This window comes from Periplaneta americana, chromosome 2, assembly GCF_040183065.1.
Source record: "Periplaneta americana isolate PAMFEO1 chromosome 2, P.americana_PAMFEO1_priV1, whole genome shotgun sequence".
NCBI lineage: Eukaryota > Metazoa > Arthropoda > Insecta > Blattodea > Blattidae > Periplaneta > Periplaneta americana.
The window spans coordinates 116,474,739-116,532,298 of NC_091118.1; the positions used below are offsets into that span (position 1 = coordinate 116,474,739).

A 57,560-nucleotide genomic window follows, 5' to 3' on the forward strand; every position below is an offset into this window, starting at 1 on the left:
AATAACCAATTTAATTTGAGCTCTAAATATGTCAGCATCCTTGCAGATTATGGCCTTCGTGTAATATTGTTTACTGTAGTGTGTGTTTTGTTTTATTCTGAAATGCAATTAGTTAGCGACGACAAATGGATTTTATAAAATAGGAATATTATGTTGAAAAATTGACATTTCACTGAAAACTACTATTTCTCTGAAAAACTTTGGATTCCAAACTTCAAAATGATAGGTCATTTATTAAATTCCGTTCAACCGTTTTCCCGTAATTTTCATTACCAGTTCAAATTATATATATATATATATATATAATGGGTATATTAATTAGAAGTCAGGCCAGGCCGTGCGAATTGACAGAAACTCAGCTCGTACGATCCTATTACAAGCAGACAAACAACCGTCACCATGGTTACGCAACGAGACGAGTCGAGCGCAGCACATATCTAGAAACTAATGAGAGAATGGGGATTTATTCGCAGATCTTGTTCTGTTTTGAGAGAAAAAAAAGTGACGGGAGATTAATCGAATTCCTATATTGAAAAGTTTATGCTGTTCGTGATTGTTACTGTGATCCTATTTGGGATTTGAAACAAAAGTTTGATATTTCTTTTAATTTCTGTCTTTATTCTCCCCACATTTAAATTTAACAAGGCGGAGCCTTCTCGTTACTTACTTCATAATCTCTTCCTCATTCTATAAGGCCAAGTCTCGAGACGACAATGCAATTGATAGTCGAAACCATAGGCGGAGCTATGGAGGGCACTGCCCCCCCCCAAACATGTATGAACTCTTTTTTATTATTATTAACGTTAGAAAATATTGAATTCAAAAGATCTTTTTCGCTTTTGTTTATGATTAAGTTTCTGTGCTTAAATTGACGAATTAATGTCTTCAGATCATATGTCTGAACTATAATATTTATTTTAAATTGTTGAATATATAAGAATTTCTATACCTCAATTGAGGAATGGAGGCACTGTAATGTTTTTTTTTTTTTTGGGGTAACAGCCTGTACTCATGTGTTAGAATTCTGCAGGTGTTCAGGCCGCCACTTGGAGAAATATGAATAACATACCGAACAACAATGGAGAAAAAAGAAAAGCGATCCTGGTATAATGTGTAAACTTTAAGTCGAGATTAAATAAAATAAAATAATTAGAGTTTACATTTCATATAATATCTTCAGGAAAGCTTAATATAAAAAAGTTTCTCTTAGCACTGTTACGTAGTTTTATTGATGTATGTGTTCCTGTATGAGAGAGACAAGAGAGAGATTGTTTTAAATTATGCCATATTATAATTTGTAGTAGATCTATAGTTCAAGCCCTACTGTATACAATTCGGTCCGAAACATCGCGGATATGGATGTAACACTGTGAGAAACATGCCCCTCCCCACGAAAATACCTTTATTAAATGATCATATTCCTATATACTGTGCTGTACCACAGTCAAGCTATAACGGGGGAAGGAATGTACATGATGTCCTCTATAACCCCGTTATATGGGGATTCTATGGTTTTGCCTTGCCCCCCCCCCCAAAGGAAACGGTTCTCTCTCCGCCTATGGTCGAAACGATTCTCACAACAATATGACGCCAATGAGTTGTTTAAAATTGTAATATCGATGTCCCAGAACCAGACTGTTCCAAGTCCATTTTACTATTTTGTTTTCAGAAGAACTGTTTTAAGCTCCTAACATTCAAAGCTTCATGAAACTATAGGGGGGGAAGACGCAACACATTCATGTCCAAGTGAGGCTGCAAGCTCATCCACGGCGAATTTCTTTGTTATGTTGGCAGATCTTACAGATTCCAACAAGACGGCCTTTATTGGCACGGTGTTCGTTACTGGGATATTGTAATTTCTCATGAATGAAATAATATCCTGTAGTACTTTAGTATTCATGATTGGGACTCTAACCAACAGCCGCAAATGATAATAATTAATGTTGTCAATAATAACGACACAATTTTTATCCATTGGCAAATTCGCCAACAGAAAATTTGAAAATCAATTTTCAAAAACCTGTGTCGTAATTTCATCATGGCTGTCAGCTTTGGAATAACCAATGTTTTTGCAGATATAAAAAGGCAGTTTGGGCTCCAACCCTCACTGCCTCCAGCATGAAGTACCATAATACGCTTTCCTTGCGATGAAGGCGTCTTCAGTATACAGTTGCAGGTACCGTCGACCATCTTTTCTTCAGGACGTCGTGGGTGCTATACCAAGTTTCGTCCAGATAAATGAGTCTGCAGCCTTGTGGTTGCAGCTCGCGTATTCGATTTATATAACGGTACCGCCAAGCCACTATTCTTGCAGATTCCATCACTACATTTTTTTTCTGCAAACTCCGAAAACGAAATCCAATTTTTTTTAAGAGTTCGCGAAGTGTCGTTCCCTCGTAAAGAAAAACAGAAACAGTTTTTAAGTGTTTTAAAGTTCACGCACTGTCGGCGATTGCTCATCTCTAAAAAACAGATAAACTTCGCGTCTAATGAAATCACAGCAAAAATCGTCTATTTTATTAAATTTTAGTGTCTTGTTTCCTGGGTTTTTTTTGGCGTGACAGGACCTCACTGCACAATTCTTCGCACTGTTTTTCTAATTTCAAAATCTTGGCGGTCTCCGAAATTGAGCATTTTCCTATACTGTTTTTTTTTTTTTTTTTTTTTTTTTTTACATACTCGTGCGCATTACAAACAAACTTTTGGCTTTGTTTATTTAAAGTTTTTGTTGCTTTCCTTTTCTTTGAGGCACCGGAATCACAAGTGCTAGGTTGAGGGTCATTTTCAATAGAAGGGATTTGGTTTGTTTCCCAAGGCCTCCACATATTGTTAAACCTATTCGCACTGCATGCACACTATACAATACTACTAAAACTATTAACTATACACTATCAAATAAAACTAGAAAAAATAATAACTCTACACAGAAACATCCAACCAAAACACGTGCTCACTGAAGAAGAATGCACTGATTAGCATCTGCGCTTCTGGCCATAAATTATAATCCACAGTTGTAAGAAGGTGTCTTTGACATTGACATTGTCGTCGCCTCTTTATACCTCATAGCCTTCCGGTTTCTTTGATAGCGCCTGGGCTCGAATGAGAGCGGCTTCTAAATGTACAGACCACATAATTGGTTTAATCACAGTACTAGCACAGTCTAGTATATACAGTCACGAAACTCAATACGTAGTAAATATGCAAACATTAGATAGTTGCTCACCACTAGGATCACTAATATCACCTCATTACAGGCAATGCAAAATAGTACCGGCACAGTCTAGGTATTATTTCGCATTGTCTGTAATGAGGCGATATTAGCGATCCTAGTGGTTAGCAACTGTCTATGGATGCATATTTACTACGTATTGACCTTCGTGACTGTATATACCAGACTATGGTTTAATGATACAGGTACATTTTTGTCCTTCATTTCCTTTAGCGATATTTTGAGCAACTTTCTTACGTTTCTTAGCGATTTTATAACGACTTCAAGGTGTCGGAATAACCACTTATCCAATTCAATTGTTGGCAATACTGACTACTTCCATCGATGTTGGTAGTCTTGCTTTTTGTGGCGGACACAATATGGTTGAAATAGTAATTGAATATTAACCTTCGTAGGCTTTTGAGTTTACATAAGGTAACATACATATTATGCACATCGAAAAAATCGATATCAAAGCTACGAGGGTTGACTCCATTTATTATTTCAAACCATATTACGAATTATAATATCGTTGAAATAATAAATGGATATCAATCCTCGTAGTCTTTTGGAGGTTATATCAGGTACCTTGCATAATATAATGGGTGAAACTAGTGCTGAGTTACTTCATATTCACCCTTCTGTGATTTCGGAAGTGGAAAATCTGTCATTACACTATCTTATTAGCGACATCAGAACACAAAAAAACCACCAACTTTTGCCCAGCGTATATACAAGGTATAATAAAAGCCTCAACTAACCTAACCTGTGACAAATTCGTATATGCAAGGCATTACAATAGCCTATATATATCGCCCTCTTCTTCTTCTCCTATTTGGAACCCATTTCAAGATAGTTTTCGGCAATCTTTCGTTTTCCATCCGCTGAACATGTCTGTACCAAATTAATTAATTGTCTTCTTTGTATTTCTTCGATGACTGTTTTTTCTGTATGTACAAGTCTTCTAATATCTTCGTTCTTGACCCTATCTAGTCTTGACTTCATGGCTGATCTTCTCAGGAAATCCATTTCAGTAGATAGCTTATTTTTCATACGCTCAGGTATCTGCCAAACTTCACATCCATAGAGTAATCTGCTTTTAACTATGGATTCATATAGCACCATTTTTGTTTTTGTCCTAATATTCTTCTGCCATAGAATAGAATTTAATGTTCCTGTAACATTCCTGGCGTTAATTATTCTTGAATTTATCATATTTTCATATCTTCCTGTATTATCAAATTTTGCTCCTAAATATGTGAATTTATTACATGATTTTATTGTTATAATATTACCACAGTCTACTATATACAGTCACGAAGCTTGAGTTTTGAGGGTGCTAGAAACAATAGGCTGTGACGGTACTATTTTGCATTGCCTGTAATGAGGCGATATTAGCGATCCTCGTGGTGAGCAACTATCTAATGTTTGCATATTTACTGCATATTGAGCTTCGCGACTGTATATACTAGACTGTGATATTACTCAAATTCAAATTTTTACTTATATCTCCTATACACAAATATGATTTAGTATGATATGATATTTGTCATTCAACTTTACAATTCACAGTTATGGTGGACCTTCACATTTCTGTTTTTCGATCCACCATCCCTTTATACATATAACTCTTTTCTATTAATGTATTCTTTGCCGAGAATTTCTTGATTACTTTCTAATGTTCTGTTATGACTGAATTGCTATATGTCCTTCCCCCTCTATCCTCTTCTATTCTCTCCCTCCTACCTATACTGTTTCCCTTCCATTTCTCACTCACCTATTAAATAATGTATATTCCTTCCTTAATCATTTGCGTTATTTATTTTCTTCTCTACCCTCAAATCCTACTTACTCTTAATCATTGTTTTCCCGCTATTTTCTCCTACATTACTTGCTGACTTTTCCGTTTACTCTATTTTACAACACTTACATCACTTATTTTTTTCCTATCCTCTGATTATTTACATATTTATCTCTTTCTTTTCGCTTTGCTCCTAAATTTCCTATTGTATTATCTCTTTCCATATATTTGTTTCGATAATACTCCTACAGTTATAGTATGGCCTACCCCTGCTACTACTCCCAACCCATAACATTGAAAAACATGAAATATCTAATTCACTTAATTACACTTCCAATTTCTCTCTCATTCCACTTCACATTTGTTCAGATGTTTTTTTTTTTTTTTTTTCACTTTAATTCTCTTGTATTCATTGTTTGATAGTCTATCTTATTACACTCTTACCCTATCTTCTTACACTTAACACTTTCTTCTCTGTTCCTTTTCTTACACTTTTGCCACCCCTAACTTTCCTGCACTCACTTTTTAGCACTCTTCTTCTTCGCTATAACCTCTCCAAAGCCCTATCTATTCTGTCCTCACAATCACTAACATCTGGTAGTCGCTTCATTCCTTCACTCGTTCTTCTCATGTCTTCTCTTGCATTTCCTCCATTAGTCTTGTCTATGCTCCTGACCTCAGACACTTCCAGCTGTTTCCCTAATCCTTCATCTGCAGTATTTTGTATCTGCTTCACGTTTTGTTTTCCTCCTTGGTTTATTCTGGTCAGCTGTTTCGTACTCGAAGTAGACGTCAGATATCGACATTGTACATCTCTCGTTTCATTGATATTGAAGTTTTGTGTCGTATGCATTTCTCCATTCTTCCTAGCGTGCTGCTTTGATGTACGCATATTTTCACGTTCATTGAACCTCCGTTTCACTGCACCTTGATTCACCTGGCTTTGCTAGATTTCAGTCCAAAACTCTGGTTTCTCACAATTCTTTTCACAGTATTCGAGAACGTACACTTTATCATCGATTTTCAATTTATCTAATGCCTCAGACTAAGTCAGATCTTTCCTCTAGTTCACTTTTACACTTCACACGTCTTAGTTTGCACTTCCTTGTTTCTTTAACTATCACATAACTCGCTAAATTTTTATACAGTTTCATCTATTTTCTCGCACCTCTTTTTTAGTTTCCTCTCAAAAACCTCCACGATTTCTGAACTTTGACCCTCTACGCTCTCGTTGACAGTTGTCTTTAACTATCACAAAATTCACTGCATTTTCATACAAGTTTCATCTATTTTCTCGCAAATCTTTTTTAGTTCCCTCTCAATATCACCCCTGGTTGCTGGACTTTGACCATCTGCGCTCTCATTGTCTGTTGTAATCTCGACTTGTTTCTTCTCTTCTCCGCAGTCCCTTTCGTAACTTGCACTCGCAAAGGCTCCTTTCCTTATACTCTCCGTATTCCCCTTCGATGATTCTCCTATTATTCCCAACCCTGGACTCCTCTCCTGCTCTTTCCTTCTTCTTACCTCTGTTATCCGCTCACATGATTCATAGCCATCAGTAGCTCCCCCTTCTTCACTAGACTCATTCATCATTACACAACTTAAAACCTTTCTTTATCTTATCATTTGCATATTTCTTTGCCGTTGTAGTCTTTATGCCACTCTTCTTAGAAGTATACTTCTCCCTGTCTGTTAGCTTGGTGATCCGTTTTTTGCTCTCTGGTTCAATGTCTTCTTTCTGCGTGTGTCGCCTTCTTGCTTCGACTCCTGATTCATCATTTTTCGCTGCATTCTTCTCGTATTCTACATTAGCTCCAATGTTCTCTTCCGAAGTCAGTTGAACTGTTCGCTTGATTTCATTCTCTACTCCTGCTTTCGATTCCCGCTGCGCGTGTTTTATACACACAAATATTCAATTTTATCCCAGTTTATTGTCAAACCCTATTTTGTGTAATTTTCTCATCATGTATTCTATATCTTCCTCCTCTTGGGCAATTACCACTTGATAATCAGCATAGAGAAGTGTAAACAGCATTTTATCAACCTCAACAGGTAGTCCCATATTTCTACATTTTCTTCGCCATGTTGTCAAAGCAGTATCCAAATATATATTAAACAACAATGGTGACATATTACAGCCTTGTCGTAGTCCTTTATTAACTTTAAAATTTTCACTAAGATCTCAGCCTTGCTTAATCCTGGATTGTGCATTATGATATAATTCTTTAATTAGCATGAGTGTATACTAGAGTTAAACTTTCATGTCAACAATGTTATGTTGGTGAAACTGAGGAGAGAGAGAGCTCTTAACAGTTCAAAATGTATAAGCGAAGTATCAGGTAGTAACTCAGCACTAGTTTAAGTGACTAAAATTAGACTTCATGTTATAATCATTATCATGCACATTCTTAAACTATTCCGTGCTGAAATTTGAGTATTGGTGGAGCAGGTAAACAGGAGCACTGGATCTTAGTCTATACTTACGCGTTTGACATCAATAAAAATGTAGTTACCGAGTTGTGAATAATCATTCATTCATTGTTTTGTGCCCAAGGGCAGACCATTCACTGCAAACACAGCACTCTTTTCCACCACCCTCTTCTTCTCCACATGCGAGCCATTATCTTGATGTTGTTTATCTGAATATAAAGGCTAAAAATTGGCATCAGTTGAAAAGAAATGTATCGTCATTCTGCACGATTTTACAATTTGGTGAGATGACAAACGAACTACTGTATGTTGTTACAATGAATGTATATAAATAGTGGTAGCCTCACTTTTTTCTACGATATGCAGCAAACAAGCTGTTACCAGAACCTATGCCTCCAATTTCCTAATCTGTATTATGCTAAATAATATAGAGAATGTTAGGCAATTTTTTTTTTTTTTACTTAGACGATTCGTATGTCAGTAACTGTCAGTTTAATTAAAATAGTATAGGTCTAACTTAAGGTAATTCTCCAGAAGCACTTCCCCATTGCCGCAAGGCTCACCAATGAGGACAGTGGAGTCTGGTGAACTTAACAGATAAACAATGTGCTCTCCTGAAGACAGAGAGAGAGAGTTTAATCACTCCTTAAAAGTGATTTGTAAGTGTTAATCTATAAACAAGTAATATTTTGGCAAAACTGCTTATGCAATCAGTAGGTATTCTGCAAAATGAAAGAACAGCCTGTCTATAGTATGACTTGTAGGTGAATTCCTGAAAGCAGAACACTGTCACTAAGGGGCAGAGTATGATATTGTCCCTTCGCCTGCCCACAAACTGGCAAGCAATATTAATACAGAACGTAAAAACATCTTATGGCAAAAATAATAATAATCCATGGCGCTACAGCCCTAAGGGTACTGGGTAGTGCAATTAATAGTATATTCACATATAAATATGAATAGGCTATCTAAAATAGCCTTTTCCTCCATTTCTAACACAGAATAATGTTCTTTCCACCTTGTGATAAATGTTGATAAGTTGTCAGCTGGCCACAGAAATAAATTATCTTTCATTGTTTTAATTTAGGAATGGCAGAAGGAAAAGAGTATTGAAAAAAAAAAATAGTTGTTTTAAATTCAGGAACCATTTACTCAGAAACTATTTAAGATAAAGGGCTGAAATTTTGTATGCTAATGTAAACTATATAGGTCTTCAAAATGAATTGAATACTATTTTAAAATATTCAATTCAAGTAGTGATAATATGGAAAGACATGTCATATTTTTATCAAACACTAGCTGGAAGCACCCGGCATTGCCCAAATTTTCCTTTCTGTTTCTATTGTTAATTAAACTGGTTGTTAGACTTTTCGGAAATCTCGGAAACAACTATAAACAACCAAAACAAATGGTTACTAAACTTTCCTTGTCCATAAAGATGAATCTTTACATAGTGTCACTTACATGAATTAATGAACTTCTTAGAAAAATCCTGCCAGGATTAACTCAATTTGAAACAGCTGCAGATTAGACACCAAGAAGAAAACATTTCATCATGTGCATTACGTTCATCTGTTTTTTAATTTAATTATATATATATATATATATATATATATATATATATATATATATATATATATATATAATTTTTGTTTATTTATTTAATCTGGTGTAGTTAGTAGATTAATCTTGCATAGGACAGGGACCGATGGCAGGCTTATGTGAGGGCAGCAATGAACCTTCGGGTTCCTTAAAAACCATTTGTAAGTTAAGGCCATCATGCCACTTCTTCTACACCACCAGAAATACAAATAAAATAGAAAAAAATCAAACTACAAACAAGTAAAACTAAACGAAAATATATACAGGCTACAGTCATACCAACTTTAAATGAGTCAGCATTGTCTTGAAGTTAAGCAAAACAAAAACACATACCACGGTCCCTATACACCCACTTAGCGTTGACTAAATGTTCTACAGATCTTACATTTCATCTGCTGGTCAGTGACCGTTAAATTTCAAGTGACTTCTCTTATTCGTGAGTGTCAGCATATTAACAACCATTCTGCCATCACCTTTCCTCCCCACCACAAATGTGACGTTACACAGAGGCAGAGATCATGAATAGCAGTGGTTTTATCTGATTTATTTTATTCACCATTTTACAGTGTCCTAGTCATTACTCATCCACGTCAAAATTCAATTCTACAGATCACTATCTTTGTCTAACATGCAGGGTAATGAATACCAGTTCCTATGGTCATTGATCATGTTAGTATGAAATGTAAATGAAGGGTAGGCCTACACGGAAAAAACCAGCTTTGTCCACTTTTCTTCAAAAATGAGTTATGCGTGTTGTGTGTAGTAGGATTTCTATGAATGAAACACTGTGACAATGTGAATAGTCTAAGTGCTATGGCAGATTTTAGATTTGACATACAGTGGAAAGTGTATGCTACAGGCAGACTTTAAACTGGTCCCCTGAACAATTTGCTAAAGTGGGCTGAGTTCGTTCTTTTCCTGTATCCTTTAAGTATACAAATACAAATAATGAAATCCAGATTTCCACTGTGATAGGATCTCAAATGAGAATGAGTACCACAACTTCATCTTGAAAGTAATTCTGTATTTTAAATATGAAATCAGAAGTACATACATACATTACATGATTAATATGTCATAAAAAAAATTAATTCTTTGTTACATTACAAACTGTATTACTACTGTAATTGCAGAAGCCATGCAGCACTCATGTGTGTGCTGGCTCACGGTGCGTCACTTCAGCCGAATCGCCTTCTCCCAGAAGACGGAGCTGAAGTTGCGGCAGAGTGATGGTGTGGGCCAGGAGTTTCGCCTTGTGTACCGTGCTCCCATGACGGGGTATGTGACTACTGCACAGGCAACGTCCACTATCAGCATGCTACTGCTGGGAGCTGTTGGATTATACAAAGCGAGTGCTGGGATTAAGCTTCCTCCGGCATATGAGCTGGGTCCTCTGCTCGTGGAGAGCAGCAGCTTCGCAGTTTTAATCGCGTCTTTTGCACTCTTCAATGCCGGAATCTGTTCCATCACCCTAAGATATCCACTGCGAATGTACCACCATGAAAAGGCTGGGCAGTACATTGCTGTTATGCAAGGGTTTACTCCTCTTGCCACCCACAACTTAAATTTCAAGGCTGGTGACGTCAGCAGAGCCACCCCTGTTCTATCTTCCATGTTGCCATGGAAAGACGCTATATTCAAAATCCGAGACAGGACTGTGTTTATAATTGAAAATGGCTTCCGAACACCATCTGAGCTCGACAACCTGCTGAGAAAGTTGTAACGTGTTATGACTGTATAGTAATTATGTAATAAATTATAAGCACGAATCTATAATCTATCACAAACTTGTACTCACATAAGAGGCAAGAGCTAAGGTTCTCACTGATTGTAATCTTCAGCAAGATACCATTCTTATTATGATACTATATCTATTTTCCGAGAAAAGCTACAAAGCTATTATAGCTAGATCTTCACACATCAGTGGATAAAACTTATAGCCCTTAACAAAAAAAAACTTTATACCTTAAAAAAAGTAAAGGGTCCTGCAGAGTATAAGTATGAAAACATACCAGACATTAAAGTATGACAAAGTAAATTAAATGGAAAGAATTCAGTAGCAGAATTTCACCTTTTACTGGACATGACTGTTTAACAGAGCACTTTACTGAAAAGAAAGGGAACAAAAAATCACAGGACACGTACAGCCAATGAAAAATAGCATTTTATACCACTTCATCTAAGAAATGATACTCCTGAACAGTTAATTCTCTATTTGTAATATTCTTTTACCCTTAAAACTAGAGGAAAAAAGTATTTCACTAAACTTCAAATTAATGCAACTCTGAAAATATCGAGATTAGGACGCATGTTTATATGACATTTTTTGCTCAGAATGTCTTCGGAAATAAGCTCCTTAAGTGGCGGTAAATCCTCGTGAATCACCCTATATATTCTATTATGTTCATACATAAACTTCGTTATATTTGTCAATTAGTGTTGAATTAAAGCTGGCACTAATATTATCCATATAATTCTCTTTTCTGGTACGTTAACAGGTGCTTTGTACAACAGCTGGAGTCAGATAAACAGAAACATGAAGTCAAATACCTCTTCCACACTTTCAGGGTTAAGAGCGAAAAATGGTGTAACATTTAAGAGGCTTAAAAAAGTGATATCTCTTGAGACTGGAACAGGCCATGAGGCCTAAACCTTATTTAGAGAATAAAAGAAGAAGAATTATAAATTGTGGGAGTGTAAAAGCAAGATTCAGCTGTATAAGCATAATCATTCCACTTACCTATTTCAGAAATAAGTGAGTCCAACTGCTTGTAAAATACATTAAACCGAATATGCTTGATATAAGATGATGCTTTTTCAATGACTGTAACCAAGTCCACTAGCACAGCAGACCCAAGGTAAGTGCTCACTAACTGGACTGGATTCATTCAGCACATTCGAATTTCTATTTTTTGCACTATTTTAAAATGAGCATTGCCCACTTATCCACATCACATCTGCCCATGTGAGTGGATTCAAACGAGAATTCTGGATATGTTTCCATTTGGGCTAAGATCAAAATAAAGAAAGTCATGATATTACAGTAATCCCCCTTTATTCGCAGAATCTGTATCATTAGTTTCAGTTATCTGCGGTTAACTTAAGCAACATTTTTTTTTTTTTTTTTTTTTTTTTACGTATGTAATTTAGTGCCTAGCATCTTAATCTGAAGAGTTTTATAAAAAATCTAGATGGCGAGAGTGCAAGTTCACTAGTGTAATAATGTACAATGTATTTATTATTATTATTAAAAATATTATTTGCTTCTCCTAATGTTCTATTGCTTGTATTTTCTTAAACTATAGGCCTACCACAGGTATGCATGTTAACGGGGGGGGGGGGGGGGAGGAAGGCATATTTATAGGGTCCGGTATGCGTATCCACTGTAGGTTTCAGAACATATCCCTCGCGGATATGGGGGGATTACTGTATATCGACTGCAAGGCCTCCAATCGCAATAATATTGCAGGCATAAATGAAATGGATGATGCGAATCTTATTTTCTCTTCTTCTAAGGCTAATGTAATTAAAAATACATTCTCCTCAGAACTACTTATTTTATTTCCAGGTTTAATCCAGGACACTACAAGAAAATAACGTGCTTGCTTTAGCAGTAAATAACATTATTAGACGATCAATTCGCAAATGAAGACAAGTGAACAATACTATAATAAAAATCCGAATGTGCCAAACGAATCCATTCTGATAAGTGAATGCACAACTTTAGATTCCATTAATGAGATAAGGGCAAGGAACAGCTAGTAAATTTTGCCATTAAATGCTTTTAGAGACAGAGTTCAGTTTTTTTAATTCCTTCAATCTATGACACAAGATCCCCAGCTACACTTTTTTTCTGACAGAAAAGCCATGCAAAAGATTATTACTGTTTATAAAAAATTCATCACTCTCAGCTGGTCTTCAAACCTTGGGTCTCATGTGAGCATGGTAACCAATCTGTCAATAAAGGACTAATTGGGAAAACTTTTTTTTTTATCCAATGCCACCAGGTTGTCTTTTCGACATTTCTGGTCTTCTCTCCTGGCCATGGCTTAATTGTAACCACTTCTGAGGTTGGGGTGCCTGGAAGGCGGAGTTACATTACCCCGATGATGTGATAGGATGATTATGATAATGTGGTGCCAGGAGAGGTCTTAAATCTAAACTTAACCTAAATTCCAGACCATGGACGAACACAGGAATAATCCCCTTTAAGGAAAAATTCCTGTGCTCTAACCGGGAATCGAACCCGGGACCTCATGAACTATAGCCAGAAGCTCTGACCACTAGACCATGAGGCTGGGAAAACAAAAACAAACCTAACAGTCCAACGGTTTGATGTTTAGCTCGTCACGAAGTTCCTGCATAGACTGCTCCCAGCGCTGCTCGTAGTACACATTCATCAGGAAGCGGGAGTTCATCCCAGTTTGGATAGCCCAGGGCAAATAGTGCTGCACGTACTTCTGCCTTTGCCTGGACAAATAACATGAATGAAGTGCAAATACTTATTATAACAATTAAAACTGGAAACAAATTAGGTATGTTCCACAATGAATACCTTGACACGTTCATATAATGAGGAATGAACATGTAAACCTATTACATTTAATCCAGAATTATAAAGGATTTGACAGTTTGTACAATAGGTCAACAATGTCAAGTTGTTGTCTGCTGCCAAGTAAATGTCAGAATTTAGCAATGGATGCGAACCAGCAAATCTGTCAAAACTTTTTCAACAATAATACATCTGCATAATTATAATACAACGAACTGCAAGCGACATATTGAATAAAACATAGTGAAAACATGCTGAAAATTTCTATGCTAAAAATCAAATGTACTCAGAATTCTCAATCCAGGAGTCCTCTTTCGATCCTTATACCAGCTATACTTCATACATCAGATAGCATTCCATTTATAAGCATCTAAGTTTGTAACCTGCTTTTTTTTTTTTCTTCACTTTCATAATGATGTTTCCGCCTCTTTTGAGAACCAGAGTATTCCTATTAATCATTGTTTTAGGTCTGCTTTGTCATTTCCTTTACACATTACACCATTCTCATTGCTCGACTTCTAAAAGGAATACCCTTTCTGGTACCAAGTGTTATGTTTTATTTAACGATGCTTGCAACTGCCGAGGTTATATCAGCATCGCCAGTGTGCCGGAATTTTGTCTCACAGGAGTTCTTTTACATGCCAGTAAATCTGACATGAGCCTATCGCATTTAAGCACACTTAAATGCCATCGACCTGGCTCAGGATAGAACCCGCAACCTTGGGCATAGAAGGCCAGTGCTATAACAACTCTGCCAACCAGGTCGACCCTTTCTGGTACTTTTTATTTTATTGCCTCCTTCTCAATTGCACACTAAAACAATAACTACAATTCTCTAGTAGGCGGGCAAAAGGGCTTAAGTCACTCTATGCAAAATTTACGGGAGAAATTTTCAAAGATTTAAACAACTGCCATAAATCCGGAAAGTGACATGTTTCGGCTATTTCATGATTTTCTTTATTGTTGACGTCACTGCTTTTAGAATTTCTTTTAGGAAACGGGTTTAATGAAGGAAATAATGACTTAAGCCCTTTTGCCAGCCCACCGGAGAATTACAATTACGACAAAAAGTAGAAATGAAACTAAAAAATAAACTAAATGCCACACCGGAACATAAATACTCATATCCTCCCATGTTATGCAACTCAGAGATCAGTTGAAACCACGATGTCACTACAAACCACAATCTATTGTTTCCATAGCCACCTATCACAATTTGCTTCTGATTGGTTAGTTTCATTGTTTAACATGGGCACATATAAAGCTCCAAACTGTCAATCATTTTCTAATTTCAGATATCCTATAGTAACAATGTGCTACAATAAAGGGAAAACCAAAATCAAAATTATAAGCACAAACCATCTTAGTAAAATAAAGTGTAACCTCAAACATTAATATAATCACCTGCTATACAATACTACTATATGGATTATGCTTAAGTTAAGAATTCATATTCAGTTGTTTATTCAGAAAGTACGCATGTAAAAAAAAAAAATTATACGTGAATATCACAGCAATACATATGAAGATATCAGGTAAGAGAAATTAAATCGGACTTCACCAGAAGTCAGCATGGATTTCCTTCTCAACATGTTGATTTTCACACAAATAATACTGTATAATGCAGTATACACCATTATATTCTAAAAACCAACAATATTTAGATCCTAAAATACATATCGAATAAAATGAAAAACACTGCATGGTATAAATGTATGAATTTCGATCAGGACATAATGAAGTTAGCAATTTAAAGTGTTAAATAAAAAAAATTATCACAATCTTCACAGTCACAATTATTGAAGAAAATTAGATGTAAAGTAAGTTAAGATTTTGAAACTTATGTACATAAAGTATGGGTTAATTTGAAAACATTTCCTGACAATTGTGGTGAGGTTAATGTATCTTCAAAATCTGACTTGCACAAACATTCTTACAATCACTATTAATTAATTCCTGTGTGAAGTGCATTACAAGAAGTTGGTATCAAATTAAACCCAGTTGACAAAAGGAAATAATATGCGAATTATGACTATCGACATATTATTAGCCTTGAAATAACTGTTACCGTACGTACTTTGGATACAGCCGAAGAGGCCCAAACAAAGCTCCACCAATGCACATGGGCAATCGAGTCTGAATTGCCTCAACCCACTTCACTGTCACTTCACCTGAGAAAAGAAATAAGACCTTGAAAATGAGAGTGGTGGAAGGAGCAATGTATACATCGCAAATCCAGTAAAATACTGTATATGTCGAAAATAATATTACTTTCGTAAATTATTTTCAACACTGTTTTATTAGTTGGAGGCATGAAATCCTAATAATAAAATACGAGGGTGGATCGGAAAGTAAAGCACAATAATTAAAGAAAACGTTTAATAGGTAAACAAAAATAAAAAAATACACAAATGAACTCTGATCTTTTAGCTACTTTTCTACATAGGCGCCAAGTTTCTCAACACATTTCTCCCATCATGGTACCAGTTTCAGTATATCCTGTTCATCGAACTCCATTCGGTTGGAGTATAGCCATCTGCAGACAGTTGATTGCACTTCTGCATCGGTCGCAAAGCGATGGTCGACCAGGAATTTTTTCATGGGACCAAACAGATGAAAGTCCGACGGTGCAAGGTCCGGACTGTATGGTGGATGCTGGAGCACCTCCCAACCAAATGTGTTGATTTTCTCACGAACAGAAGCCGCAACATGGGGGCGAGCATTGTCATGAAGAAGTTTGACATCATCAGCATTAATGTTACGGCGTTTGTCACGAAGGGCACGACACAACTTTACCAACGTTTGAATGTAGGCTGCAGCATTCACAGTGGTCCCATGTTTAGCAAAGTCCTCCAACAAAACACCATGCATATCCCAGAACACTGTCAGAAGCATTGTCTTAGCAGATTGCATCACTTTGAATTTTTTCTTTACTGGGAAAGCAGCATGTTTCCACTTCATAGAGGCCTGCTTTGTTTCGGGCATGTAGTGGTATGCCCAGGACTCATCACCAGTAACAATTCCTTTCAGAAAGTCATGCCCTTCTACAGCATAACATCTTAAATGGCCCAAGCATGTCATCATTCGCTGGCCCTTGTGGTCGTCTGTCAGGTTCTTAGGCACCCAGTGGACACTAACTTCATGAAATTTCGATGTGTCATGCATGATATCATACACTGCACTGTATGAAATGTTGAACTGCTGAAATAAGGTTCGCAGTTGGATCTGCTGGGCGTTCAAAATTGCTGCCTCGATGCCTGTGACATTCCACTGGGTTGCAGCTGTTACCAGCCGTCCGGAATGTGGCAAATCACGAAGGTTCTCACAGTCATCTGCGAAGAATGTGCACACCTGGAGATGTTGCTACGGTCCATCAGTTCCATACAGTCTTCCCCGTACATGCCACACATGTCCCTGTGAATTTCACTCGGGTTATGTCCTTTAGCCCACAAAAATTGCACAACACTTCGCTGCTCTTCACAAGTTGACAACAGTAACATGCGCGCCATCTTTGTTGCGTAGTTCATGCTTTGCTCACTAGAGCTACACATGCAAAACAATTATGTCTGTAGAGACAACTTCAAACTACAGCATAATCTCTCTTATCCAGCACCAAAGAGACCAGGCTAATTCCAGATACGAGGTTTTGCCAGATAACTGAATAAATACCAGTATATACAAAAAAAGGAAGTTTGCATTTCATGGTGCCAAATGTTGAAACTGCAGCCATATGCAGCTTATTTCTCTGTCACTTGCTCATAACTGAATAAACATAAAAACTGTGTGGATTTTTCTTATTAAAACACATCACACAACACAAGTAATACACTAATTTTAGGTTCGAATATTTTCTGAAAATTAAAGTTCGTGCGAACTTCCTAATTGGCAACACTGACGGCCAGAATATAATTAAATAAACATAAAAACTGAGAGGATTTTCTTTATTAAAACACATCTCACAACACAAATAATACACTAATTTTAGGTTCGAATATTCACTAAAAATGAAGTTCTTGCAAACTTCCTAATGTGGCAAAACTGACGGCCCAGACTGTGGCAATGTGGCAGATTTAAACTGTTTTTTGGCCCAGCCAAAAGTGCTGTTGTTTTGGTATTGCTGTTTGTTTGGGTGCCGGTTATGAGGGATTTCAATGTATATCTTAGTGAAATGTCAACATCCCAGCTGCAATACCAACACAGAAAAAAATTACTGTGAGTTACTTTCCACTCCACCCTCGTAAATTGTCGAAGGTTTTGGTACCTATTTATTAAAATATTTTCACAGCAGTATTTTATTAGGAAATAGCATATCTTTACAAATCACAATTTTTTAGTTACATTATTTTAATGGGAATGCGACATGTGCATTATACACGAAAGAATTATGAACCTTTAGGCATATTTTAACAAATTAATTATATACTAAGAGTCAGTTGATGGTTTCTCAAATCCACATTAGCTAATGTACATGTTGTTGAACGTTATCATCACCACCACCACCACCACCACCACCACCACCACCACCACCGCCACTGCTGCTTTTGTTTTCATCATCAACATCATTATTCTCTTCAAGGCAAGATCTTCAACAATTTGCGACTTATACGAGTAGTAACGTAAATCTAATAGCAGGCATTTTCCAGGGAGGAAAAAAAAAGAACACATGAATAAATAAAGGATACAGATCCCTAGCAGACTATATAATATTAAAATTTAATCTCAGATCCAGATGAGCTTGTCAGGAAAGTGACAATTATATTCAGATCGCTATCTTGCACTAATAAAATTAAATTTGTTAGATTCCACTGTTATGAAGTATCTAGCATGTCAGAACGAGTAGGCCTAAGTTCAAATCCTGGTTGCGTTTTTTCGAGGTTTTCTCCCTCAATCACTTGAAGCAGAATTGCTGGGTAACTTTCGGCGTTGGACCTTGGATTCATCTCACCTTCATCTATCATCTTTAATAGTTTCAGGTCGACTGGAACATTCAGCAGACATGATGCCGTGATTCGCTTACAGGTGCCATCTGTCTGAGGGAACTGCATAAGATCTCAGGGAGAAGAAGGGGCTTTCACAGCGGACTATGGCAGACCAGGGATCCGGTAGCTATGTGTAGCTCCCTCAAACAGATGGAACCATGGTGAATCATGTACCTACAGTGCTGCCTATCTTCAGATCAATATAGGAATTATTATTATTGAACATTACAAGCTTTAAATGTTTTTGATTGGTGATTTAGCATGACACGTGTTTTCCCTGCATCTGTGTTTACTGATACTGACCCAGCATGTTAGTGGGCATGCCCAGCACCGTGTGAAATAGGTCGTGCACTTCTCTATAACGCTGCATCACGTATGCCAGTTCCACGTCGTCTACAAACTGGACAGGCAGCCGAGAATCAGGCGTCACTTTCTAAAAATAATCAAAATGGATAGTATTTAGTGCTAGAAATTGTGATAGCTTGCACAATGGCTCCAAGAAGTAAATTTTGGCATAGGCGAGAAATGCCTTGTACTTATTCTGAGAATCTCTAGTAGAATCTATGACACAAGGCTTTCAGATTTACTTCTCTCCTAAAGAAACTCATATTGATGATTTTTATTGACTTCAGTTGGGATTATGGTACAGTAAATTAATTACCATGAATAACTAGTCCGAGTAAAATCTAACACAACAATTTCATCATCAGACGTTTTAGAAAGAAAAGTTGTAACAGGGCTAATAGATACAAAAAGAAAAGTATTTTGGTCAGAATTTCTCCACTTGTGAAGGAATACTGTCCCAGTTTCCGTCTTCACTGAAGAGCAAAGTTCTCGTCATCTACTGAAGTACCGGTAAAGCTGAACATGTCAACTGTTTGAAGTGAAAGGAATGGCTGATATGCTTCCTCACTGGTGATATAAATCAAGTATTTTATATAAAAAACAGAAACAAATCACATGACAATATAGACTCCCTCAGTTTGGCATAAATGAATTTCCTCATATGCAAAATGTATTGTAATACTGGAAAAATCAGGGACATAGAACCACTTTTGTATATGTGATACTGACAACTTAACTACCCATCTGTATATACAATATTTCCTCCTGAATTATAGGACGGATTTTGTTCAAATTCAATACTTATCAATAAATTAATTCAAATATATGTATGTAAAAGTCGATATTTTATTGAAGCCAAACTAGCACAAATAGCGATTTATTCAAAACTGGCTTTAATGCTTTCCATCTTCATTTTTCCTTATATCGAATATAGTTACTAGTAAAAAGTGGTTGCATTAAGGCAATAATGAAATATTATTCTTCAGAAAAAAATTAAAGGCCTGACAAAGAGTGGCATAAAAGATGCTATTCTTCAATCATACGCATGCAAGCACACACACACGCACGCAAAACATAACTACTCGTAGACAGCAAGCAGAGGTACTTTGCAGTAACATTAGTTTATCACCCATTCTTCACTTTAACCCTTAGAATTAGTATAATGCAGATTGTCTATTCTGCATAATCAGTGTATGAGTGAAATACTGGGTAAGCAGACTGTAGAGGAACCACAACATTGTGACCAATCTCTTGGTCAAGCCACTTGCACACTCCAGTTATGCAGACAGCATGCTACCGGTCAGTGGCGGTTCCTTCGGGGGAGGGAAGGGAGGAACGTCCTCCTCACATTTTTCTTCTTTTGAAAGTAAATGCAAAATGAAATATATGAAATTCGAGGAAGATTCGATAATTTTTAAGTTCACAGCTATAAGAAAACCTTGGTTGATCGAGTTTTAAACCACGCGCACTCATGTGCTGCTAGAAAACTGTGAGAAGGATGCGAGATTGTTTGTGTGGAGGAAAGTCAATCCATTTCTCCTTTTTCTGCAGTTACCACACATAGACAACAGCGTGCTAGCGGCCAGAGAAAGAAGCAGAGTTTTAAAGCAAGTAAATGAACGGATAGGGAGGAGATCCTCCTCTGAATCAGCGCATGGGCGGGAAATAGAAACCGACTGGTCGTGCAGCAAGCTTGCTAAAGCTGGCATCTAACGATGCTGCATTCAACCAGACTATAACACATCTAGGAGGAGGCACAATAAAAACAGTTTTAACGCAACGCTATGAAAGACACCATATAAACTTTTTTTTTAATTATAAATCAAAATATATTATTCATTGCACTTTATATAAGCTATATTCATGTTTTGAAACTTTCGAGTATATCTGAAAGTTGAAGTTGGATTTATATAAAACAAAGAGGAAGTAGTTCTAAGTTGGTATCGCAGATCTTTTTGGCCTCTGAAATTCACTTCCATTCATTGTCTACTAGACAGGACAACAGTCAAGTTGTCAGTTTTGTACAAATATATGTGAAATTGAAGGTAATGCAAACTACATTATTTTTAACATAAATTAATCGGCCATCGGCAGCTTTGAACAATAATGGTTTTTATTTTATTAGATTATTTTACGACGCTTTATCAACATCTAAGGTTATTTAGCGTCTGAATGAGATGAAGGTGATAATGCCGGTGAAATGAGTCCGGGGTCCAACACCGAAAGTTACCCAGCATTTGCTCATATTGGGTTGAGGGAAAACCCCGGAAAAAACCTCAACCAGGTAACTTGCCCCAATCGGGAATCGAACCCGGGCCACCTGGGTTCGCGGCTAGACATGCTAACTGTTACTCCACAGGTGTGGACTCACAATAATGGTAGTATGACTTTACAAGAACTGACATTCTTCAAAAGCATGTGATACTGAGCTTGTAAAATGTACATGTGGCAACATAGACCACGTGGGTGGGTGCAGTATTCTCGCTTTCCTAACAGATTATTTCTCATTCCCATTTCCGGTTACGTGTTAGTAGCTGGTCTTTTCCAATATGTGCGCGAGAAAAATGCTGCGAGGTTGTGAATTTCCTTGTAATTGTTAATTTGTGCAATTATTCAACAATGAATGGAAGTGAAAACATATTATATTTTTGAAAATTTAGTAAACTCAGTTTACAGAAACAGATTATTGCTATACAAAAGGGAAGGCCAACCCTAACACTACCTGGTCTTACATGTATGCATGTAGGCTAATTTGTAGCTTGTTTCTCTCAAGAAGGTGACATTTTGCGCTGTTAACGTCTTTCCTCCTCTTAAGAAATATACAGGAGCCGCCACTGCTACCGGTATTGGTGATACACAATGCAACACCAGTAATTCGAGATACCATGAACTATTCATGTGAAACATTACAATATAAGCAGTTAAAACACTATTTCAATAGGCTTTTACACAAAGAACTTACATAATCTTACGTTATAACTGCATAATATAATTTACATTATAAAAAAGACATTTTATTAATAGAAATTTAAACGACTGACATGGCTTCAAATAAGAAAACATTCACGTCCATTAACACACAATCTAAAATTATTCTGAATATCAAACTGTTTGGAATATCTAGCTCAGCGATGGAGGACTGGGCATCATGGGTAAAAAGTCCATTTCAACCCTTTCCAAGGTTTAGCACCGTTTGTTTATGAAGCAGCGGTGCGAAACATTGACTCAACGTCAACATTGCAGTGGCGTGTACTTAGCATTGAATATGACTGAAGTTTCTTATGTTTGATCCTAAGTAAACATTCCACTTTTCCATCTCGAAGGGAGAAAAAAATACTTTTCTTTCCATTCATCATAGAAATTAAACCATTTCGAAACCATCTTCTTTATTTACACTCGATAAGTGAACTCAAAGTTCGTAGAAAGTAATGGGTAAACACCAGTGATCACAGCAGAGAGAGGGCCAAGACCATATGCTCAGCACTGGCACTGGACTGGTTGAAAGAGAAAATGGGGAAAGGTACTCAGTGAGTACATGTTCCGCATCCCTGATCTAGCTAATATCTGTTCATAAGCATGGCAACTGGCTAACAGTAAATGCATGACATTACAGTACTTTCATTCTTCATTGATCCTACGTTTGACTTCTATTAGTAAACCAAGTGCTACTTACATTAGTGTCCAGAAACGAAATATATGCTCTCCCTAAAGTTCCATCTGGCATCTGTCGAAGTTTCTCCAAATCAACTGTCTTGGAATTTATTCGTGGTCTCTCTCTGTAAGAAAAGAGTCCAGCTCTTAATGCACTGTTATATTAGAAATTAAATAAAGTCATACCACAAAGAGCAGTAGATTAATTTCTCCATATGTCGCAGTTAGAAATTACACAGCTCTTAATATAGGCCTGACTCATATTACAAGATTATTTTATCATTTGCACATTAACAAAACTGAACTGAACCATTTGCCTTAATCACCTTATCTCTATTCCCATTGTGAGTAAAAGTGAAACTAATTTTATTTCACAGACGAAATTCAATCAAATCACGATAAAAAAAAGAGCAGTGAGATGGGTGTCAATAAAGTTTGACTCGAAATAAATGTTAATATAATAACACAAAACAAGGAACAAAATTATTTTCGAAATCTGATGCACAGCCAGTTTGTGGATGTATGTCATACAAACATACTCCTAAAATTACTTAGGGCTAACAACTGAATAAGGCAAATCTTTCCTACACAGCTGGAATAATTTTATTAGGCCTACTATGAAATTGAATATTTCATTTTGGTTCAACACATAAAATTATGAAACTTGCATAACAAATCTGTAGAAAGAAAGAAAATAGAGCCTAAAATAAAAAATATATGGAATTAATATCACTACCTAAGAAAATAATACAAAATAATATTCTCATAAACAAAATACTATAAATATTGGAGAGAATATATTAATTATTTACTTCCTAATCTATTCAATATTAACTTTAACAATCATTACAAGTGTTAGATCACATCAAATTTCATTTATCAATCTAACATTTTTAATAGGAAATGAAATATCTACAGTAAAATTCCTAACAGAGGTTCATTGAGCATGTCGTTACTATCACACTTCTCAACAATTAATCAAATAATTTAATTTTTTAATTAACTAAACACATATTTTGGGGAAAAGATAATGTTTATTTCATTATGCATGAAGTCCCAATAACAATAAAGATATACATAGCAGGGTATATAAAAAAAAAAATATATATATATATATAAATAAAAGTAAAAGAGAAAACTTGAGAGCAAAATATCAACTTTCAACTTTTTCTTTTTTAAGAATTCATACTCATTCACTGAATGCTTCTTTCAGTCTGTCTCTGCCCGATTTGAAATGTTTTGGTTTTGAACTATGCCATAATCATAGATGTAGAACAGAGTTATGTACTGAATCCATTATCAAGGAAAGTAACGAAAGTGGAAGATCAGGACTCGATAAGAATAGCTCTAGATAACAGATCCAAAGGATAAGTCCTTTTCTTGTCTTCTCTGATGATGAAGCAAATTTACAATTTCGGAACTGATGTTTCTAAATTATGACACAGTGCAAAAACGAAAATAATTTAAGTGAAACTTTCATTGATTTTTTTTAATTGCTAATACAGAGCGTTCGCCTACGGGTGGGGTCAGGAAAGCGGCCTGCCTGCGGTGTCGCTTGCGGGAATCGACTATCCGTAAGCTTCCGTTTTCTATACTATACTCTGTAGAGTTTTAATTTTAAAAGTTTAGCAGCAGTAAAGACGTGTTTTTGAAACACTAACTTCCTGTGAAACACGTCTTAGAGATTTATTAGGAGAGCATGTAAATTATGCACTGATTTCATCAATTTTTTCTCCCGTCAATACTCTTCGTTTTCGCTTAGGAATTGTAGCATTTATCGACCCTATTGTCCTTAATTTGTTAACAAGACGTCTAACAGTTTCTCTACCCTGAATTGGAGCACCCGAATATTTCACTTCAAATTGCCTACGCACCTCTCTACATGACTCTGTTTTCACATATGCATCATACATAAAAACTCTCTGTTCAAGCGTGAATTTTGCGTTTTGCATTGTTAACAAATTTTACACACATGCTGAATATTTAAGCAACTGTGTCAAGAAACTGCAACGTGTTAAATACTGCAACATCTGGTTCACAACTGATAACTTGTCGACCTTGATGTCCTTGATTGTCGAGCGTGTCTCAACAACTGCGTGCACAAAGCGGCGTATCAGTACATGCCACTTTCCTGGCCTCACCTGTAGGCGAACGCTTTGTATATAAGTACGTACATCTATTATCAGGCAGTACATCTCACTTGATGATAGGCCTATGTGTCAGAGAAAGAACAATTGTTTGTATGCATCTGAAATCTGACTAGTGTATATGTAGCTAGTTGGCGATGTATGCAATGGAGGGGGAAAGAAACTGGCCACCTACCCCATTATCTCCTGGCGTAGTTGCCTCATAAGTGGTGTCTTCTTGGTATCACTTGTGAGGTTCAGACCTGTCTTTAGACAGTTGACTAAACAACAGCAAAGGCATGTTTAATTTATGTTATTTGACTCTAAAAATATCGCATGTGATATTAATATAAATGCAGAGGCATACCTAAATTATGTAAACTCTAACATATCCAATTTGATATTTAATCTACCAGATGATCAGCCAAATGGGCGTTGATAAGAATTTTCGCCAATTCCATATTGTGAATTTGGTAATGGATATGTATGTGCACACAATGAAGTACAAGGCAACAAATATGCAGATCAATTGGCAAAGAAGGGATTAAAACTTTACAGCTACAGACCAAAAAAGTATCATACCACTCTGCTAAATTATTCATATATAAAGAATTTCAAGATAAAATACTTAACGACTTTGAATAGGATCCCAAGAAAAAACTGTTCCGGACATCCCTCACAATGTTCAGTTGCAATGTTCGTTTGCTGACCAGCCACAATTGCCATGCACCTAATTTACACAAACTGTCTGTTTATGAATCATAAAAATGTGTTATCTGCAACACTTAAGATTCCATAGTGAACAGAGATCACCTGCCTTGAATATCGATGGCCTAGATCTAATACGATTTTTCCAACATTTTCAGGAGAGACATAAAACTACTTATTATTTATACATTGTATCTATTTGAACCACTGAAAAGCACAATAATCAGTAAGAATACTACATTCTTACTGATTGTGCAATAATAAATAGTTTTATATCTCTCCTGAAAATTTTGAAAAAAATCACATACGTGATATTAGATCTGTCATTGATATACAGGAACTTAAATGAGAACCATAACTGTACTACAAAGTTAGAAAGTGAATGGACAACATTCAAGTGCCGTGAATTTGATATTATTACTACTAGGCTTATATTGTGAATTTTTAAAGAAATTATGTCAGATAAAAAAATTCAATTTTGATAAAATTTTAGGTTTTGGTAGGCCATTTAACGACGCTGTATCAACTACTAGGATATTTAGCGTCAATGGATTTGGTGATGATGAAGTAAGTCCAAGAATTCGCCTGGAATTACCTAACATTCTCTTAAGCTGGGAAGAACCTCGGATAAAACCCAACCAGTTAATCAATATAAGCAGAAATCACACTCGTGCATGAGTGCAGCTTCACACCAACATGCAAATACCCTACTACCCGAGCTACCTAAGTTTGAAAGGGTTGTCCAGCAAAGAAATTTATGTGGTTATAGTGGATACACTGAAGTACCACTGTCCTTCACATGCTGCCATAAAAAGCTGTGTTGCCAAATTTAAGAGAGGAAGAATGGAGATCAATGATGAACATCATGTTGGAAGATCTGTCTCTGTGACCACACCAGAAATATTGATGCCATGCATGATATGATTTTGGAGAATTGACACTGTATTATCAGGGACTTGGAAAATTTCCTATAAATGTGACTTTCACATCCTACACATGATTTCACCATGAGACAATGGATCACTAAATTCCTGAATACTGATCAGAAATGACCCAGAGTAACAATTTCCAAGTTGCTCTCCTGCCGTTCTCAAGAGGATTCTTCTAACTTTCTGGATTGTAATATAATTTGGACGAAACAAAATAACAATCAAAAGAATGGAAACAATGGTTCTCCAATCACAAATAAATTTCACGTTCAAAAATCGAAAGGAAAGGTCCTCACATCGGTCTTTTTTTTTTTTTTTTTTTTTTTTTGCGACAAAGATGAAATAATTTTAACCATTTAGAACAAGATGAAAATTTCCAAAAGTGTAATGTGTTTGCAAGAATATACATCTGCTCACAAGTCTCTGACTGCATTGCAGAAAGTTGCCTTTTAATTGACTGATCATCCCCCATATTCGTCAGATTTAGTCCCATCAAACTATGACCTGTTTTCGAAACTTTAAATAAAAAACAGGGGGGAGAAAAAGAAGTTTTTACCAAATGAAGCAGTAATAAATCAGTATACTTTGAAAGAGTGGTTTGCAGGCCAAGGCAAACATTTTTTTAAAAAGCTTAGAATTGTTTATGATTGTTGTGCAAAGTGTGGAGATGAAAGGTGATTATGTTGGATAAATATGGTGACTTCCCAGATTAACTTCAATGACACTGTTTTAGTCTGATAAGTTATGAAGTATGAATATGTTTACAAGTTAGTTTCAGTCAATAACTCATCTGTTTTTTTGCTCACATAAGTTATTGATTGAAACTAACTTGTAAGCATACTGGTTTTCATGTTAGGCTAAGAATTTATCAATACTGCCTCGTAATTATAGAATGTAATTTGACGAAATTCAACTCCTTGTAAGATATAATATTGGCTATCATAATGTCAGCCATTTCAGTTTTCTTGTCAACAATGTTTGTAGCAATGTAAGCTAATAGGGAAGAGCAGGGTATTAATGCAACAATTCTTTACTACTGATTGTTCAGCCAATCCTGAGTTCAATTTGGTCGCTGTCTTTACTGTACAAGCTACAATATTATGCAGAGTAAAATGGTTCTCTGTACTTGATCATGTTCAAAACATATTTTAAAGTGACTATGATTGAATATTGGTCTGTACAATGCAGGATGAGACATAGTAACGAACACGTGGTACAATGGCACAGGTATGGAATGGGGAACATTACACACAAGTGATACCTAAGAATTTTCTGGCCTTCACTGTCAGCTTGCATTTTATTCAGCATATACTTTATGGCACCATCTCCTGCAGTCTCACCCATGACAGCGATCATGTCAGCCCTGCCGGGGTCAAGCAGAGACACAGCTGCCGACCCCACAGCCAGTAACATCTTCTGTATGCCTGTAGTGCGAATGTGGTTTGCAGAAAACTCTTCCTCGAACTTGTTTTTGCCGACATCGTTTACTACTGTGAAACATCTTCCTGGCACAACACTTATATTCCTGCATATCTGTTGGACTCTTTGTAATTTTCTGAGCATGCTGAAACAATAAAAACCCTTTACATATAGTCAGAATGTCATATTGTAAGATATTTTCAGTCTTATTATACTATTTCTTTCATGATATTCAATTTCTGAAAAGAAAGAAAACTTGAAACAGAGATAAATATTTTTCTCATTCATAAGTTAAATGGAGCTGTTTTTATCATTCCTAGCCATTTATCATCACTTAAAAATGAACACAACAAAGAATGTGGCCTGTTAGCTCATTTCCTAGAGCATACATGGGGTTTCATGAGCTATATTAGTGACTAGTTGACCCATCTTCAGTGAGAAGGTTAGGTAGGTCTACGGTTTGGTTGAGAAGATGATTAGTGACAAGTAGTCCATTGTCATTGATAAGTGTAGATAGGGTTTGATAAGGAGATAGATTCCTGACAAGTATCTACAATGTCAGTGATACGGTTACGTACGGTTTGGTGAGGATATAGATTCCTGACAAGTATCTACACTGTCAGTGATAAGGTTTGGTAAGGATACAGATTGGTGACAAGTCTCTACACTCTCAGTGATAAGGTTACATAGGGTTTGGTGAGGTGATAGATTTGTAACGAATAGTTCCACTGCCTGTGAAAAAGTTAGGCAAGGTTTGATGGGATAGATTAATGATCGGTAACTAGCTCCACTGTCAGTTTGATAAGGAGATAGATTAGTGAAAAATAGGGATCAAAGAGTCCTGGGTAATGTAACCTAATCTGGTTCGACTAAGGTAAAATCTAAATATATGTTGCCAAGTGTGAAAACCTATTTAAGCTTATCCCTGACAACAGGAAACTACTGTCATATACGAATGTTATTAAAACCTAACGCTTTAGATTTGGTACCGATACATGCATTTTTACATATAACGTAATACATTGCGTAAAAGGAGCAAAACTGGACTTTGCTCTGTTGCCGAGGATATACTTACATTATCTTTTATTTGTGATTCAGTTCAGCTTTATGTCCAATAATATAGTTATATAGGTGTTCAAATCTGTGAGCCCAGCTACAAACATAACTTAAACACTGGAAAAGTTGCACTGGTACGACTGAATTTCATATGATGCTTATACAATTTTCGGCAATCAGAATATTTGACATACTACAAACAGGCATAAAACGGTCATCACAAAGTAAACACTAATAAATTTAATCGCTAAGTTGATTTCATAATTTTAATTCGGATAAATTTCAGAGCACGAAATCGTATACTTAAAATTTCCCCTTTAATTAAACACAGCTGATTTAGATTTCTGTTCAGTGTCGCCAACACATCATGAAAAATATGCTAGATGAGTAAAAGAAATAATAAATAAATAAGCTTCTTTCGTATAAAAAAAGGCTATATACTGAATTTCAGGTAAGAAAAATATTTAGATAAACAAACATTTGAAGCGAAATGTATTACGTCCTGAAACTTTCTATCCAACTGATGGAAGGTTCATGGCTGTACGAATTGTTGTATGGACTACGATATACTTATTTTTTTTGAAAGATGGGACATGACATAGCCTGGACATGACAGTTAGCGGCCGAGCTTGGAATTACAGTACTATGTTGCCAATATGGACTATCATACTGTCAGCTGATGGAAGCTAGCAATTGACGTTAAAACATTCGTTGACAATTGACGTGAAGGTAAGAAAACAATACAAAAATTGACACAGAATCAAACTCGAGACTACCAATGCAAACATTGTGTGCACAATAAATGTCACCAAGAGAGCTATTAGCGCTCACCCAGAGCCTTCTTTAGTTACAAGCCGGGGCATGGGTAGGTTTGGCAACGCAGAGTGGAGGCGGGAGATTTTAAAATGATATTGTGTTTGCTCATTGCTTTCGTTATACGTAACGCGTATTTTTTCAATATTACTTCATGCACAAAGGTAAGATCAAGATTCAGAGTAGTGATGCAAATTATTACGGGTTCGGAAATAGTGTTTTATTGCAATCAATTAGCTATACTTCAGAATACGGCGTAAGTAGGCTACTTACATACAAAGGATGCTACTTAAAATAATTACAAAAAAAAAAAAAACATGTTTTTATTGATAGTACGAAGGTAAATAAATAAAAAAGATATTCCTTGCACCGAAAATAATAAAATTAATAATGCAATAAAGACGTAAGTTCCTACGCAGTATTCTTAAGTTCCATTCAGTTAACAAATTTGTGGCTAGCAAATTGTCAATGTTTTGCGACTTAATGGTGTTTCATCTGTGAAAGGTTTAGGATATATTTTAATATTATCTTATGCGATTATCTATCGTGTTTTTTTACAAATATTTCAGATGCCTAGAAAGTGCTGTGAGCCTATGTGTCGTAGCAACTACACTTATAATTAAAAAAATAAATAAATAAATAAAAACATACTTGTTTTTTATTGATGGTAAAAGGGAAAATAAATAAATACTTAAAGAAATGTTACTTGTACCAAAAATAAATAAAATAATGACGTACTTTCGCAATACCCTATTCCAATCAATTAACCATTATGTGGCTAGTAAATTGACAATGTTTCGCCGCTTAATGTTGTTTCACCTCTGACATGAAAGGTGTAGGATATCATATGCATTTTAATTTCATGTGATTATGTCGTGCTTTTCTATAAATATTTCAGATGTCCAGGAAGTCAGTTTTAGTTTGAACCTGGTCAGTCATTATAACAATACTGTTGTCCTAAATTATTTGTCATAAACTTTTTAAAATATAATTTTAAATAAATATAACTACAGGGTGAATGTAGAGTATCCAACGCCCACTGAACGAATATTTCACTTTTATCACTGCCAATGTTGCGCTATAATCGTATATGCAAGGTAGGCTATAACAAAAACCTAAACTAACCAAATCTAACCTGTCAAAGAAGCAACAAGTTATACTAAATATGTGTAAAATTGGCCTATGTCTCTATAATGGGCGGGACATAAGTAACATTGACCAAACCAACAAAGTGATTATATGCATCTACAAATTATAGATAGTTCTGACGTATAGCAGGTATTCCGAATCTTCAACAAAACTGCAACATTTATGGGATCACAAAACAGCTGTTTACAATGACTTTGAAAACCAACGGCGTAACTTTATTGATATAGCAGGCGAGACCCAACAATTTGACTAGAATTCTGATACACACAAACCACAAATAAGAATATAAAAATGTGGTTATACAATATTTAATAGAATAGTCAATTACTTTGTCATCCATAACCGTAAAAATTCCCAAAGATTGCAACCATTTTATTTTCATTTATTGTCTTGTTTTTTTGTCACCAACACGCATTTAGTTTATAATACATCAACAATTAACGTTGTACGGTCAGCCTCCGGGTGACAGTTAATTACAGTGTTGCCGACGTATGGCCCCGGCTTGTAACTAAAGGCTCTGGCTCACCACGTGGGAACTGTAAGTTTGGCAACTCAACCGTTGTTACCATAGCAACAACAGGCCTACCACGCTGTGACATTCAGTTGTTTTTCCGATCGCAACGCTCCTGTCAAGTCCTATCTTAAAAAAAAAAGTATAGCAAGATTTTGCGAAATTTTCATACTGTCATCTCGCTCAAGGAAAAGAGAGTACAAACAATTTATTTCTTGAACCAGTAGTAATAACTGGTCCGTTGATGTGTTCGTTATAACCCATTAACATTTTTTTTTTACGTTGAGCCAGAGTCATTTGGTTATGCTCATTACAAACACACCACCACAATCTAGTATATAGTCACGAAGCTCAATACGTAGGGAATATGCACCCATAGATAGTTGCTAACCACTAGGATCGCTACTATCGCCTCGTCACATAAAATGCGAAATAGTACCGGCACAGTCTGGACTTTTTATCCTCTCAGGTCTGGGCATACTGCAGGTAGACATTTCCGAAAAAAATGTTCCAACCCTTACTTACGTACAAATGGCTTTTAAGGAACTTCAGGTTCATTGCCGCGCTCACATAAGCCCACCATCGGTCCCTATCCTGTGCAAGATTAATCTAGTCTCAATCATCATATCCCACTTCCCTCAAATCCATTTTAATATTATTGAATTTAAATACTATTATAGTCACAATCATGCCACAGTATGAAAGAAAAATTTCACGACCTCGAGCGGGAATCGAACCTGCGACTTCCTGTTCTCCGGTCAGGCGCTCTACCACTGAGCTATTGAGTTCGTTTCACACCAAAGGCTTGGAATTATCCTTTCATACTGGCGACTCTGTTATAGAGTACTGTCCAAAGCGTCTGATCTAGTCAGCACTGCTTATGGCTTGAAAGAAACTTTACAAAATTGTAATCTTCATCTTACGATGTTTGGTGACGTATACACGTCCGTTGATGTGACATATTAATGAATTTAAATACTATTATAGTCACAATCATGCCATGGTATGAAAGAAAAATTTCACAACTTCGAGCTCAGTGGTAGAGTGCCTGACCGGAGAACAGGAAGTCGCAGGTTCGATTCCCGCTCGAGGTTGTGAAATTTTTCTTTCATACCATGGCATGATTGTGACTATAATAGTATTTAAATTCATTAATATGTCACATCAACGGACGTGTATACGTCACCAAACATCGTAAGATGAAGATTACATTAATATTATCCTCCCATCTACGTCTCGGTCTCCCCAAAGGTCTTTTTCCCTCCGGTCTCCCAACTAACACTCTATCTATGTAATAAACCACAGAATAAAAACACTAACCACTAATAATAAATTAACTGAACACTGACAAAATTAATTAATTATGCGAGAAATTACAATTCTTGTTCAAAGTTCGCAGTTGCTATCAACAATTTCCTGCCGGTCATGGTGGTTTCATGTTTCTGTTCATATCCATGGTGGTATTCATGATCAGGATTCTGAAAGTGAAAATCATTTGTTAGTGCCATGTTGTGAAGAACACAACACGCTCTAATGAAGTGAACTATATATGGTATACTTCTCAATTTGATAAGGTGCAGGTGCATAAACTTCTGCTTCAAAAGACCAAAACAGTATTTCATGACACATCTTGGATTTTGATAATTTTGTGTTGAAGTTTCTCTGTCTTCTGGTTAATTGTCGTCTCCCTGGAAAAGGTGTCAGTAGATTTCTTAAGCACGAGTAGCAGCTGTCTCCCAGAATGTAATGATTCTGACATTTTTTTCACAGCGTGTTTGCCAGTAATAATCCTATTGTCATGGACAGACCCAGAAAAATCTACAAATTTGTCCCTGATTTTTCTCTGATGGTCACACACAATAGAATAGAATGGAAATGTTTCCTATTTGATTAGGAATCTGGGTCATTAGAGGGCTTGTCAATTTTGATATGACTCCCATCAATAACACCAATATCTCTAGAAAAACCATTTTCTCTGAAGTTCCTTTCTATTTAATTTTTTTCTTGTGGATTGGACCAAGAAATTATATGTTCTGACAAGTTGCTTAGAAAATATGTAACTTTCCTGATGATTCTGAATAGACTACTGATTGAAATATCAAAACGGCCAGCAACATCTCTGAATGAAGATGTCTGGTGACCAGCATACCCCAAATATATAATAATTTGCTGGAATGAACCCAACTTTCCTTGCCGTCCTGACTGATAATTAAAATAGTGTGACAATTCAAATTGTTGAGTGATACTTTCAGCTACATGCCAGCTTATACGGGACTACTCAATAAATTCGCTGTTATTGTATTTAGGGACAGTATATTGAAAATAATTTTCACTTTTGGGCCTGTCTCTTTCCTCAAATAATTCCAACAAGTCTAACTTATCCCCACTGGATATGTATTCCATCTCATTATCACTAGAAGAAATGCTTGACTTAGATATGTGAAAGAACAATTACAGGCCTAAATTAACTTCTGTTTTCAACACTTCCGGAAAATAATGTTATTACAATTAATCTGTGTCAAGATACTCATCATAATCACAAACTGTGCATTTCGTTTTCAAAATGAACTAAAATAAAAACATTTCAGTAACTTCGTATATTCTACATATTTTTTTATTAAATATATATTGACAAGATATATCGAGAAAATTAAATGTTACAGAGTATAGAATAAAAAATAATAGTAGGCCTATATGTGATAAAACTTTAGAAAAAAAAAAATATATATATATTACCTTTCTGAATAATGACAAAATTATTCAAAGGCAACAGTACTGAAATAAAACTGATTATATATTTAGGACATTTAGACAATGTTATAATAAATGCAGAAAACAGATGGCAGAACTATCTTAATGCACATGCATCAATTATGATTTGAGACTGATTTGCACTTGATTCGGAAATCAATTCTGTCCGTCAGGAATCGATTTGCGACAGTGGTGGTTCCTCGGGGGAGGGAAGGGAGGAACGTCCTCCTCACATTTTCTTCTTTTGAAAGTAAATACCAAATAAAATATGTGCCTTGAAATTCGAGGAAGATTCGATAATTTTTAAGTTCATAGCTATAAGAAAAACTCGGTTGATCGAGTTTTAAATGACGCGCGCTCATGTGCTGTAGAAAACTGTGAGAAAGATGCGAGATTGTCTGTGTAGAGGAAAGGCACTCCATTCCTCCTCTATTGCAGTTAACACACATAGACAACAGCGCACTAGCGGCCAGAGAAAGAAGCAGAGTTTTAAAGCAAGTAAATGAACGGAGAGGGAGGAGATTCTCCTCTGAATCAGTCATGGGCGGGAAATAGAAACCGACTGGTCGTGCAGCAAGCTCGCTACCGCTGCCACCTAACGATGTTGCATTCAACCGGACTATAACACATCTAGGAGGAGACACAACAAAAACAGTTTTAACGCAACGCTATGAAAGACACCATCTAAACTTTTTTTAAAATTATAAATCAAAAATATTATGCATTGCACTTTATATAGGCTACTATTCATGGTTTGAAACTTTCGTGGATATTTGAAAGTTAAAGTCGGGTTTATGTAAAACAAAGAGGAAGTAGTTTTACGTAGTTGACCCCTGAAATTCACTTCTATTCATTGTTTACTAGACAGGGCAACAGCCAAGTTGCCAGTTTTGTACAAATATATTTGAAACTGAAAGAAGGTACTCCAAACTACATTATTTTTAACATAAAAAATTAATCGGCCACCGGCAGCTTTGAACAATAATGATAGTATGACTTTACAAGAACTGACATTATGTGATACTGAACTTGCAAAATGTACATGTGGCAACACAGACCACGTGGGTGGCTGCAGTGTTCTCGCTTTCCTCAGATTATTTCTAATTCCCATTTCCGTAAAACGGTTCCGATTACGAGTTAGTAGCTAGCCTCTTCCAACACGTGTGATGCTGTAGTGTGCTCGAAAAATGCTACGAGGTTGTGAATTTCCTTGTAATTGTTAATTTGTGCAATTATTCAACAATGAATGGAAGTGAAATCATAATATATTTTGGACAATTTAGGAAATTCAGTTTACAAGAACAGATTATTGCTATACAGAAGGGAAGGCCAACCCCAACACTACCTGGTCTTATATGTATGCATGTAGGCTAATTTGTAGCATGTTTCATTTCAAGAAGTTGTCATTTCGTGCTGTTAACTTCTTTCCTCCTCTTAAGAAATACGCAGGAGCCGCCACTGATTTGCGATGCTTTGACATGCTGTAATAACACATGACTTTTAGTCAGTAACAGTAAGAGCTTGAAGTTTTCGCTGTGCTAACAGTAAAATCCATGTGCACATGCTCGTGACCATTCAAATCAGTTTGATACTGGTGTAGAAACAAACTTAATTGTAACCAAGACCTACGAGAAATACAGGCCTTGAGATATAAGTCACATGATCAAGTTAGTGGAAATGTAAACACACGACTATTGCATAAGAAGTTCATGTTAGCAGTGCAGCTTTTTTATGCTGTTACCAATGTTTAAATTGTTGTCCATATATTCGTTTATGTATAAGAAGGGTAAGGTTTGTAAATTATGATCGCCCCCTCTCCCCAAGTATGATATGTGTGTGTGTTTGATTCTTGACCAGATACCAGTTTTATATTGTTATATCGCTAATCTCTTACATTTATTAGTTTAGTTTAATGTAGGTATCTACTAACAGCACTGATATATTTGTTGCAGATATCACATAATCTAACTTCTGATCCAGGAGCCTCATTGCTGCAGTGTGAAGGGCTGCAGATCCAATTATAGGACTGAGATCAACAGTACTTCAACTTTTTCACAACCCAAGTATGAAAATTTGAGGGCCCAGTGGTTGAGGAAAATATCAACTGATTTCGCAGGAATGAAAAAGCCCATTATTTGCATAAAACATTTTTCAGAAAGTGACAGTATTATGAATTGATAAGTGCACTGTAAGGGGTGAGTTGAAAGAATTTCCAAGGAAAAATTTCTAAACTAAAAGAATGTGCGATACCCAGCATTTTTGAGAATGTGCCAAAATAGTTAAGTGACATAAAAACGGTGACTAGAAGATTATCAAGTGTAGAGAAGCAGATGAATGAAGTCATTGCAGTAAGCCTAAAGTCGAATCAAAAAGATATGAGAAGGAAACACATTTGTTGTATCAATGATGTAATTTCATATTACAATAAAAGTTTGGCTGGAAAAGGATGGACTTCACAAAGTGATGGTGGAAAGGTATATTAGCTGCTTCTTGATTTAGGTGCATTGTCAGGCCCTTGTATTGCTGTTCCCGTAGTGAAATTTACAGCAGAGTCCGTATTAGGCCAGTTTCTGTCTAATGCTTTTCCAATTCAGTGCGAACTAAAGCAAGGAGATGCACTATCGCCTTTACTTTTTAACTTTGCTCTAGAACAGCGGTGACCAAAACTCGAGCTGCAGTGACTACATGCAACATACAGCCTATGAAGTAAGGAGACGGAGGAAAGGTACTTCGCATGAAAACTTCAACCAGTGGTAGTTCCTGTACTAACATCTTGATCAATCCCACGGATAAAAATCCTAAGCTTTGCTGCATCAATAATGTCACTGCTGTCATCAAGAGCCAGTGAATAATATACGATTTTTCTTCCTTCTTTTTTTAACTTTCCTCCTGAATATAATCAGGAATTTTTTTAATTCTTCTCTCGATATTTGGTTGAGAAATTCGTAGTTTTTCAAAATTAAAAACTTCTTATGGACAAGTTGTTTAAGCTATTTTAATAATTACTCTTTTGAGAAATTCTGTTCTATTAAAAGGCTTTAGAGCACGAGATATTTCAAACCCCATTAGGTAGCTGACTGCCTTACATTTATTTATCTCATCTTTCTCTTCCTGGCTATGATTTAAGACATGTGAATTTCTGGTGTTTAACAGTTTGTTGGACATAATATTAACACAGTCTAGTATATACAGTCGCGAAGCTCAATACGTAGTAAATATGCAAACATTAGTAGTTGCTCACCACTAGGATCGCTAATATCGCCTCATTACAGGCAATGCAAAATAGAACCGTCACAGTCTATTGTTTCTAGCACCCTCAAAACTCAAGCTTCGTGACTGTATATAATAGACTGTGATATTAACTCAGTTTTTCTACAACAATATTATTATTAAATGAATAACTAATAAATAGTTACCCTCATTTAAAGATTAAGAAGATTAAAATTGACATAAAACCTAATAATTTTATCCTTCTAGGGAGAAGATCTAAAAATATCAATATTCATACACGTACAGAAGAATTATAGAAACACATACTTAGTGGTCACTACTACTACTAATAATAATAATAATAATAATAATAATAATAATAATAATAATAATAATAATAATTTTATTTATTTAAGTAGGTTATTTTACAACGCTTTATCAACATCTTAGGTTATTTAGCATCTGAATGAGATGAAGGTGATAATGCCGGTGAAATGAATCCGAGGTCCAACACCGATAGTTACCCAGCATTTGCTCATTGGGTTGAGGGAAAACACTGAAAAAACCTCAACCAGGTAACTTGCCCCGACTTGGAATCGAACCCGGGCCACCTGGTTTTCCGGCTAGACGCGCTAACCGTTACTCCACAGGTGTGGATAATAATAATAATAATATAATAATAATAATACATTATTCAGCGTGGCAATGTTTCTATATACTCCTAATTGAACCATTGGGCAATATAATAAATTTCTAAATTATAGACATCAGCTCAAAGAATTTTGAGTGACCACAAGGGTCCTGAATACAATAAACATGTACAATAATGTGATGTGATACATTAAAGAAAAAAGAAAGTTAATTTTGTCCGACAGAATCTCCTTCTCATTCTTTACGAAACCACCTCTTACTGCTTGTAGAGACAGAGTTTGTAGAGTGACATGATACCGCCACTGCTTGCCTTCAGTACATGAATGAAACACACAGCAATGTACAGGAAACTCCTTGTATCCGTTTGAATGTCTGTGATTACACGATGTAATCATGACAGCCGCTGTAGTCACCACTGCTCTAGAATATGCCATTAGGAAAGTCCAGGAAAATGAGGAGGGTTTGGAGTTGAACGGTTTACATCAGCTGCAAGCAAGCCTGTACATAATGACGATGCAAGCTTCTTATTCTTTTAATGCAATGCAACAGCAATCAATTCTGTAACAAATTATCACAGACATCATATATATTGTACTTATCCTAATTAAGCACGTAGCTGCTGAAAGTGTCGACTCCTCCTGTTCTAAACAGTTGACACCTGCTGATGAAACTAAGCATTACTCACTCTAGTTCCACTTGATTGCAGTCTACATCTCCATCATGAACATTATTTAGAACTCACAAAATCTGTCCCTCTGTTCACCATCACCAGGTCATAGTTCCTGTGTCACAGTAATTTTGTGTTGTTTTAACTTCAACAACTTTATAGCCTTTTCCATGGAACCAGATAAAACACCCATTTCATGCAAGAGATACCGAAACAATTTGATAGGAAATTTTTCCATTCAAAAGCCAATGTAATTCGAAGTCTCCTCAGATGGTACTCTTTGCTCTTGTTTAGATTTTTTATCTTTAATATTTTTTGTATTCTGAAATTTATTCACAAGTTATCATGGAACAGAGTCAAACCCTAGTGTTAAAGAACTGAACTGTGCCAACTTCATACCACTCACAAAATCTACATTAAAGCACTTAATGAAATGGAATACTTAAATTGAGTCATCTTGCTCTGTTCAAAATTTATTTTAAGCACAAAGAAAAGCTAGGATATGGCTTGACAACACGAAAACACACATTCAACTGTGCGGTCATTATCTTGTGCGTGTATAGGCCAGACTTGTCCTAGCCCACTACTCAGCAGTGTTTGTGAATCATAGTTTATGGTCTGTTTTGTGCTTTGTGATTATTTTTTCTTTTTTAAGTGGAAAAATTCTTTAAAAACATCAAGTGCTTAGTACAAAAAACGTAAAGTGAAGAATTTAGCCAATAAACAAATTAGTGCTAAAATTATATGCATGTACTTTCTTTTTACATAACAGTGATAATTCTGAAGAAGTGTTATTTGTAATGACCAGGGAAAGGATTTATATGTAAATACATATTTACTTATAAAGCTAATATAATTTATATTTTGCATTATCTTTATGTTTCACAATGTGTAGGGTTGAAAAATCCTACTTTTATTTTCCATATTTTTCCATATTTTAGAGTTTAGTACATATTTTCGTTAATTTCCATATATTTTCCATATTTCATATAAAACAGTCCATATTATATTAGGTTTAACAATAAAACAAAACAAAATTCCATTAACTTTTAAAAATACATTTCAACAATAGAGATTTAAACACATGTTCAGTAATCCCTTTAACATCAGAGTTATTTGAAAATTAGCAGTCCTATCAACAATGGGAAAGTAAGTTACAAAACTGTATTAATTTAATTTAAAATTTTTAACAGACTTCAGTTGTGCAGCTCAACAGTTAAATGCCAGTCAGAGTACACATAGGTTCAGTTTTGTAAATCATACTATAAAGACGGTAAATATGCCAAAAGTACGTCATTCAGTCAATTTAAAATCAAAACTAACAAGTTACATTTCAGAATTTAAAGAAGGTGGTTTATCAACTGACAATAAAATATTATTTTGTAATTTGTGTCAGTGTGCAGTATCATCTACACAAAAGTTCCTGGTGCAACAACACATTACAACTAGTAAACATCAGGCCAACAAACAACTAAATTCCAAGCAGAGACAATTGTTTTTAACACAACCAACAACATCGAATGTAAGATCTGAGTTTAACATCGACCTGTGCCGTTCTCTCATCTCTGCTGATATTCCTCTCTACAAACTAAAGAATAAGGTCTTCAGGGAATTCCTTGAAAAATATACTCAACATACAATCCCGGATGAGTCAACACTTAGGAAGACGTATGCTCCATCCATCTACGATGAGACAATACAGAAGATAAGAGATGAAATTAAAGATAGTTCAATTTGGGTTTCCATTGATGAGACTCCCGACAAAGAAGGTAGACTTGTTGGTAATGTAGTTATCGGTTTGTTAAGTGAACAATATTCTGAACGAATTCTTTTACATTGTGATGTTCTAGAAAAGTGCAATAACAAAACTATAGTTAAACTGTTCAACGAAGCTATGGGTATCCTGTGGCCAAAGGGTATTATGTACGATAATGTGTTATTCTTTATTAGCGATGCTGCCCCTTATATGGTCAAAGCTGGACAAGCATTATCTGTTGTATATCCTAAATTGACTCATTTTACTTGTGTGGCGCATGCATTTCATCGTGTGGCAGAAGTGGTCAGAGACAATTTCCCTAAAGTAGATTTGTTGATTTCATCAGTGAAAAAAGTATTTCTCAAAGCTCCCAGTAGAGTTAACGTGTTGAAAGAAATGTACCCTGAAATTCCATTGCCACCAAAGCCAATTTTAACTAGATGGGGTACATGGCTAGAAGCAGTTGAATATTATGCCGAACATATAGACTCTATTAACAATGTTCTCCTTGCATTGGACTCTGAAGATGCAGTCTCAATTGATACTGCGAAAACAGTTACCTGTGACATAAGTGTGAAGAATGACTTAGCTCACATTCAGCATACATTTTCATGCATCATAAAAACGCTCAAAAGTCTCCAAAATAGGCACCTTTCACTATCTGAAAGTTTTGAAATTATAAATAGTACTGTGGAACAACTGAATCGTGGTAGAGGTAAAGTTGCAGATGCAGTAAGAGCTAAGGTGGACACTGTACTTTCAAAAAACCCTGGATATGAAGAACTACAAAAGGTTGTTGCTGTGATGAGTGGTGAATCAACAGTGAAGATTAACTTGGACTTATCCCCAGCAGACATTGTGAAATTGAATTATGTACCAGTTACTTCTTGTGACGTCGAACGCTCTTTTAGTCAGTATAAATCTATCCTCAGAGACAATAGAAGAAGATTCACTTTTCAGCACTTGAAAGAAATGTTTGTAACCTATTGTTATGGTAACAGACAATAAAAATTGTGTTTTGTTGAAACTACATTGGAAGATAAGGTACGTCCATTATATTTTTTGTATAGTTTGATTAAAATGTACCAATATTTAACGTACATAGTCATTTTTTTATAATTTTAAGTCCATATTTAATTCCATATTTTGGTAAAAATCCATATTTAATTCCATATTTTGGTAAAAATAACTACATATATATTTACATATTTCATATATTTTTAGTCCATATAAATCCGTTCCCTGGTAATGACTGTTAATGGTGGCACCATATACGTGAAAATGTGAGGTCCACCATTACATATAAGAAATGCTGTGACGAAATATATTCATATCATATCATATTGGACATTCTGACTTATGGATATTGGACATTTTGACTAATGGCCTTATTTGACTGGACGTTTTAATTGTGGACATTTTTGTAGTGGACTTTCTATATATTGGACATTGTTCTGTGGACGAATTGACCTGGAATGGTCCAGAAATTCTATGTGAAAGGTACAGGAACACAGCACAGTATTCTGAAAGATAAGCACAAGAATGTCAAGAATATTGTTCTATCTCTGTGACAAGTAAAGAAGAGGAATCATGTGTCTGATGTCAAGATTAAAGATATGAGGAACCTTCTAGAGAAATATAGGTACAGTGAAACCTGTTCAAATCGGAACCTGAATAATCCGGAATCCTGTCTATTTCGGAACAATTTATTGGTCCCGGCGAAATTTGTATGTATTATGTGTAATTTTTCCTGAATAAAACGGAAACTGTCCAACGCGGAAACGGAAACTGTCTGCTACTGTTCAAAACGGAAACAATATTTTGGACACACTATATTTTGAAACAGCGTGTAATTTCAAGGAATATACGAAATATGTAGGTCACTAAGATAAAAACAAGTTTTCTTTGCAAAATTCTAGAGGGTACGAGGGTGTGTTGGCCTGTCGGTCATAAATTTTATTACCCTGTTGACTAGGCAGACGAGTCCCTTCAAAGATTTTCAATGCTTCATACCCGTATACTGTCGTAGCTAAACAGAGCGCAAGTGTAGTGATTTCCAGGTTAAAAAAAAAAGTTGCATAAAATGTGGCATTAACATTAAGTGATGAAGTAAAAGTTATCGAGATAAAGGAAAATTAGAAACAACGTCTATGTGAAATAATATTGAAGTAGAGTTGTGGAAAACTCAGGTGTGACACTTAAAAAAAATAAAGATCATAATGAGTGAGTGGCGTGCGGCCAATATTGGTGACACAAAAGGAACCAGAAAACAACTGTTTATGTGAAAATAAATGAACTGTTGTGGGAGTGGGTTCTTCATGACCTTTCAAAGAACAAGCCAATTTCTGGATCTATCCTGCAAAGCAAGCTATTGAACTGGGAAAGAAATTAAATAAACCAGAATTCAAGGCTTCTAATAGATGGCTCCTAGTCCAGTTAATTAATAATGTGCAGTGATATGCAGTACAGTATTAGAGTATAGTGTTAGATATTAAATAGAATGAGATTAGTAAACTTTAGTAATGTTTAATGACTAATGAGTGAGTTACGATAATATTTATACAGAAAATGAGATTTTAATCAAGAAGATTCATCAACGTAATAAGCGACACAAAGCTGATTTAATGTGATGAGTGTTAAATGGAATATTTTGTACTTCTTGCAGTTTGTGGTATTCCATTTTGTTTTTCATGTATATGAATGACAAAATATTCCATTTTAATGTCACACCTGAATAATATTGAAACCTGTCCACAACGGAAAAAAAATTAGGACCATGTCACTTCCGTCTTGATCAGGTTTCACTGTATTAAATGGCAAGAATATGATTTCCACAAGAACTGCCTGAGAGTTACCAATGAAGCAGCAAGTGGACAGAATGAAAATGTGAACAATATTGAATATGTCGAAGATTTTTTCCAATTTCTTAAATTGTAACTCTCAAATTCTTATGTCTTTTCAAAGAAGACATAAATATATATCCTCTATCTTATATCTATGTTATCTCAATGATAATCGAAATGATCAACTGAAACCTGCTCATACACATTCACTCTCAATATTTGTTTGTTTTTTGTTTTCTTTTTTAATTACCATACCGGTATCCGTTTTCATTTATGCCTAAAGGTACTAAATCCATTGTGAAGGTCAAAAGGTACTATATCCATCTAAAACCAAATTTTTATTAGTTAATTAAATATATCATGTATTGTACTCACAGAATATGATTGCACAATTACAAAATTTACATCATATCTATCCAGAGAGAATAACAATAAAACATTATAAAAATATTACAAATATCCTATGGTTTTCCTTCATAATAAAAAATTCTCGAAAATGGATTTAGTATATTTTGGAAACAAGCTTACAGCTTCTCAATTCTTGGAAAGTTTCCTGGACATGGAATCAGCAAGATATGGCAACAATGAAACAATGGAATGACAACATAAAACATTACAAAACTTGATAAGCTCTGCCCCTCAGCTACTTTTTCTGTCAGATGTCTCGGAAGAGCTGCTGCGACGTGATCACCGGTATCTCTGGGAAAGGACCATCAACAAAACTACTGTACATCTGAAGAAGAAATTTAAAATTACTTTTCTAGTCTGTTAGATTATTCACGAGACACTAGACATTAAAAGCACTAATAGTTAATATGGTAACACAATGAATCCAATTAAGACTTCTACCACCTCTGATAATACATAGACATATAAACATAGAAACCTTAAATAATAAAAAGAAACTCACCACCTTTTTCATACATTCTGGGAAGCATGTTTCCTAGTCCACTCTTTGGCCTTCTTGGTGTATTCAGACTTATTGTAGCGATATTCGTCAGCCTAATGAGAATAACATTACATACATTAATACATTAAAGAGATTTTATAAAAACGTTTTGTAATACACATTAATTGATAATAATAAAGTACCTATATCATAGCCCATTTTACTTCAAACCACCAACTACAAACAACATGCAACGTTATAATGTGAAAGTATTACTAATTCATGTTCCGCAGTTTTTAACAATATTTTGTGAAAACATTTTTCAAGCTATCATTATTTCCATTTCATATATCTTAAAACAAACAGGATTTTGTCTCTTTTAATATGTATTAGGTATTGCATTTATTTGGTTCTGGCACTAAAAAATTTTTTAATTAGGGATGAAATATTTTCAAATTAATAAAACCTCAAACTTACGTACAATGCTTTACATTCTATTGGATACAGGAAAATGTATGTACAGTATAATCACTATATATTCAAGTTTAGAATGAATTATGTTGGTCAGCAAACCTCTTTGATGCATTTTCCCCCTGAATTTATACCATGACTAAGTTGGTTGCTTTGGCATTATCCAGGAGATAAACTCACTAAAGTAGTTTGCTGGCTGCCATAATTATTTCTACTAAAGCCGAATTTTATCTAACGTTTTTCTATGTGTACAGTATAGTACATTAATTTATTAAGATAAATTTTATTCTGGATAAACTCCAACATAAACGAATATATTATATGAGCAATAGATAGAAATTAATAGATGAAACTGTTTCAAAGACTAAATTCATTTGGAAAATACCAGAGAAAAAGAAACTACTGTCAAGAACCATCACTTTATTCTTAGATTTTTTAACTAGTTTTTTCTATATATTTCATTGTTAACTCTGTGAGAACAAAGATTCCAACTGCTGAAAGAATAATTGAAGGGGGCTCTATAATAACAAGAAGTCAAGAAAATACGTTTCGAGTAAAATCCATTTGAAAATTCTTTCACTCTTTATACCCATGTACTTCTAGGTGCAGCTTCAATATGTTAAAGTGTTTTTAAAACATATCTTCTGAACATTAAATTTGATTCCAATGTATCATACATATGATAGAGCTTTCTATGACTTTATTTAAATACTGGCATACTTACCTTGTTATTGCAGTTTATGGAACATTATAAATACAATCACGCTAATGACATACATTTGTATAATTATTTCAAAGGTCTGTGTTTTCTATGTGCTACTTACACATATTATTACATGTCTAACATAAAGTAATTAAATTTTTCTTACAGAAATATAACATAATAAAGGAAAATAAAGTTACAAATGCATAATGAGTTTTGCTGCTTTCAATAAAAATAAAATGTCACTACTACAATAAAAAAAAAAAAAATAAATATTTTAGTATTTAAGATCAAATTCACGCCCACCAGAGTCTGTACTCTCGTTCCCATCTGAAGCAAGAATCTTGTTATAGTATAAATGGTTCTTTTAGTTCATGCATTGCAAGTTTTTTTCTCATGTTATTTATCTTGGCAAGTGCAACACTCACATGTGAAGGTCTCTGTTGACAAATGTCATTTTGGTTTATTTTGCACTTGACAGGGTAGGTATATGTTGACCATCATTTCACTGTAACGTTAATGTATAATTACAATGTTATTTGGGTTGTGATTTCTACTTCTTTTATTATGACCTTTGCTTTTTTTTTTTTTTTTTTTTTTGCCTGACACCATACTTCAATCCTTTGGTATTATATTTGCCTCTTTATCTTATTATATGGTTCTTTTCAATATTAAACTTGGCTCTGATTAACTGGACAGTGTGACCTTTGGTGTTCCAAATAAGTACTTTAGTACGATTCTTGGCATCTCTCAGTGCAATTCCTACCCAGAGATCCGATTGAAGGACTATTTTACCTCTGGAGAATTTTACACTGAGGGACTCCATGTATCATAAGCAGTTAAAAATATAGTGGGATTGCGTTGGTGTTAATGCAGCTTCTGTGGGTACCTCTTTGTTACTTGTTAGCTTAAACAACAAGTTTAAGCCCCCTCACCACGACAAGGTGAGTACCCACGAGGGAGATGCTGCTCTTCGTGTGTTACTCAAATTTCTGAAAAATCTATTTGCATACTTACCGACTCCAAGGGAACTATATTTAATATAATTAAATATGTACCAAACCTATCCACACATAGAATTATTCCAATTCAGAAACAACTAAGTAAGTAAACTAAAAGAACTCCAAAAGGAAATAACATTTCAATGGATACCTAGTCATTGTGGTATACCTGGAAACGAAAAAGTCGATAATAATGCAAAACAGGCAACATATTTGCAATCAAGATCTCTTCAAGTGATATCTCTATCCAATGCTTTTGCTTCAGTAAAGTCTCATTTTATAAACCTATGGATCAACTATTGGCTCTCTTCTGACAAAGGAAAAATTTTACAGTCTGCACAAAAGAAACCAAATGACCTGGAAATGTACAAAAACTTGCCCAGACATGTTCAGACATTTTTAACAAGAGCCAGAACAGGTCAAATTGTCACACAATTGTACCTACACTGATTTCACATTTCCGATAACCCTACTTATCTGTGGTGTAATAATCATGATGAAGATCTGGAACACATTCTTCTATACTGTCCATCCATAAACCACAAAAGAAGTAAATTAAAATCATCAGTACCAGTTGCAGAAGACACAGCCCTGCAGTATATAATGACTACACCCCAACTCTGGCTACTAGCAACAGGCATCTATAATGAACACCGATCAAAATACCCCTCATTTCTCGTGAAAAACAAAAACTGACTAGACTACAGTGGACTTTATGTTGTCAGCAAACAGCTGGATACATTAAGAAGATTAATTGATTGATTCTTTTTTTGTTCTCCAAAATAATATAATGTTCTTCCAAATCACTCCAATCATCCGTTTCCATGTTGCATCAAGTAAACAAACTGTTACATATGCCGCGGCACACTGGAGCATGGATGTTTATTGTAACTATGGACACTAGCGCCAACTAATGAGACTTTATAGAGGACCTCAGTTTCTAAGCATAAAACTAGTGAATGTGTGTCATGGGAATAAAATATGAATATTTTCGTTCCTGCAATAGCAAGGCAAATGTACTTACATTGATTTTATAACTGTAAAACTATAATCAAGGTATGTCGATTTGCCTTGTTATTGCAGACAGCCCCTAAATTTTGCAGCAGTTTCAATCTTAAAAGTAACAAGTGGAATGAGGGGGAAAAATGTATTACTTTGAATGAAATTTTGGTTGAAGAATGAATATACTCCAAGAAAGGCATGGCTTGGACTTTTTACACTGCTGATTGCTTCTAAAGTTGGATCTATCTAACGAATATAACCATTTGGGATGACATCTATATACAAGTAGCAAACCTTTCTCACCATTTTGTTCACCTCGAGACGAAGATAGATAAATCTTTCGCAAGACTGTGAGTTTTCCTATACTTCATTAGCAAAGTGCATCTCTTCTGAATAATCCGCCATTGTCTTCTCCCTCATTTATAACATTATAAGCAACCTGCAGATCATATTAAACATGAACACTCTTTGTTATCTAACAGAAGATATCATTAGCATCTAACTGTCTTAATGATTGCAGATGTGACTAGTGAGAAAGGAGCCTGGAGGTTTCAAAATTACTTACACAAGTACGGTACGTGAAAAATCCCCTTAATTTATGTACTGTCTCAGTATTAATTGAAAACTCTGCACTTACAATCTCCGACATGAGGGGGTCGTCTGGATTGGGATGTGTCAACAACATCTGCACAGATGTCAGCAAGCCACTCAGTGTTACCACAGGTCGCCATGTTCCTTTCGGAGGTAGTCGCAATAGATCGAGGCAGATTCGTCCAGCAACATCAACATTTGGGTGGTACACGGGCGTTATAAATCGCAAATGAGGTGGTTCGAAAGGATACCTGTACAAAAATAAGTCACAACTTTGCAAATGTTTCTACTTATGGCTTTTGGGATATACTGTATAATATATAGTATGTAACAAAAAGGTACCTATGGAGAAACTTTAGAGACACCTTCCTCACATGTAGAGGATGAAAAATCTCTCTTTATCAATGCTGATGCATTCAAAGAGAAGATGATCCACTGTCTGTTCTTCTGTGCCACATGTGCACGAAGGACTGTCACTTAATTTGAAGTGTAAGTAGCACAATCTTATTTTGCCATGACCCATTAGAAATGTTGCAACTTTCCTATTATTGGTATATTTGTTTTGTTTCTTTTTACGCTATGACCAAAAAGTAGGTCCAAATAGATCCTAAAAACTATCATATTTGGTTCACCAGAAAATGAAATGTAGAAGAAAATAGAAAATTTATTGATTAATAACTTAAAAATGAAATAGTTTAACATCTAAAAATGTAGGGCTTAGCTGTAAACTTGTATCAAATACTTTAATTAATGTATAATTCAAATACAATGGTTCCCTAATGATTTGTTATTTTTTTTTTAAATTAACAACTTTTTAACTTAACTGTGTTAATACTGAAACTATTATGGTATTTTACATTACTGTCTTTTTAGATGGGAATGACTGATTGAAAATGGTGTACATTCCGTCAAAATTAGTCATTACAGGTTTCAGATGAGGAGTAAATTTTATATTTGTGTAGCCAGACAATGATTCCCAGTAGTTTAAACAGTACCGGTACCATCTTTTCTGTCATGGGCAGATGAATCCTATTTTAAAATAGGATCTACCACTGGTTTTAAATTTTTTAACTTATTTGTCTTCAATTTTTTAACTTATTTATCTTCAATTTTTGTTTTGATTTGTGTTTTGGAGAAACTATATGCATATAACAATGTAAATATCTGCAGTGCTTGGGAAAAGTGACATAAGTCAGTTTCCACAAACCTTTTTTCAGAATTTATTGACAACTTACACTGGTTTATGTCGATTTGATTTTTTTGTGTATGAATTATTGTAATGGGAGAAATGCTTATGTATTTTCTTCCAAGCGAGCAGATGTTCCGTAAGTTGTCAATAAATTATCAAAAAAGGTTTGTGGAAACTGACTTGTGTCACTTTTCCCGAGCACTGCAGATATACAACTTTCATTTTAATGGCAGGTACTTGACTTTTATCATACACCCAAGCATCCCATCTATGAGCAACATGCTGAAGCTGTAGTGCTCTTTGTTGGAGTAAGTGTTGCACCATGGGAAATGGAATGCACAGCACCACATGATAATGATCAATGGTGGAATGGAGGAAACCGCAAAAACCAACCACCAAGCACTGTCTCTGTTCATCACAAATTCCACTTGGAATACGCTGGGATTCGAACCCATACTACTAGCGTGGAATGCTTATGCTCTAGTTGTTCAGCTAACAGTGCACTCATTATTCTCTAGAATAGATGCCAGCAACCTGCAGCCCATGGACTATTTGAAGCTGTTAATTTGGTATCAAAATTACTACAATCTAATGACCTTGATCTTTCCCGAGCTTCAGTGTTACTTAAAAACGCTGCGAATTTACCAATGACTACAGAAATAATTTCCAGGAAGCATTGTTGTCCAGCATGTCTCTTGAAAAACAATGGGGAGTTGACATCAAATTTGAAAACAAGAGATTTCGCAAAACTAAGAGGCATTTTGATGAACTGGCTCAAGATGAAAGTCTGTCAGATCCTGAAAAATATTTTCAAGTAAATATGTTTAACATGACATTAGACATCATTGTTAATCAAATCAAAATTAGATTCAATTCTATGACATGTTTACGTGATCTGTTCAGTATACTAAGCCCACAGTTTCTGACTATTGCATAAGACAAAGAATTGCATAGTAAAGCACAACATTTATCAATATAGTATGTTGAAGACTTAACAGAAGATTTCTCATTTCAGTTATAGTGCTTCAAAAGTGGATTAAAAAACGAGATTAAAGACATAACGTCAGTTCGAAAATTGGCACATCTCTTCTTAAACGAAAATTACGCTTTAGTGTCAAGTACACCAGGCATTTGCACTGCTTTCATTTTATTTCTCTCTTTACCTGTAACTGTTGCGTCAGCTGAGTGATCCTTTTCAAAATTAAAACTAATAAAAACATACTTATGTAGCACCATGTCACAAGCGCGATAAAGTGGACTCAATATTTACGTGAGTGAAGTAGTGAAAACTTTTGCCTCAAACAATACAGACGTCTTCGCCGCTTCCAATGATCCTTAAGGATTCTATAGGATTCTACATATTACACTGTGCCAAATTTTGGAGGTAAACAGTGTATCTAGGAACTACCACTACTGCTGCTGCTACCATCACCACTACTGCTACCACCACTACTACTACTACTACTAATTATTATTATTATTATTAGTAATAATCGTCAACCAGGAAGACCTTTAAGAAGACTGCTAGATGGGGCCGAAACAGGTCTACAGAGGCCTAATTCGTGAAGGATGATGATGATAATGATTAGTAATAATAGCCTACCAGTAGGCTAATAATAATAATAATAATAATAATAATAATAATAATAATACAAGCAAATTTTAATCCCTCCGAGGTCCTGTCAGCCTATCAAATTTGATATTTCCCGCGGTTGAAGACATGCTACTGAACCCATATGCTTGAACATTAATTGTTTTATTAGGGAACCCAAATTAAACTTTGGGGGGGGGGGGGGTCAACCTTTCTCCATTACGCCACTGAGCAGATGTACACAAATTAGCCAGCAACTTTCAGAAATTTTACAAGTAAAACTCACAACATGCAGTAAAAATTGTTTACCATTTTTAAGTAATATATCCATATGTCCATTAACTGTAGGTTATAAACAAGTAAAACCTTTAAAATATATTCTGCCATGTATGTAGGCCTATTCAATATATTAAGAAAATCTGATTTTTTATTAATTTATTAAAGTTTCTCTTTGTAGAAGTTTTTTTTCTTTAAAGCATTATTGTATTCTCGTGTAAAATAACATGGATTGTAAAAATGCCAAGCATCGAAATTGTTGACATTTTGCAAAAGTCAGGCATTTAGACGTCGTTGTGTTACAGTTTTTCTTAATTGTGATTCTTTGCTTGATGTTACAAATAATATGTGGCCCTTCGATTTTAAAAGGTTGCTGACATCTGCTCTAGAGCATAAACTTTCCTAACACAGTCATTACCTGACTCTAATAACACTCTTCCATTCTACATAAAACCAACCAATTGTACTATTTATGCACATTTACCAAATGCAGATATCCTGCTGTGAATGGTAAATCCTTAAGCAACTAATTATGCTCTAACCTAAACCAAGGTATCGTAACTCGTAACTCAATGTAACCTAATTATTTTCACTTAATATTTTCAATGTAGCCTTCTTTTTTTGTTTATGAATCCCAATATCATTATTCAATTTTGTTTTACTATATAGGCCTATATGCCATTAGGAAAGTTCAGGATAACAGAAAGGGTTTGGAATTTAACGGGTTACATCAGCTTCTTGTCTATGCGGATGACGTGAATATGTTAGGAGAAAATCCACAAACGATTAGGGAAAACGCGGAAATTCTGCTTGAAGCAAGTAAAGAGATAGGGTTGGAAGTAAATCCCGAAAAGACTAAGTATATGATTATGTCTCGTGATCAGAATATTGTACGAAATGGAACTATAAAAGTTGGAGATTTATCCTTCGAAGAGGTGGAAAAATTCAAATATCTTGGAGCAACAGTAACAAATATAAATGACATTCAGGAGGAAATTAAACGCAGAATAAATATGGGAAATGCCTGTTATTATTCAGTTGAGAAGCTTTTGTCATCTAGTCTGCTGTCAAAAAATCGGAAAGTTAGAATTTATAAAACAGTTATATTACCGGTTGTTCTGTATGGCTGTGAAACTTGGACTCTCACTTCGAGAGAGGAACAGAGTTTGAGGGTTTTTGAGAATAAGGTTCTTAGGAAAATATTCGGGGCTAAGAGGGATGAAGTTACAGGAGAATGGAGAAAGTTACACAACGCAGAACTGCACGCATTGTATCCTTCACCTGACATAATTAGGAATATTAAATCCAGACGTTTGAGATGGACAGGGCATGTAGCACATATGGGCGAATCCAGAAACGCATATAGAGTGTTAGTTGGGAGGCCAGAGGGGAAAAGACCTTTGGGGAGGCCGAGACGTAGATGAGAAGATAATATTAAAATGGATTTGAGGGAGGTGGGATATGATGGTAGAGACTGGATTAATCCTGCTCAGGATAGGGACCAATGGCGGGCTTATGTGAGGGCGGCAATGAACCTCCGGGTTCCTTAAAAGCCAGTAAGTAAGTAAGTAAGTAAGTATATAGGCCTGTAAGTTATTGTATGGTGTGATAAGCGAGAGCTCCTACATTATTCACTCTTGATTCGTGTAAGAAAGGTTCATGACCAACAAATGTACAGGAATCATACAGTAACCAAAATTACTTACTTTTCTGGAATTTGGATTTCGAGTTTGAAAACACCATTCTCATATGGTGTGTCTTGCATGCCTATGATACCTGAAACACACCACAAGTAAAAGGAAGATATAGCATTCCATGTACGTACAACACTTAAGTAACTTAGGTCTATACTTTCGTAAGTAATTTATTCATTCATAGTGTCCTACCCAAGGGCAGGTCTTTCACTGCAAACCCAGCATTCTCCAGTCTTTCCTATTTTCTGCCTTATTCGTTGTCTCCTCATATGATCCATATAGGCCTATCTTAATGTCGTCTATCATCTGATATCTTCTTCTGCCCCAAACTCTTCTCCCTTTCACCATTCCTTCCAGTGCATCCTTCAGTAGACAGTTTCCTCTCAGCCAGTGACCCAGCCAATTCCTTTTCCTCTTCCTGATCAGTTTCAGCATTGTTCTTTTTTTTTTTAGTACCGGTATCAACTAAGTTATTGGGTTATTTAGCGTCAATAGGATTGATGATAGCAACATGGTATTTGATGAGATGAGGCCGAGGATTCGTCATAGATTACCTGACATTCACCTGACGGTTGGGGAAAACCTCGAAAAAAAAAAAACAACCAAGTAATCAGCCCAAACGGGAATCGAACCCACACCCGAGTGCAATTTCTGATCGGCAGCAAGTCCCTCAGACGACTTAACTATTCCAATGGCCTATTTTTTCTTCACCCAGTCTTTCTAGCACAGCTTCATTTCTTATTCGTAAGTACGTAAGCTATAATGTGGCTAATTTTTTAAATAATAATAACAGTAATAATAATAATCCAAGTGAAGTGTTGTATTTGACAAAATAATCTCATAGTTTCAGTTCTGGCTAACCATCCCGGACTTTATTTCTAAAAGAGTGAAACAAGTATTTTAACTTCTACAGAAGTTAGTTCATTACTTATTTAGGGTTTAAAATCCTTGCTTGGGGATATTGAACAACACGTGCCACTTTTCTGACACTTCGCGCAACCAGCGACTACTTAGGCTAAATTAAACGTAAACTCAGTCCGTGACAACTATCCCTCATCAAACCCTGTCTTGCTGACAGTGTGGCTAGCGGCTACCTGTCACAGACAACGCGGTCTCATCTGTGTGTCACTGGCAGTGGACTTACTTACTTACTTACAAATGGCTTTTAAGGAACCCGAAGGTTCATCGCCGCCCTCACAGTGGACTACTAGTCAGAAATAATCAAACCATAGGCCTACCTAACCTTGTTGCCGATCAGGCTATTTGTTGGCGCGAAGAATCGCAAAAGTGGCAGGTGTTTGACGATATACACTCTTGTTTTATCGATAAACTGAAATATTGTTAGCCTAGTGTTACAATAATAATGTAAGCAAACATGAGTTAGAGTAAGGTTATATAAAATGTACTGGCACCTTGAGGTTCCCCATGAAAGTAGGATAAAATTGAAAGCGTGAAATAATAAGTAGGCCTAATTTGTTATTACTAAACATGTGCAGTGAAACAACACGGAGCTTGGTTGCTATATAGTGAAAAATAAACCAACCACAGCATAGCATACGATAAACTTACTGGCATCAAGAATATCAACACAATCTTCCTTGCAAGAACACGATATTCCTGGTGGCGGACTTTTTGCAATATTCTCCAATTCTCGCTTTAGTCGAGAATATTTCTGCATTTCTCACAAATACTAAGAAAACAAACGGACCAACACTTCGAGCTTAACACAAATCAAATGCCGCGCTTTATTCACACATGTGATTCTAACAAAGAGTTTGTAATACATATATTACAAACTCTTTGGATTCTAACCTCAATGAACTTGCGTCCAGTGTCGCCAACGACGTCAACTTGCCAACGTTGTCAGATTTCGTCAAACTCTCACGACCAACTTCGAGCGTATTCCGAATCTCACCGGTGAGCAATCCGAAGGCATCACGGTGTTCCGAATTCCACCGATGATGTCATTGATGCTCCACCGGTGTCGCACCGGTGCCATCAACTTACAGAGGTGGTGGCCAGCGAATAGGGATTATAAAGAATGGACACTGAGCGAATTTTCCTGTGTTTTGTTTCTCTGTGCGCCAGCGGCTAGTTCCACTTTCAAGCGCTAAAGGTAGTGTAATCGAGCATACGCTAAGATAATAATGGAGAATAGAATTAAGGCACAGGATCCAAACATCGCCTACCTTATTGCATAATCCAGTAACGCTTTGCTTCAAATAAATTCAAGTTTTTCCTTATTTCTCAGTGACAAACTAGTTGTAATAATAATATTTTATATTTCAGATATCATAAATTATATTATAAAATAATATAATACATTATAAAATTAAGTATCGAATTCGTTTAATATTTGTATATAATATAATATAGGCATATGGTTTTACTTTTCGTAAGAGTTTTGTTTTTCCATTTTCAGCGCTATCAAATCATTACATATTTTAATTGTTGTTGGGGTCAACGTCTGAACTCTCATTATAAAGAAACTCTAGAGTGTAGACATTACAGTTAATGAAGGATTTATTATTTTATGGATCCAATTTATTTATTTATTTTTTTTTGAGTACATAATGTACCTAGATGTATTAATTGTATGTGTTATATTTCCGCTGTGTCGCCAACTCTAGGGAGAAAGCAGAATCTGACGCTCTAGCTGGCTTGAAGGTCATTGAAATCGGTCCGGCTACGTCAAAGGTACCGACGCGAAGTGTCAATTCTTTATAATCCCTATTCGCTGTGGTGGCAGTCTCCATCAGCCGCCATCAGTGAATCTGATTGGTTCTTGTATAGGGCGGGAATTAGCAGACGAATGACATCGTGCACTGTTGTGTCATGGCGGTGTGTTCTGCTTTAGTTCTGCTGTATTGTTTGTAATGAGCACAACGTAAAAACAACATGTTAATGGCTTATGAGCGAACATGTCAACGGACCAGTTATTACTACCGGTTCAAGAAATAAGTTGTTTATGATCTCTTTTCTTTGAACGAGATGGCAGTACGGAAATTTCGCAAAATTTTGCTAGCGTAGCACAGATAACCACTTAACACAGTCGCCATGACATCATCGATCCTTCCAGCAGTTTTGTTCCTTATTTCGTTGCAACGTGACGTCATTGATGCCACCGGACCGGTGAGATTCGGAATACGCTGTTCATGAAAACAAGAGGCTCGCGCCAGTTTAATGAGTTTCATGGAAGCTGTGAGATGGCATTGAGCAAGAGAATAACATTCCGTTTACTCGGAGTTAGAAGAGCATCATCCTTTCTTCACTCACTCTTTCCAACACAGCTTCATTTGTTTCTGTCTGTCCACTTCACACGTTTCATTCTTCTTCATATCCACATTTCAAATGCTTCTATTCACTTCGTCGTAATATCCATGTTCCTGTCCTAGACAGTGCCACACTCCACACAAAGCACTTCACTAGTATCTTCCTTATAGTTCTTTTTCCAGAGGTCCGCAAAAGATGCTTCTCTTTCCATTAGAAGCTTCCTTGGCCATTGCTATCCTGGTTTTGACTTCCTGGCAGCAGCTCATGTTACTGCTTATAGTACACCCCAAGTATTTGAAACTGTCCACATGCTCTGCTGCCTCATTTAGAATTCGAAAATTTACCTCCTTTATTTTTCTCCCTATGACTGTGGTCTTCGTCTTATTTACATTTGTCTTCATCCCATACTGCTTACAGTTGTCATTAGCTCCACTAGACTATCACTTAGTATCGTCTCATCTTCTGCTAACAATGCCATATCGTCAGCAAATCTTATGCACTGTATTCTTCTTCCTCCTACTATCATTCCTCCCATGTTCTGAAAACAATTCTGTACTAAATCATCTAAGTAGATGTTGAACAGGGTAGGTGATAAAGGCCATCCTTCACGTACTTCTCTCTCAATATCACTTCCTTCCGACATTTCTTCTGTCCTGACTTGTCATGTTTCATACCTATATAGATTACCGGTACCGAACAGAAAATCAGAGTAACTTTTTTTAATGTGCTACAATGCAAAAACAAATTATTATTTAATCATCATTATTAAGTACTGTAGCTGATTACCCTGGAAAAAAATACTTACATGTATGTCAAGACACGGCAGTACAATGGCTAGGATGTCGGTAAATTGATCTACAACAGGCCTGCACAAACGGCGCTCATTGAAAGAGCGGGAGAGTCGTCTAACAGCTCGCTGGAAAGATACATCGGAATGACGTAGGCCTGCTAAGGTAGAGGATAGTCCACACAGCTATCTGGTGTAGTGTGTATTATCAATAGCTATTTCACTTTGCCTATCTACGGTTACATAATGGAGAAATCTAAAAGACGGAAAAGTGATCATCAGGCAAATTCTTCCAATAGTGCATGGGAAAATGCTTATCTTTTCAGAGCAGCTGGCGTCAATACTCAGTGCCTTATCTGCTAACACACACACACACACACGTATGATGGTTTTTGGTGAAGATCGCAGTAAAAAGGTTCAACAGTTGAAAGTTGCATTATTACATGAGGTAGGGTACGTTAGAATTTATTAATCTTCAACAATTTAAATATCTCTCTTCAGGGAAAAGGCCAGCTCATTGTTGTTATGTTGAATAAATTACGGGATTTCAGTCGTAAACTTCCACTTTTCATAAGTCAGTTTCGGCAAGGTAATATGGCTCACTTTCGAACGACAGAAACTGCTCGTGATGAAGCTATGTTAAACGATTATGTGCAAATATTAATTGAAATTCAAAATGGATTTAATTCTAGGGTCCAAGATCTTGTCTTAATTGGTAAGTTATCATAATAAATTCCTTCAACACCAGTTGAAACAGTACCATACGACTTACAGGTTGGCACAGTTGGTATAGCGCTGGCCGTCTATGCTCGAAGTTGCAGGTTCGATTCCAGGCCAGGTCGATGGCATTTAAGTATGCTTAAATGCGACAGGCTCATGTCAGTAGATTTACTGGCATGTAAAAGAACTCCTGCGAGACAAAATTATGGCACACCG

General features: G+C 35.7%; 3 protein-coding genes across 5 annotated transcripts; 1 reads left to right on the top strand and 2 right to left on the bottom strand.

Annotated features, from left to right (window-relative positions):
- The first annotated feature begins 3,649 nt into the window (after positions 1-3,649).
- Positions 3,650-10,810, top strand: LOC138694536 (uncharacterized). Its single transcript, XM_069818361.1, has 2 exons — positions 3,650-3,792; positions 10,175-10,810. Exons 1-2 carry the CDS (start codon positions 3,753-3,755, stop codon positions 10,762-10,764), a joined length of 630 nt encoding a protein of 209 aa, XP_069674462.1. The 5' UTR covers positions 3,650-3,752; the 3' UTR covers positions 10,765-10,810.
- Coq4 (Coenzyme Q4) lies at positions 10,045-29,343 on the bottom strand. The gene is made up of 7 exons (XM_069818360.1): positions 28,826-29,343; positions 27,593-27,895; positions 22,591-22,693; positions 18,876-19,005; positions 15,671-15,764; positions 13,358-13,511; positions 10,045-10,746 (listed from the first exon to the last, which is right to left on the bottom strand). The coding sequence occupies exons 2-6, from the start codon at positions 27,892-27,894 to the stop codon at positions 13,358-13,360; spliced, it is 783 nt and encodes a 260-aa protein (XP_069674461.1). The 5' UTR covers position 27,895; positions 28,826-29,343; the 3' UTR covers positions 10,045-10,746.
- Positions 29,344-43,476: 14,133 nt separating this feature from the next.
- LOC138694537 (ubiquitin-conjugating enzyme E2 T-like) lies at positions 43,477-54,370 on the bottom strand. Of its 3 annotated transcripts, none has more exons than XM_069818364.1 (5): positions 54,134-54,370; positions 52,577-52,646; positions 47,861-48,065; positions 44,068-44,159; positions 43,477-43,856 (listed from the first exon to the last, which is right to left on the bottom strand). In XM_069818364.1, exons 1-4 carry the CDS (start codon positions 54,240-54,242, stop codon positions 44,076-44,078), a joined length of 468 nt encoding a protein of 155 aa, XP_069674465.1. In that variant the 5' UTR covers positions 54,243-54,370; the 3' UTR covers positions 43,477-43,856; positions 44,068-44,075. The 3 variants fall into 3 exon arrangements, with proteins under 3 accessions (XP_069674465.1, XP_069674464.1, XP_069674463.1); XM_069818363.1 differs by having other exon boundaries at positions 43,477-43,882; XM_069818362.1 differs by having other exon boundaries at positions 43,477-43,890.
- Positions 54,371-57,560: the final 3,190 nt, after the last annotated feature.

Excerpts from the sequence above, each read along its gene's own strand:
- LOC138694536 (XM_069818361.1), top strand. The coding sequence starts at position 3,753 with ATGGATATCAATCCTCGTAGTCTTTTGGAGGTTATATCAG. Across the intron at positions 3,793-10,174 it reads TCTTTTGGAGGTTATATCAG|AAGCCATGCAGCACTCATGT; the intron begins GTACCTTGCATA and ends CTGTAATTGCAG.
- Coq4 (XM_069818360.1), bottom strand. The coding sequence starts at position 27,894 with ATGCTCAGAAAATTACAAAGAGTCCAACAGATATGCAGGAATATAAGT. Across the intron at positions 22,694-27,592 it reads GAAGGCCAGAAAATTCTTAG|AGAGAGACCACGAATAAATT; the intron begins GTATCACTTGTG and ends CTTTTCTTACAG. Across the intron at positions 13,512-15,670 it reads CCTCTTCGGCTGTATCCAAA|GCAAAGGCAGAAGTACGTGC; the intron begins GTACGTACGGTA and ends TTATTTGTCCAG.
- LOC138694537 (XM_069818364.1), bottom strand. The coding sequence starts at position 54,242 with ATGCAGAAATATTCTCGACTAAAGCGAGAATTGGAGAATATTGCAAAA. Across the intron at positions 52,647-54,133 it reads TGTTGATATTCTTGATGCCA|GTATCATAGGCATGCAAGAC; the intron begins GTAAGTTTATCG and ends GGTGTGTTTCAG. Across the intron at positions 44,160-47,860 it reads ACCCCCTCATGTCGGAGATT|GCTGACGAATATCGCTACAA; the intron begins GTAAGTGCAGAG and ends TATTCTCATTAG.